This window comes from Hemiscyllium ocellatum, chromosome 6, assembly GCF_020745735.1.
Source record: "Hemiscyllium ocellatum isolate sHemOce1 chromosome 6, sHemOce1.pat.X.cur, whole genome shotgun sequence".
In the NCBI taxonomy this organism is placed as follows: Eukaryota; Metazoa; Chordata; class Chondrichthyes; order Orectolobiformes; family Hemiscylliidae; genus Hemiscyllium; species Hemiscyllium ocellatum.
Genome location: NC_083406.1, coordinates 11,826,995 through 11,899,083, shown reverse-complemented (window position 1 = coordinate 11,899,083; position 72,089 = coordinate 11,826,995). Strand labels below are relative to the sequence as shown.

Genomic DNA, 72,089 nt, shown 5'->3' with positions numbered 1-72,089 from the left:
TTGAACTATAAATATCATGGAGAGAAACTAGCTCAGGGGTCGAGGATTCTGCAGTATGTAACTGGGCTCCTGACTACGCAAAGTCTATCCAGTATCTACAATTTACGAATCAGGAGTGTGCGTTAAATATCACTCCACTTGCCCAGAGTTCAACAACACTCTAAAGGCTCAACACCATTTAGCCCAACCAAAATAGCCCATTTGATCATTACTTCACTCAACTACCGAGACACAATTACAACATTTAAAAGACATTTGAACAAGAACATGATAGAAAGGTTTTGGAGGGACATGGACCAACCACAGACAATGGGACTAGTTTAGTTTAGTAAGCCCAGTCTGCATGGACGAGTTGGGCTGTAAGGCCTGTTTCCATGCTGTACCCTTCTCTATAACTATAAGAAAGTGGAAGCTCATCATTACCTTCTCAACAGTAATTAGGCATGGGCAGTAAACGTTTGTCTTGTCAGTGATGCTCAGATCCCATAAATGAATAATAGTTCCAACTGCTAGAACTTTGCATATTCACCTAATCTATCTGTTGCAATTTCTCAACATTATCCAATAACACTACTCTCTGTTTCCACCTCTCAGTAAACTGCGGACTGATGATAGAAAGTGAGGGCAATTAGATGATGACTGACAAGTTTTATACATCAAACTGAATTCTTATTATCAGACAGAGCAAAAAACCTTTTCATGCTAGGTTCTGCTACTACAATGTTTGACATCAATGAATGAGAGGAGAGAAGAGGGTCAATACACCATATTTCTTGAGAATAAGTAAATCTTATTTGGCAACTTCTCTTTCAAGTTACCATTATGCTTATATTTTCATCTTGGGGACATATTTATTGAGAAGTTATCTTTTACTGAAAAGGGCAAGTCAATGGAGATTATTAAATGGGTAACCTTAACTTGATTAACAAACCTTTCTACAAGTCTTTGTATGGGTTGGAATTGACAGTAACAGATACTGTTTAGATTTTAAGAAGATGGTCGGTATTGGAGAAAAGAAACTGGCAGTGATTTTTACATTACTGGAACATCCTTGCCTAATTAATTTTATCTAACAACAATTTATGGTTTGGGTCATTGGGTTGTCACAGATGTGTAGGTAACCAGAAAGGAGGAAAGAACTTTTCTAAGTATTTCTGGCATCCTGTCATATTTCTCAGCAATGTCCCAGACTGCTTCATATCTAAGGTATAGTTACTGTGATTACATAAGGAAAAATAGCAGTAATTATTCACCGACCAAAGTCAATGTAGTCAAATGGTACTGTGGTCCGGGATGCCCAAGAAACCCTTGTGCTTCTTGGAATTGGTCCCAACCATTGGAACAAGGCCTCAGTTTCATGTCAAACCTCAAGTTTGGCATTTCTAAAACCATAGAACACTTAATACTGCACGGTGTTATTTTCCTAATGATGTCTGAATCATAAAGTGGAATTAAAAACCCGGCAGCTTCTCAATCAGAAGTGAGATTAGTAAAATTTGAGATAATCTTTCAAACTTCTAGATACATTTGAAGTCAGATTTGTAGACACTGCAAGCATTCACTGGATTTGCAGTTTCTTGGAAAGTATCTATGATATGCTATTGTTTTAAGGAAACTGCAGGCTAGGACCAGTCAATGCGTGTTTTAATGTACATTTGATTGGGGGGAATAAATCTGTTGATGGTAATTCTTTGCCTTTGAATGGATTCAAATAGTTTTGATGATGTAGGTGCTTAGCAACATGAAAATACACATCTTGTGGTCTGTGGCACTCAGCCAGTTCCTCGGCTTTTAGCTGAAATGATATGACATGCTGAAATCCAGAGAAATGTTTTTGTCAACTGTTTTCACACCAAACAATCTGGAATGTCCCTATTTGTCCAATGAAGCCAACAAAAAGAACAACAGAATTCCCCTCCTTTATGGATGTTGTGGCATGTTCAATCTCTTAATATTTGCATCAGCAGAATTTCATTGTTGAAGAGAATATATATGGTGTCTTGAGGTCCCTTTGTGATCCGAGTAAGAACTATCTGACTAGCAAAAATCTAAGCTGAACCCATAGTTATCTTTGAAAGGAAAATGAAGAAATATCTGTTAAAAAATATTATGGGATATAGGAAAAGGGCAGAGAAAGAGGTATTAAGCAAACGGCTCTTTCAAAACCTCCCATGTCAAAGATATGCTAAATGATCTCCAAATGAATTGTAGTGGTTCTTGACAATGAAATTCTTCAGTTAGACCATAAATAATTTTCTTTGCTTTCTAAGCTGGGAGACTGTAGTTTCTGAGAAATAGAATTTAATTTCCTGAGGTGAGCTGAAATACCAGTGCAAAATCACAAGACTTCGGACCACAAGGAGGAAATAGTGAGCCATACAACTAACATAACAGGTCAGGGTCGTGGGATTGTGGACAGTGCAAAGGCCACTAATTCTAATTCATTAGTGCTCTTTGCAAATAAACCAAGTAAAAAGAGGAACCTTTACTCCACAGAACACAAAGTTGCAATAATACCAGAGGGTGTATATTTGGCACATGACCTTTCCAATAATTCAAGAACTTCTTTGCTTTTTAAAACGTGGACAAATGAAATGTGAAAATTGAAACTTATGTATTTAATAGTTTAACTTTTCCTGAGTAACTACTGTACTTAATTTTTTCTGGAATCCTACAAAGTCTACAAGTTAAAAGGAGACTTTTGGAGGGTTTAAGGCACATGGGAATTGCCCAGCAGAAAATGTGGTTTCCTGGGAAAAGTCTTTGGCATGTGCTAAGATGGGAATTCCACAGGGTCCTTGTCACCTTTGGCATAACAATTGTCTAGCCTTTGGAAATTCCCTGCATCCCAGGTCCGAGCCATTCGCTGCACACTTTCATCCTATTGCTACTGGTTCATTTGACATTCATCTTACGTCTGTTTTTGATCCTTCAAGCAATGCGAACTATTTTTCTTTACCTCCACTGCCCGTCGGCTCTTTATGATTTTGCCCAAAAATTCTTCTCTCCATTCTTTTCTCCAAAAGACTACCCAGTTTCTCCAATTCATCTAGTAACATGATTCAGACACATGGAGCTTCATTTTCAAAGCTTTTCTGAATCCTATCTAAAATCTTGACATCATTTCTAAGGTCTGGTGCCAAGAATTAAACACATACACTGGACAAAATTTCAGTTGAGGTTTAACCAGACTGTACAGAAGTCATTCATAACATATTTGCGTTTGCATTCCACACCCCTGTTCAGCAAACCTAAGCTCCTATCTGCTTTTTAATAACTTTCCCGACCTGCCATACAGAAGTACAGACTTTTTTCTCTTTCCTGTTTCCCCTTTCAACCAAGACCTTTTTTTTGTTGCTTTTCATTGCTGTTTCTACCAAAACTGATCACTTTACAATACTTTAACTTGTCTCTCAGCCAACATCAGATCCATGCTGATATTATGTGACACTTCATGAACTGTCTTTTGGAGTCCATACCTTAATCAGCCATCTTTATTGCCTCATCGAAACAAAAAAAAACCCAATCATTTGACATGTTTGTGCTGGCTTTTCTTAATGAATCCATATTTATCCAAGTGATGTCAATACTGTTCTGGATTATTTTTTCCCAAATATTCTTCCACCGGCAAAGTTAAGCTGATTGATTTGGAATGAAGCTTATCTTTACACCCTTTTTGAACAAAGGTTTATCAATTGCAATATTCTTGATTCTCTACCACCATTCACATCTCCAAGTTTGCTCCCTAGCAATCTGAGGGAGTTCATTAACTCGGATTTCTCTTCAGTGATGCTGCTTTACCTTCTGAGCTTTTCCAGCAATTTGTTTTTGTTGCTCCCTCACTTCCCTTGGCATCCATCGATGCGTAGCAACTTTTAAATGCAGCCAATCTTTCTAATTAATTTTTGGACCACCCCCGTAATCTCAATGACCTCCTCTCTCATTATGTCTTTGAAAGTATCTTTGTTCTTTGTAAACAGACACAAAACGCTCATTTCGTATGACATTCATCTTCTGCAATGTTTTGGAATGAAAGTGAACTCTATACTCTTGGTATTTACTGTTTTGTCTAATTAAAATTTAATAAAACTACTAACAGTCTCAGTTGTATGGATTGAAATCTAGTGACTAAAAGTATGTATAAGGATTTTTGTGTCAGTTCACTGAAACAGTTATAGTAATAGATTCTTCTAGAGCCCAGGCAATGTCACATTTAAAAGAATTGTACATGTAAAGTTAGAGTGTTGGTAGCAAAGGCCTAATCAAATATGACTGCTATTGATTTCTCTTCATACTAACAGCACATTTAACAAATCAAAACATCCCAAATCACGAAACAAAGCATGGTTTCACATGAAACCATGTGAAGTTTTAAACCAGATGGCCAAATTCTTGTTGAAAAGAATTTGTTTCGGTGAGGAAAGACCGGTAAAGAGCCCGAGGTATTCAGGGTTGGATTCCTAGAACTAAGTACGACAGATAAAGATATGGCCGGCTAATTATGGAAGAAGCCTGAATTAGAACTGAAGATATTTCAGAGGGGTCTTTCTATATTTATATTCATAGAATGTAGGCATCACGAAATGGGTTGGAATTTACTGCCCACCTCTAAGAACAGTTTGAATGTTTAAGTACTGTGTTCTTTACATTGTTTAATTTGAATATTTCGTTATTTCAATTTCAATCTTAAAATATCCGGAATAGGCTGGATAATGAAAATGTTAAGAAACTGAAACAGACAAGACCAGAAATTCTACAAGGTCGTCCAAATTTTGCATGAGAGAACAAATTTCAGTTATTTTTCTCATTCAAGGGAAGCTAATTTTGGAAAGATAAGGTTTGGCATAACACTACATATAGATTTTTTTAAAAACCCAGAAACAAACAGAATCTGATAGCTTGACAAAGACGATTAAAAAGCACTCAACAGCAGAACTTACTACAACTTTTTTTTGTTTTGTTTTTGTCGAAAAAGCAAAACTACAGAGAGCCAAAGTAGACCAAAGGTCTGATTCACCAGGGAATTAGGTGGGGACATGACCATGCTTGGGCTTTGAGTTTAACCAATACTGGCCTTGCGTTCACTTCTGGTGATGCATCCTTGGAGCTAGCCTCAACATAATGCATATAAAAGTGATTGTTGGAACATGTAAACCTAGGAATTGGGAATAGGAATGTCTGAGGAGCAAGCCTGATCCACCGTTTGTGTCAGATGATGGCTGATCTGATTATTCCACTTGACGACCTATTCTGATAACCTTTCAACACCATTACTCATCCTGAATCTATTTACTTCTGCCTTATAGTATTCAAAGACTGATTCCACCACATTATGAGCAAGTGTTCCAAAGATCACTTACAATAAAGATTTTCTTTACTCATCACTGTTAGAAATGGACAACCTTAATGTTGAACCAGTGAACCTGAGTTCCAGATTATCCTACAAAAGGAAACATCCTTTCCACATCTTTCCCATCTCGAACCCTCAGGATCTTGTGTTTCGATCAAGTCATCTCTTCCTCTTCTGAACTTTGATGGATACAAGCCCAATCTGTCCAACCCTTCCTCATACAACAACCCACCCATACCAGGGTACTCCTCAACTGCTTCCACTGTATTTGCTTTCTGCCTTAAATAGTGAGACCAGTGCTGTGCACAATGGCCCAGATGCGCACCCATGCCCTGACATACTGAAACTTAACCCCTCTACTTTTGTTTTCAATTCTCCTTGCAATAAATCGAAACATTCTATTAACTTTCCTAATGACTTGCTGTTCTTGAACACTAACTTCATGCAATTCATGCATTACGACAGAATCCTCAGCATCTCATTTATTTGGGTTTGTTTTTATTCTTTCTGCCAAAACTGAGAATTACACAATTTTTTAAACATTACACGATTTTTTCCTGACCTTTGCCTATTTAACCAACCTACTTATGTCACTTTGCAGCCTTTTCATGTCTTCTTCACAATTATACATTTCTGCCTTTACTTGTGTCATCAACATATTTAGCAACATACCTTGCACCCTTTCAGCTGAGCCACTTATACAAATTATAAAACTTTCAAGGTCTCAGCAGTGATCTCTGTGGCACATCACTCACTGCAACATGCCAATCAGAATAAGACCCATTTACATTGTTACACTTACTGTGGCAGCGCACTGGAAATCAAGCCCTACTATTCTTGGAGTGGTGTCAAAACTTAAAGGCTTTATAAGAAGTATGTAAAATTATCCAATTTACCTGTCACAGAGGCCCAGGTTGACATGGAGCATGGACTGGGTTTTTGCACTTTATAAGAATGACTTTATTACAAATAAAAATTCCAGCTGCAGATGAATTATTACGAACTATTTATGTATATCTGTGCGACTTAAAACTCTAACTCCCTTCTAATCGATACATAGACAGGAGAAAGATGGATGTGGCGGGTAAGGGAAAAGACTGGAAAGACAGTTCAATAGCCCCTGCTCACAGGGTACACTGAGATAGTTCTTCTGATTTGTTAGGTTGTGCTGCTCCTTGATTCTCCTTCACCAGATACTTTCACTTGCTTGTTGAAGGTGCAGGGTGGCTGGTTCATACTTGTAAAGTCTCTGACTTACTGGTTAAGAGCCACAGCGTACAGCAAGTGATGAGGGTAAAGTAAACTGGCTTCCTTCATTTTTTTTTAAACTACAGAGGAAAGGGACAGTTCTTGCCATAACTGAGATCCAATGGTTTTTGCCCCAAACATTCAAAACGTGTTCAGCTATCAGGGAGCGAACCACTTAATTATTAAATGGGCAGATGGCCTTTGGCATTAATAACTGATCTCTTGTCCACAGCCCAATCAGTTACTTGTTGCCAACCAAAGCTCCATAAAAACGTTAGGCTCTAGCTCATATACAAACCTCCCCACACTGGTTGAACATGCAGCCATGTAAACTGCAAGTGCGTGAAGTGTTGGGGTCACATGCTTTTAAAAGGTGCAGCAATCCTACAACAATCATTGATTTTTTTTTAAAACCACAGTCCTTTTGCTCTGTGGTCCACATTCAAAATAATGCAAAATAAAAAGATATGGTTTTGACAATGTCTATTCTATTAGTTGAAAAAATTATTAACAACTATTTGTATGCTTCCTCCTATTCCATATTTTCCTTAATAACCTTTGATGTGGCATTTTAAGTCTTTGGGCAATTTAAGTAGAGTACATTCACGAGCTCCCCTTTATCCAGAGCATGTTCAAAGAACTCCAAAAAATTGTTTAAACATGATTTCTCTTTCACCATGTTGACTCTCCCTGATTACCTTGATTTTTCAAAGTGCTACTATGTCTGTAATAATAGCTTCTAAGATTTTCATTGTAGTAACAAATGTTCACCAACTGGCTTGTAGTTTATTGTTTTCTGTTTCCCTCACTTTCTATTTTCAATTTACTGCAATTAAGAAATTTTGGGAAATCAAAACCAATGCATTTATTTATGTTAAGATCCTACAGTTAAGGCCGTTAGGACTGAGGGAATTGTCAGTCCACACCTCCAATTGTAACTTTCTTGAATTCCTTCCTCCCTATCTGTCGTCCTGTTTACCCCCTCAGCTGAAGCAAAACACTCAGATATGTAGTATAGTTTTACCTCCTCCATCTTTATTCGAGGCCCTGGAGGGAGAAAGAACGATTGCCCATGTGCACAGAGACACGAGTTTACAGTCTTTTCTGGAACAGCAGTTTGTAATGAACTATACAGACATTTTACAGAGAGGAGCATCCAGATAAGGCAACATACATATTGATTGAGTGACCATTACAATCAACAAGTATCAATAGTAAAGATTAAGCCATCTGCTATTACACAATGAATAATTGGCTTCACATAATGAATACTTTTCACCTTGTTACATACTGAATGCTACCTCATCTTGTTAAATGGCTTTACATAATGAATGCATTTCCACCTTGTTAACACATAGCACTTGCCTACACCACCCCATTGTTAACTAAGTTCTTGTCTGACCTGAGTCATGCTCAGCTGAACCTCTTGTTTCACCAAACTCGGAACTCTTTTCCTGCCTGCTTATACCCTATATACATTCCAATTCTCTCCATATATCATTTCATGATAACCACCGAAATGGTACTACCAGCTTTCATAAGACTCTGACAGCCAGTATTTAAGCATGTTATTGACACACAGTCTACAACGATTGTAAAAAAAATTATTAGTCAATTACAGTAAACTGAATTTGAAGAATCCCCTCATGTGGGAAACAAAATCCACCAGAAACGTTCTAAAATCCACAATCCTCAGTGACCACTCCATCCCCTATTAGTCCAGTGGAAACAAGCCTGTTCTCCAAAATCTCCTTCAGTAAAGCCCAACCTGAAAACAAAATTTAGTCTGTTCTTGCTTCACTCCTCTGAGAAACATGATTCTTGGATAAGGGCAGTTAAATGCTTAACAAAACTGATGAGAATCCCGTCCTTGCAGAGATGCTTCAGATGGAGGGTACCAGCACAGCTGAGTGTGCAGTGCAGCAGCTGCAGGCTAGGTGAATGCCGCATTCTTTGCTGCTTCTGCTCATGCTCTTCTATTAAATGTAACAAAGTCAACTGGCTGTTGTGATGTTAGCTTGATCAGTGATCCTTCATATCACTTAAATGATCAAAAGACAGGATAAACCTCACATGGTTTAATGTCACAGGAAGGCTACTGACAAAAAGCAAACCGACCTCCTCTTTACTGTTGCTAGTTTCTTCACTTTTCATGCTCATGACTGAGGAGATGATTGAATCCATTAGATCAGGTTGTGGAGGGGCGGGCGGTGGTCCGAAGGCGTGTTTTACCAGGAAATGAAGAAACTCTAGAGACGATGTGAGATGTTGAAAGTATCTTTGCATTTTCTCTCTCATTCCTTCCTTGCCAAGGTGGTTACCAATATGAAGACAGACAAACATTTAACTACACTAAACTGTGTCTGCCTATTTCAATCCTCATTGAACTCTTGAAGTCTTGTTCACTATTTATGGCATTATCAAAGTTTTATATAATCCATAAACTTCTATATTACACTGCCGAAGCAATTCAGTCAATTATAAACAACAATCAATGATCCTAAAATCAAACCCTCGGATACCTCATTTGTGTTATCCAAAAATTATTTTCTTTTAACAAATTGATACTTGGCTACTATGAAAGCTGTCAGGGAAAGTATTTCAAAAGTCTGGAACAGCAAGAAAACTACAAAATGTTTCCTGTGCTTTAGCAATTGAAGAGAGTTTCAGTTCAGATTAAAATCTTAAACATTTGTGGGAAACAAATGCTAAATATTCTAAAACATGTTCTCCAAATTAAATTTCCCAAATAAAACAGTTGGAATTACTGTGGCAACTTTGGTAGAGATCAGCATTCTTTGAATTTGCAATATGAAGGGGGCCAATGAAGTCTTCATGATAATTAAAAAGGAGAAAATGCTGGAAAATCTCAGCAAGTCTAGTAGCATCTGTAAGGAGAGAAAAGAGCTGACGTTGAGTCTAACTGACCCATTGTCAAAGCTGAAAAAAGGAAAAGTAGGGAGGGATTTATACTAAGCTGTGAGAAGGTGAGACATGGCTCCAGAAGCAAATGTAGCAACAAAGAGGTGATAATGACAGTGTATAGAGAGGTTATAGGGAGGTTAGGAGCTGTGAATGACTAAGGCTGAAGCCAGTGCTATGTGACAAAATATGTGGGGGATGGGAGGGGATGGCTGAAACAGAGGCAAAATGGAAAACAGAGGACAAGGGTAGCAAAGGGGGAAGAGGAGAGGAAAAAGGTGATGAGAGATTGAGGAACGAGAGAAAGAGAGACAATCAAGAAATAAGAGATTCAGAACAGTGGTTTCAGATTCCAGCTTCTGCAGTAATTTGCTTTTATCTTAATGATAATTAATAGAATTCAAGCAGCTCAGCCTCAAGTTCTAATATTTTCTGGAAAATCTCAACAAAACATCAAACTCAAAATGCACTCTTCGTTTGTGAACACTCTGCATTAAGAACACAGCAAAGATATTTTAATACAATACTCTCATCTGGCTAAAGCATTACACTGACCCAACTTTGTGGGCGGCACGGTGGCAACTGTCTGTGTGGAGTTTGCACATTCTCTCCCCATCTGCGTGGATTTCCTCCGGGTGCTCCGGTTTCCTCCCACAGTCCAAAGATGTGCAGGTTAGGCGAATTGGCCATGCTAAATTGCCTGTAGTGTTAGGTGAAGGGGTAAATGTAGAGGAATGGATCTGGGTGGGTTGCTTGTCGGTGTGGACTTGTTGGGCCGAAGGGCCTGTTTCCACACTAAGTAATCTAATCTAATCTAATCTAATCTAAAAAAAGTAATCTAAACTGTTGTTTTTAAACAGGCATTTTAGAATCTCAAACAAATCAGGGGCTCAAGGCACTCAAATCAATTTCTTTTAAGGCTACAAGTTTGATAATTTTAAAAAGGACATAATGTTGCACAATTTCAATGTAAAAACAAAATCTGCCCTATTACATAGCACATAAACACAAAACTGAGATCCTGATTCAAACAAGGCAAAATAGTTACTTTAAAGGATTTTCTGAACCAGTATTTTAACAAACCAAAATTTTTAAACATCAAACACACACAGCATGGCGCAATTTACATTGAAACTTTCCTCTTTCAACCCAAGTATTAATACAACCTTAAGTTAAGTGTTTTCTTGTATTTTTTTTAATCCTCTCACTGAAATGATAAAAAGAGAAAGCCCTCGCAGCAGACCACATGGCACCACAGTGCAAGCCACACTCTTCCCCAGAACTAAGACTCACATAGCCTCAAATTTCATCAATAGGGGACTTCAACCTCGTTCTCAATTTACTCTTTATGGGGGCTCAAACCCCACTTAAACACAAAACTCAAACCACACAGAAAACTCAACCTCTAGTAAATGCAGAATACTCAAACCCCACTTAAATGCAGAAAGCTCGAACCTCAGCACAGTGCGGAGGACACAAACCTCAACCAACCCCCGCACCACCCCTCTCAACCTCAATCAAACCCACCCCAGAGGAATTGCACCCCAGTACCGTGCAGAGGACTCTAACCTCAATTACACCCCCTCCCCCACAATGCAGTGCAGAGAACTCAAACTTCAATCGCATTCTTCGCCCCATTCCCCCAAGGAGACTCTAATCCCAGTACCACATAGAGTACCTCAATCAAATCCATCCCAGGGGACTTGCACCCCAGTACTGCGCAGAGGACTGTAACCTCAATTACAACCCCCACCCCCAAACCCCTGTTGTGCAGTGCAGAGGACTCGAACTTATGAAACTGTGTTTCTCGACTGAACTAATTACCGTTCAAGGAATCCATAGAATAGAGAGCGATTGAATGAAGGGACCGTCTTTGGCATACAGGAATATCGAGAGGGACCAAAGTTTAAAATTTTATCTTGTGGGCTCATCCATCTCAAGACACCAATGTTCCGGGCGGCCGCTGACACCGTCCGATCATAACTATCCGTTTGGATCCTGCCGACTCTGCCAATACTGTGGTCCCATTGCACCCGTAAGTCAAAGCAAAACACTCAGAAACACAGCGTAGGTTTACCTCCTTCATCTTTATTCCGGGCCCTGGAGGGAGAGAAAGAACAATCGCCCATGTGCACAGAGACACGAGTTCACGGTCTTCTCTGGAACAGCAGTTTCTCAATGAACTATAGTCATTTTATAGGGAGGAGTATCCAGATAAGGCAACATACATATTGATTGAGTGACCATTTCAATCAACAACTATCAATAATAAAGATTAAGCCATCTTCTGTTACACAATGAATAACTGGCTTCATATAATGAATACTTTTCACCTTATTAACTGATGTTGCATACTGAATGCTACCTCATCTTGTTAAATGGCTCTACATAATGAATGTTTTTCCACCTTGTTAACTCATTACCCTTGCCTGCACCACCCAATTGTTAACTAAGTTCTTATCTGATCTGAGTCATGGTCTTACTTAACAACTGCTGCTTGCAACGCATTCCATGCTCTCACAACTATTTGCAGCTGTGATCTCCAGCATCTGCAGACCTCATTTTTTACTCTCTGTGTAAAGAACCCGCCTCTGACATCCCCTCTATACTTTCCTCCGACCAGCTTAAAACTATGACCCCTCGTGTTAGTCATTTCTGCCCTGGGAAATAGTCTCTGGCTATTGACTCGACCTATGCCTCTCATTATCTTGTATACCTCAATTAGGTCACCTCTCCTCCTCCTTTTCTCCAATGAAAAAAGTTTGAGCTCAAACAACCTCTCTTCATAAGATAAGCCTTCCAGTCCAGGCAGCATCCTGGTAAACCTCCTCTGAACCCTTTCCAGAGCATCCACATCTTTTCTATAATAGGGTGACCAGAACTGGACGCTGTATTCCAAGTGTGGTCTAACCAAAGTTTTATAGAGCTGCAACAAGATCTCACGACTCTTTCTCTTATACTCTCTTTCATTAATGTTTTAGACAGTCTTTACGTTCTGACCTGCAACCTTTGTGTAATTTTGTGCTTTTGCTTTATATCTGATGATATTTTTACCATTCCTTAGTTAATTATGAAGGATTGGTTCCTACAAGGCAATCAACTGGGTTGACTTTCAGCCTGGGTTTTCCTCCTCTTCGAGCTTACTTTGTGGATAGACATTTAAAGGAGGAAAAGAGGACAATCCCTCATCTACGACCTGTCAATCATTCCCTCCCTTTCTCTTTTTCCTTTCCTCACCTTTCTAACCCACTCCCTCACCCATGTTCCCTCTATCATTCAGCGCTCCCTTCCCTTGTCATCCCTATTCTTTCTCTCACCCCCATCCACTTTCTGCTCCCCTCACTCCATTTCTTCCTCCCTCCTACCCCTCCCGCCATCATTCCTTCCCTACTTCATCCCTTATCCTTGCCCCAGCATCACTAGCCTCCTCAGTCCTTCTCTCTCTCACCACTCACATTCATTCCTTAACTCCCCATCCCCAATCTTTACTCATTCCTTCACTTCTCTCCCCTCACCCATCTTTCCCTTCCCTACCCCCTCCAATTCTGTCCCCTCTCCCTTTAAAATTCTATCTCCACACTCTTTTCCCCTTCCACCGTGTCACCCACTCCCTTTACCCTCCCCCTCTCTACCTCCTCACCCAATCTCTTCTACCTTCTCACCCACATGCCCCCTCCCTACCTGCCCACTCACTTTCTATGCCTTCTTTTTCCTTATCCCTTTACCCACTTGCCTCATCACACTCATTCCTCCACTCTTAACATCCTCCCTTCCTCATCTACCAATCCTTCAGAACCTCACTTTTAACCCCCCTTACTCATCCTCAAACTTCTTTTCACTTCTCCCCATTCACACGCCTTCCAATGCTCCTGTGGTCATCTTCCTTCTCCCTCAGCCCCTTCCTCCTTTCTTTCTTCCCTCATCCCATCACCACCTCCCTCCCTCTCCCTATCCACACAATCCCGCCCACGTCTCTAGCTCACCTCCTCCTCTTCATCATCCATTCCCTCTCTCCTGAGGATAACACTTTCCTCACTCCTTTCCTCTCTCTTGTCATGGAAAACAATCACACCAAGAATAACGCCAATAAATATTTTCAAAGTGACTCTCTTCTGACTAATTGAGTTTGGTAACAATAGTCAGAGGGCTTTGTTTTCAATTCTTTGATTACCTCTATATTTCCTTTCCCTAATGTAGAAAATTTTTAAAAAGGGTTTAAACATTTTCTTTGACTTGCTGTACCGCAGTAAGTGGAATTCTAAGACTCACAAGTTAAGTATTTCAAACAAAAGTACCTGACTCAACAAGGGGAAGTTTTAAGATTTTGTTGAGTCAGAGTGAAAAATGACTGAAATCCCACAACAGGGGATTAAACATCACTGACTTGTTTAAAATGTTGAAAATGTTAAAAAATCTCCTTGAATAGAAGCTTTCATGTTGTTACTATTGTCATCAAAAGTTGTTCATTTGTGAAACAAGTGAGAAATATATCCACTGCGCAGTTCTAAAAAGGTAAATAAAGAACAATTTTAGACTTATAATTTGTTTGATTATGCTGCACAGACTATTTCACATATTTTAAAATTATGTCTACATTTCCAGATCAATGTTTTTTCCTCCACTGTAAGCAGATGCCAAACTGACATCAGTGGCAGAAGTATCCAAATAGAACATAGAACATTACAGCGCTATACAGGCCCTTCGGTCCTTGATGTTGCGTTGACCTGTGGAACCAATTTGAAGCCCATCTATCCTATACTATTCCATTTTCATTCCATGTCCATTTAAATGCCCTTACAACTGGTAAGTCTACTACTGTTGCAGGCAGTGTGTTCCAGGCCTCTACTACTGAGTAAAGAAACTACCTCTGACATCTGTCCTATATCTATCACCCCTCAATTTGAAGCTATGTCCTGTCGTGCTAGCAATCACCATCTGACCAAAAGGTTCTCACTGCCCACCCTATCAAACCTTCTGATTAACTTGTATGTCTCAACTAAGTCACCTCTCACCCTTCTTCTCTCTAAATAAAACAGCCTCAAGTCCCTCAGCCTTTCCTCGTAAGACCTTCCCTCCATACCAGGCAACATCCGAGCAAATCTCCTCTGAACCCTTTCCCAAGCTTCCATATCCTTCCAAGAAAGCAGTGACCAGAACTATATGGCCACACCAGAGTTTTGTCTAGCTGCAGCGTGACCTCATGACTCTGAACCTCAATCTCTGAACCAATAAAAGCTAACACACTATGTGCCTTCTTAACAACCCCATCAACCTGGGTGGCAACTTTCATGGATCTATGTACATGGACATGGACACAGATCTCTCTGCTCATCTACACTACCAAGAATCATACCATTCGCTCAGTATACTTCATTCCTGTTGCACCTTCCAAAGTGAATCCCTCACACTTTTCCACATTAACCTCCATTTGCCACCTCTCAGCCCAACTCTGCAGCTTATCTATGTCCCTCTGTAATCTGCAACGTCCTTCAACACTATCCAGAACTCCACCACTTAGTGTCACCCACAAATTTACTAACCCAGCTTTCTATACCCTCATCTACATCATTTATAAAAATGACAAACAGCAGTGGACCCAAAACAGAACCTTGCGGTACACCACTAGTAACTGAACTCCAGGGTGAATATTTCCTATCAACCACCACCCTTTGTCTTCTTTCAGCTAACCAATTTCTGATCCAAATTGCTAAATCACCTTCAATCCCATGCCTCTGTATTTTATGTAATAGTCTAATGTGGGGAACTTTATCAAATGCTTTACTGAAATCCATTTACACCACATCAACCAACTTGCCCTCAACCACCTGTTTGGTCACCATCTCAATGAACTCAACAAGGTCTGTAATGACCTACCCTTCACAAAACGGGTATTGACTACCCCTAATCAACTTATTCCTCTCTAGATGATTATAAACCCCATCTCTTACAGTCATTTCCAACACTTTACCCACAACCGAAGAAATTCTCACTTGTCTGTAATTACCAGGGTTGTTTCTACTCCCCTTCTTGAACAAGGAGACAACATTTGCTATCCTCCAGCCTTCTGGCACTATTCCTGTAGACAATGACGACATAAAGATCAAAGCCAAAGGCTCTCTCTGCCTTCCCAGAGAACCTTTGGATAAATCCATCAGGCCCAGAAGATGTATCTATTTTAAACACTTTTCAGAATTGCTAACACCTCTTCCTTGCTAAAGTCAATCCCATCTAATCTAGTAGCCAGTATCTCAGTATTCTTGACAATATTGTCTTTTTCCAGTGTGAATACTGACCAAAAAAATTCATTTTGCACTTCCTTTATCTCCTCAGACTCCAGGCACAGCTTCCCACTAGATGAACAACACTTACTTGTATTGTCTAAGTCCATGCTTTGCTCCATAAATACAATTCAACTTTTTTTGACAACACTAACAAGAGCATTTCACACATTCTCAAAAATAACTAACCTCAATTGACTTTCAAAAATTCTCAGCACAATCTTTAGAACTTTTTAAAATGACAGCGTACACGCTACTCTATTTGGTGTCAAATGTAAGAGTAAGAAATTCCCTCAGGTGGTCTCATATTGCTGGAGTCTGAGTTGGGACAAGTTCTAAATAATATTATAATGTGATGCTAAGATTCCAAATTAATATCGTGACTAGACATATGCAAACAAATAACACGTGGCAACATATCCATGCCCTTATTTTTAAAGGACTAACACAAATTATACTTGGGAAAACTATATGTAATTGAAAGAAATTAAAAGTTCTGTTTTACAAACAAACCTTGTTCAGGGAGTGACCTTCCTCTAAGTTGCGTTTTGTCTTCTTGCCATTTTTCCCTTTGATGCAGTCTTTTCCAAAGAAACTCATTAAGCTGATTATTAAAACAAGTTATTTAGATAAAAACAAGTTTAGTGCTCTGCAACTGCTGTAATCTAGTGTATTCAATTGCAAGAAGAGTACCTGATTTATTGAAGTGCTCCAGTTGGTCGACAGATCCTAGGTCACTTAACGCTTCCTAGTGATTTAGTTGAAACTTGTGTTGCCAATTTCTGTCTGATGGATGAGATTTCTTTTTTCAGCACAATAACATGGTGTAGACTAACTGCTGCAATGTAAGCTGACAGAACAGCTGCCAACATGAGGATGAAGGCAGAGTAAACAAAACATCTGATTTGTGCATCGAAATCCTCGCGTTGTAACATTCTCATCTTTACCCAAAATTTCACTTTTCAGCTAAAATTGTGCAATATCCCAAACGCAACAAAACATTAACTTATATTACTTTTCCTATTTGCATGAGCTGCAACTTCTGACTTTTTCCAACTATGGAGGCACACATGATGAGCAAATGGCACATCACACTCAAACTAAAAATGAATACCGTGCAAGCATAATTGGTCACTGTGGAGAAAAACAAAAATCAATTCTAATGAGTAGACTCCACCTCCTTTGAAATACTCCTCCCCGTCAAATATGACTAAGATATATATCACCAAAAGAAAATTCACTGATTGCCATAAGTCCTTGTCATACATGTTCTAAACCCTTTTTTTAAAAACTAACCTTTCTTGAGCAAGTGATAGCTCATTTTCTTTCATTATTTCAGCATGCTCTAGCAGAGAGCTTTTAACTTGCTTTTCGATAATCTTCAGCCTGAGGGGAAAATATTGGAGGTGGGTTATTGACAAATTGTTTATCAAGACATTGGTTAGGCCAATTTGAGAAAACTGCATTCAATTCTGGTCTCCTTGCTAGAGGAAAGATGGTATGAAACTTGAAAGGATTCAGAAAAGATTTATAAAGATGTTGCCAAGGTTGGAGGATTTGAGCTTTTGAGGGAGGCTCAATAGACTGGGGCTATTTTTGCTGGAGCGTCAGAGGCTGAGGGATGACCTTATAGAGGTATATAAAATTATCAGTGCATGTCAAAAGTGAATAGTCAAGGTATTTTCCTCAACTGGATGCAATAGGTTTAAAAGGTGAGAGAGAAAGATTTAAAAGGCCCTCAGGGGCAGGTTTTCACACAGAGGGTGTATGGAAGGAGGTACTGGAGGTGGTGATGGAGGCCGGTACAATAACAATAGTTAAAATGCATCTGAATGGGTACATTAATAAGAAGGGGCTTAAGGATATAGGCCCAATGCTTGCAAATAGGACTAAATTAATTTAGAATATCCGGTTGGCATGAATGAGTTGGATCAAAGGATCTTTTTCAGTGTTGTACATCTCTATGACTCTAAAAGGATACTTCATTCTCCTCTGTTTCACTTATACATAATGGGTTTAGTCTTATATTTATTATAACATATTCAATATCAAGACGAACAAAATGGACATCATTGCCTCATTTCTTTCATGGAGAATTCAGTCAAAGTAGTTATTGCCCCTCAAAAGTGACCAATAAGAGTATATGATGTTGATGTTCCCTGAATCTATCACCAAAACCAATGTGTTTCCCCACCAGAAGTGTTGCCATAATTTTTTTTTTAAAAACTGGACATTCTCAGCAGCTCTGACAGTCTCTATGGAGAGAGAGAATTAACGTTTCCAGTCTGTGGGTTTCAGAGAAAAGTATTAGTTCATGCAATTTCTAGAGGTGAAAATGACAAGTGTCAATGTGTTATTATATGGGCATGCCTTGTTCTTGCTTTTTGTTTGAGACATTGCAAGTGGCTGGCTTGAAATGGGGAAGAGGTTTTTACATTTATCCCGGGTGATGAAAAAACAGTTGTCAGTGCAAAGCTTTGTTTATGGAAGAACAGCTTTTACAATTGTGGACACCTACCATAACTTGCAGTTTTAGCAGACTGCTGTGCCTTAAAGTTAACTCTAATTGCATGGCTGCTTGAACAATCTGCACAGAGAAATGAAATTATGGGAGGTCATCAAGGTAATTGCTTGTTTCTAGCTGTGAAGCCCATACCAGTAAGGTGTTGGGGACAATACAATAGTTAGCAAGCACTAATTTGACCTAGAAAGATTAACATTCTTTCTATGGGTCAATTTTTGCTTGGTAAAACTTGATTTTGCTTTTGGAAAGCAGGGTTTAGAAGCAGATAAGTTATAGGCTCATTTTCACTCTATTAATTTGCCTTAGTAGATAGTTAGTTGATCCTAGTAAGTTTGTGGAGGTTATTCTGAATCATTTAATTTCAGAGACGTTTTGATTTTAGTTTGTACTTCGGGGTATTTGGAAAGTTTGCAGCTTCACCAGATACTGACAACTAACTAAATAGGTTAAAGATTGTGTGAAACTTAAAGAAAAGCATAACATTGCACAAAGACTAGTGGTAGGTCAGAAGACTGAACAGCATTTAATAAACAAAGAATGACTAAAAATTTAATGAAGGAAAAATTGAAGCCTGAGAAAACCAGCCATAAATATAAAAAACAGGGAATAAAAGTTTATTTATTTATAAAAAGAATTGAAGCATTGATCCAACAGAAAATCAATCTGGAGAATTGATAATGGAAATTAAAAAGAGATGGCCAGATCAAATGAACAGTTATTTTGGATAAGTATTCACTTTAAAAGGATATAAACAACATTCCAGAAGCAACTATAAATAGAAGTAACGAAGGAACTCAGGAAAAAATATACAATCACCAGAGTGGTATTGAGTGAATTTTGAGATGTGCACTGACACACATCCTGTTCCTGATGAACTGCAACTAGAGACTTAAAAGAAGTGACAACTGAGATGTATTGATTAAATTTTTCAAAAAACTCCCTTGATTCAGCAATGGTTCCATTACATTGGAAGATAGCAAATGTAACTTTTTCATTCAAAAAGGGAGATAGAAAGCAGGAAACTCACAGAATCCCTACAGAGTGGAAACAGGCCATTGAGTCCACACTGATCCTCTGAACAGCATCTCACCCAAGCCTACCCTATCCTTATAACACTGCATTTTCCATGGCTAATCCATCAAGCCTGCATATTCCTGGACATTATACACAATTTAGCATGGCCAATCCAACATACACATCTTTGGACTGTGGGTGGAAACTGAAGCACCTGGCAGAAACCCAGGCAGACGCAGGAAGAACATGCAAACTTCACAGAGTCACCCAAGGGTGGTATTAAACCTGAGTCCCTGATGCTGAGAGGCAACATGTCACCCCTACTGGTCAACTAGTTTCAAATGTCAGAAAAATATTAGAAGATATTATTAAATTAATTATAGCATTTATACAGGTTCAAGATAATCATACAGAAACAGCATGATTTAGTGAAAGGGAAATAATGTTGAACTAATCTGTTGAAGCTCTTTGAGCAAGTGATGTGTGCTTTGAATAAAGCAAAACCAGATGATGTATAGCATTTGGCTTTCCAGAATGGATTTATTAAGTGTCATATGAAAATTATTGTAAAAAACAAATATGGTGCAAGGGTTACCATATTTCCGTGAACAGAAAATTGCTTTTTTGTTAAGTCAGCCAGAGAGTAGGCAGAGACAGGCCTTTTACAAGTTGTCAACATGTCACAAGTAATGTGGCGCCGCAACTATTTTCAATTCATGTAAATGATGTGAATGAAGAAATTAAAGATGGGTGCCAAATTTACTGATGACACAAAGATGGGTAGGAAGAGAAGTTGTGAAGCATACATGAGACTACAAGGCAGATTAAGTGAATAGACAAAGCTTGGAAAATGCAGTACAGTGGGAAAATGTGAAACAGTCCATTTCAATGGGAAGAATAAAAACATAAGATTGAAATGGCGAGGTATTGCAGAGCTCTGAGATAGAGAGGAATTTCTGCACCCTCACGTAAGTAACTAGTAAAGGAAATGCAATGTTATCATTTATTGCAAGGGAATCAAAATACCATTACGATCACAACACGTAGGAGCATAAATAAGCCATTTGGCCCATTAACTCTGCTCTGTCATTCAACAAGTTCATGGCTGGTCTGATAATCCTCATCTTCACTTTCCTGCCTTTTTCTGAAAATCCTTGATTGACAAATTTTTAATCACTAATCTCAACCTTAAATCTATTTTAACAACCCAGTCTCCATGGGGCTCTATGGTAAAGAACTCCACAGCTTCACTGCTGGATGACAGAAGGTGAGGCAACAGCCTAGTGGTATTATCACTGGGGTTTTAATCCAGAGACCCACGTAATGTTCTGGGGATTTGGGCTTAAATCCCACCAAAGCTGATGACGTGATGACTTATTTTTACAAAAGGCTGGAATTAAGAGTCTAATGATGACCAGGAATCCATTATTAATTGTCAGGGGAAAGTAAAATTGTGTACCTGTGGAATCTGGTTTTCTCACACCCATCATTACAGCATCAGGGACTCAGGTTTAATACCACCCTTGGGTGACTGTGTGAAGTTTGCATTTTCTTCCTGTGCCTGCCTGGGTTTCTGCCAGGTTCTTCAGTTTCCACCCACAGTGCAGATTGGATAGATTGGCCATGCTAAATTGCGCAGAGTGTCCAGGAATATGCAGGCTTGGTGGATTAGCCATGGAAAATGCAGGGTTATAAGGATAGGGTAGGCTTGGGTGAGATGCTCTTCAGAGGATCAGTATGGGCTCAATCAGAGGAAGGAAACTGCCATCCTTATCTTGTCAGGCCTACACATGAATTCAGAATTATAACAATGCAGTTGACTCGTAATTGTTATGCAGGCAATTAGATGTATGCCTAGCTAGCAACGCACTCATCCAGTGAATAAATGAAAAAGAAATTCCTCATTCCTGTCCTAATTAGCGCCCCAAAACTGGGATTATGCCCTCTGGTCCTAGATCCACTCACATCGACACAAATATAAAAGATATATCCAAGCCATTGGCCTGGATTTTTATGTCGTCATTGTCAACGGGAATAGTACCAGAGGACTGGAGGATAGCGAATGTGGTCCCCTTGTTCAAGAAAGGGAGTAGGGATAGCCCTAGTAACTATAGGCCAGTGAGTCTGACTTCAGTGGTGGGCAAAGTCTTAGAGAGAATGGTAAGGGATAAGATTTATGAACATCTGGATAGGAATAACGTGATCAAGGATAGCCAGCATGGTTTTGTGAAGGGCAGGTCGTGCCTCACAAACCTAATTGAGTTCTTTGAGAAAGTGACTAAGGAAGTGGACGAGGGTAAAGCAGTAGATGTTGTGTATATGGATTTTAGTAAGGCGTTCGATAAGGTTCCCCATGGTAAGCTAATGCTAAAACTACGGAGGTATGGCATTGAGGATACATTAGAGGTTTGGATTAGGAATTGGCTGGCTGGAAGGAGACAGAGGGTAGTAGTTGATGGACTATGTTCATCTTGGAGTGCAGTTACTAGCGGTGTACCACAAGGATCTGTTTTGGGACCATTGCTTTTTGTTATCTTTATAAATGATCTAGAGGAAGGGCTTGAAAGCTGGGTAAGCAAGTTTGCGGATGACACAAAAGTCGGTGGAGTTGTGGATAGTGAGGAAGGAAGTGGTAGGTTACAGCGGGATATAGATAAGTTGCAGAGCTGGGCAGAAATGTGGCAAATGGAATTCAATGTAGCTAAGTGTGAAGTCATTCACTTTGGTAGGAGTAACAAGAAGATGGATTACTGGGCTAATGGTAGGCGACTTGGTAGTGTGGATGAGCAGAGGGATCTTGGTGTCCATGTACACAGATCTCTGAAAGTTGCCACCCAGGTAAATAGTGCTGTGAGGAAGGCATATGGTGTACTGGGCTTTATTGGTAGAGGAATTGAGTTCCGGAGTCCTGAGGTCATGTTGCAACTGTATAAGACTCTGGTGCGGCCTCATCTGGAGTATTGTGCGCAGTTTTGGTCGCCATACTATAGGAAGGATGTGGAGGCATTGGAACGAGTGCAGAGGAGGTTTACCAGGATGTTGCCTGGAATGGTAGGAAAATCTTATGAGGAAAGGCTGAGGCACTCGGGGCTGTTCTCATTGGAGAAGAGAAGGTTTAGGGGAGATTTGATAGAGGTGTATAAGATGATTAGGGGTTTAGATAGGGTCGACACTGAGAACCTTTTACCGCTAATGGAGTCAGGTGTTACAAGGGGACACAGCTTTAAATTAAGGGGTGGTAGGTATAGGACAGATGTTAGGGGTAGATTCTTTACACAGCGGGTTGAGAGTTCATGGAATGCTCTGCCAGTAGCAGTGGTGAACTCTCCTTCTTTATGGTCATTTAAGCGGGCATTGGAAGTTATTGGGCTAGTGTAGGTTAGGTAGGATTCGGTCGGCGCAACATCGAGGGCCGAAGGGCCTGTACTGCGCTGTATCTTTCTATGTTCTAAGTTACATTTCGTTTATATAACTGCTTTGTTTTAATACTTGTTTTAATGCCAAAAGGGGGTGAGACTTTATTGCAATGCCCTGTGAGAATCTTGTTTACCAGCTTTGGTTTTTTAAGGTAAGATCCTGCTCAGAAACGGCAGATTCTTCACGATGAATTTCATGGTCACGCGAACTTAATTCCAATTCCAAGGTCAAAGTCAGTAAGCTACAGCAATAACAAAAATACCACCTAATTTTGGAGCTTTTGCTTCCTTGATTGGATAACTATTTTTATTGATGCTTCCTTCAGCTGTGCACAAAATTTATCAAAATTATCAGACCATAGGAGAATTAGGCAATTTGGCCCATCGAGTCTGCTCAATTACGACTGATACGTTTCTCAACACCATTCTCCTGCCTTTTTTGCATAAGCCTTGACCCCTTTACCAATCAAGAAGCTATCTCTGTCTTAAAGACACTCAATGACTTGGCCTCCACAGGCTGCTGTGGCAATGAGTTCCACAGATTCACCACCTTCTGGCTGAAGACATTACTCCTCATCTCAATTCTAAAGGGTCAACCCTTCACTCAGACTGTGCCTTTGCATCCTAGTCTCTCGTACCAGTGGAAATATCTTCTCAGTGTCCACTCTGCGCCCACACCGTGGGCGGCACTGTGGCACAGTGGTTAGCACTGCTGCCTCACAGTGCCAGAGACCCGGGTTCAATTCCCAACTCAGGCGACTGACTGTGTGGAGTTTGCACATTCTCCCCGCGTCTGCGTGGGTTTCCTCCGGGTGCTCCGGTTTCCTCCCAGAGTGCAAAGATGTGCGGGTCAGGTGAATTGGCCATGCTAAACTGTCCGTAGTGTTAGGTAAGGGGTAAATGTAGGGGTTTGGGTGGGTTGCGCTTCGGCAGGTCGGTGAGGACTTGTTGGGCCGAAGGGCCTGTTTCCACACTAAGTAATCTAATCTATTCTAATCCATTCAGGTCTCTTAATATTCTGTAAGCTTCAATTAGATCCCCCCCACCTCAACCCATCCTTCTAAATTCCATTAAGTACAGTCCCAGAGTCCTCCATCCCTCCTTATATGACAAGCTCTTCCTGGGATCGTTCTTGTAACCCTCCTCTGGATCTCTTCCAAGGACAGCACATCCTTCCTTTGACAGTGGGCCCAAAACCACGCTATATTCCAAATGCGGTCTGACCAGGACCTTACACAGCTTCACCAATACGTCTCTGCTCTCGCTTTCTAGCCCTTGAGATGAATGCTAACCTTGCATTTGCCTTCCCAACTGCCAACAGAATCTTAAGAATCCTGAACAAAGACTCCCAACCATATTTGTACTTCAGATTTCTGAAAGGTTTGTAGCTCAGGTTGATGGACATCACCATTAACTCCAGGAACCCCATCCAGGATAAACATATAAATAGAAAGCAGGAGCCAACAGCTTCGCTTCACTTGGAGGTCACCACTGATGATATTACCTAGTCAGGTAATGAAACGTCTGGATGTCAAACCTACAGCGCAGCGAGCAAACCTACACCCTAAAGATTTCTGAAAATTGTCCCACTCTCTTAGCCTTCCCAAGTCCTTCTGCAGCCTCCCTACTTCCTCAACACTACCTGCCCCCTCACCTATCTTATATCATCTGCAAACTTAGCATCAATGCCATCAGTTCTTTTGTCCAGATTATTAAGGTAAAACGTGAGTCGTTGTGGTTCTAACATGGACTCTGAAGAACTACTAAACACTAGGTGCCATCCTGAAAAAGTCTGCTTTCTGCCAATCCTCTATCCATGCCAGTACCTTGCTCTACAACATGGGCGCTTATCTTATTTAGCAGCTTCCTATCCTGCACCTTTTCAGTCATTTTCTGGAAATCCAAATAAATTGCCTAACCTGCTGGTTGGCTTCTCAAAGAACTCTAACAGATATCAGGCATGACCCCTTGACTCAGCCCTATTTTATCACGCATTTCCAAGTACTCTGTAATTTCACTCTTAATAACAGACTGTAAAACCCTAATAACGACAGGCTAACCAAACTACAGTTTGCTGTCTTTTGCTTCCCCCTCCTTAAAAACAGGGGCTTTACATTAGGCATTTTCCAATTCTCTGGCATGCACCCTGTCTCCAGTGATTGCTGACACTCCATTCTCGTCAGCCATCTCTTCCAGAACTCAATTGCAATTCAAGTTCTTACAATTAATAGGAAAAATTGTTTTGAGGTTGTTTCACAGTGAAGTTAGTTAGTTATTAGGCTAGGTCAATGATTTCATAGACAAGATTTGGTCACTTTTTGATCCTGGTAACATACTATAAGAAGAAAGCTTTTTAAACAGCCACAACATACATATTCAGGAAAGGACTTTTAACGGCATTATGAAAAAGGATGATTGGAAATTGGTTGAGTAATAAAATCCTCTTTGTCAAAGTATACACCAGCACACTTCTCATACAAAAGTAAACCTTTCAGCCCTAATTAGCACACAATGGCAAAGCTCAGCATGAAGATAATGCTGTAGCTACAAAGTTGATCTCAGACGAGGAATTCTGGGGGAAGTATTGATGCCCTGTTTCCCCAGTATCTCTGCAACATCTGCAAGGGACAAGCAAAGCATATGGTGGAACATTCCCACTCAACAACACGGAGCGGCATGGTGGCTCAGTGGTTAGCACTACAGTGCCAGGGGCTTGGGTTTGATTCCAGTGTCGGGCAACTGCCTGTGCAGAGTTTGTACATTTTCCCCGTGCCTGCATGGGTTTTCTCTGGGTGCTCCAGTTTCCTCCCACAGTCCAAAGATGTGCAGGTTTGGTGAATTGGCCATGTTACACTGCCCATAGGTACAGCAGTCAGAGGAAAAGGAGTCTGGGTCGGTTACTCTTCGGAGAGATGGGCTGAAGGGCCTGTTTCCACACTGTAGGTAATCTAATTACTCAGGCAGCCCACTCAACTCCATTGCCTTTAACATGCACTGCCCTCACTACTGGTGCTGGCAACAGTCCATAGCCAGCCACAAGATGCAAAGTTGTATTCATCACTGCTCCTTTGACAGAATCTTCCAAACCAACAATCTTTACCACAGAGGCAGCTGATGGATGGGAGCTGCAGCACCAGCAAGTCACACCCCATTCTGACTTGGAATTATACTGATATTCTTTTGCTGACACGAGGTCAAAAATCCAGGAATTCCCTAGCTAAAAGCACTGTGAGTGCCCCTACAATCCAACGGCCACAATAAGTTCAAGAAGGCAGCACACCACTATCTTCGAGAGGAATTAAGGATGGGAAATAACAAAAACAGTTCTCATAAAACTGCTGTAAGCAACACAATAACACAAGACTAAAATGCAAAGACAAAAAGGTTTATTTAATGAATGTACTGGATCAGAAAATTTTGTAATACAGGCTGTGCCAAGAATTAGGCAGGTAAAAGCATGGGCTTCAAGCTTTGCTAAACTTCACAAATAATCCATTTCTTTTGGTTCTACACTACACTAAAGATGTTATTGCCATGATCAACAACTTTTTGTGTACTTTTATAGAGAAATGTGTCTTGGCAGAACTGAGATAAAGAAATATGAATGAAAAACCAGGCCAGCTGAAAGCTTGAGAACAGTTATGAGCATCAGTTGAGAAACATTTATTATTGGGACAAAAATACTTCTGCAGAACGAGAAGAACCATTCTGAAATTTTCAAAGTAAATTGGATTTTGTATCCTGCATTGCATGTACTAATGATAAATAATTTAAGTTTAGCAATCCAGTAGTAACTGACTGAAAATTCGTTGATGCCTTTTGAACTGTGTTTAATGAAAATAGCCATTACAAGTCAGAGAAATGGCTTCAAATCACTCTTCTTCACTGATCATAACACTTTTTAAACTGATCAGAAATTGAAGGACATTATTGCACGATGCAGGTTAAACTTCTGATCGACAGTGAAAATGTTGTATCTCATCAGGTTTTCTAATTCACATCATTCAGAGGTTGATGGCTATCAGTTACACAGATATAGATGTAAAAACAGACAATGTACATTTTAAACAGTTATCACAATAGAAATGAATGCAAAGGCATGCCTTGTTTCTCACTAGACAGCACCAAAAGCACATTCCAAAAGACTTTCATCAACAGGAAAGTTTTTCGCAACTTACACTTGCTTATTATGCATTTGACTTAGACATACTTTACCCAGAGTAGGACGCAAGTAAGGGTCAAAGTCTTTATTTGATAACAGCATCAAAAAGCTCACCCTTTAAAACAGAGAAACTTGACAATTAAATGTTCATGTGTTATCAAAGCTGTGACTGAAATTCTCACTTGCATTTTTTTTTAAAGACAAGAAACTCTGCACGTTACAAGATTTTTGCACAAGTGAACATCATTTCACTGGAATTGGTACACAAAATAGAAGAAAGATTTCATCCTGTTTTTGTAAAGTTCCAGATGCAATATATTTAAAAACACACAATTTGGCTGTATAATACTATTTTTTCACAGATGCTGTATGGAATAGCAGTTTTGAACAAGAATTCCTGGATTTAATCTCTTAGAAGGTTGAGTGTTTCAATGAAGTTTTAAATGTATAAAAATAGTACAGTACTTAGTACTTTGGTTCTGTGTAATGAAGCCCTTTGTGGCCATTGTAGGATCTTGGTGAAGGAAATGAGTAGCTGACAAAAAAAAAGCAAATGTGTAGAATCAGAAACAAGGGGAAAAATGACACTTTATATTGTGAATGTCAGAACTAATCCAAAGCTAAAACAAACACATGGCTTAAAAGCATATCAATTAAGTCTGCATCTAAGTCTAACACAGTGAATAAATCTTATAATAACAAATACACAGAAAATGGCTTTTTGCTATCAACTTATAATTTATGCATCATTGTGTATCTCACTAGTCATGTTTTTTTTAAACTGTATCAGTTGTCTGTCAATTTAGTTCCAGAAGAATCCATACCAATTTAGCCCACTCAAAAGTTAGAGAGAAATTAACTTTTTAAACTATTCACATTAGGTAGCGAAATTTAACAACAGTTCCAAATACCAGATTTTAAATGAGGTCTAAAGCATAGGAACTGGAACATAGGCCAATCATAAAGAAAAACAAAATCAGTAACACAGTTCATGAAAAATAACATTTCAAAACGCATAATCAATTCTATAATTTTTCAATACTTTATAATTTATTTTATCAAAATAATGCCCTGAAATGAAGTTATTCTATGAATGATCAGGATAAACTGACCTGAAGTTTACAGCTTACAGTCTACATGCAACTATTTTTGAAAACTGAAAACTACAACGTGTGCGCTATACTGACAATTCTGACGCATGTAATGGGACTTAATTGCAACATTCAGCTCGTACGTAGAAAATTTAAATAAAATGTGGATTCAGGAGGAGATATTGTTAAATTAATCAGATACACTGCACACACAAAAGAAATAAATTTTACTTTACAATATTGAACTCAGCTGATCAGATCACCAAAGCTCTTTATGAAATATAGTATACTTTTTTCCCATGCAATAAAACAGGTAAAAATGTTCAACAATTGGTGATGAGATAGCAAATAAGGACTTTGCAAGTTAATGCTCGTCTTTCACTTGTTTACAGATTTAAAAGTTACATAAGAATACAGAAGTTATATTATTGTTACATTAGATGTGGTTTTTATTTCCTCGTGTGAACTGCTTTTTAATAACTCTCTGATGAATTGTTCAAGAGCAGCAAAGTAGCCCTGGCACTGCCAAGTGTCATTGTGAGTTCCATCTGGAAATATTACTAATCTTTTAGTCCGTGATGTAGACAGTTCACAAAGTTGCTTCATCATAACTGGTGGAATTAACTGGTCTGACAATCCAGAAATCAAAAGAGAAGGCATTCTGCACTGTGCAATCTTGTTATAGGACAGAAATTTGTTCTTGTAGCACCAGAGTGGTAGATATCTCATGGGAAAGAAGGAGAACAAAGTGCTGGCCATATGTGGGATACTGAGAAATGTGTTCTCAACAACTATGGCAAAAATACGATGTGGGTTCTCTGAGGCTAGATGAATAGCCACTGCTCCACCCAACGAACGACCAAATAAGATTATTTTTGTTTTATCAAGATCTGGTCGCGTCATGACGTAGTCCAATACAGCCTCCGAATCCAAGTAAAGGCCGTTTTCACTCGGTTCCCCATCACTCCTGCCATATCCTCTATAATCTACAAGTAATACATTAACTTTCAGATTCACCATCATCAACAGAGCATTTTGGATCCTATGACCAATATTACCTGCATTTCCATGGAAATAAATTATGGTTGGTGAATATGATGCATTATCTCCAGTGTACCTCAACAGAATCAAATTGAGTCGAACTCCATCCTTGGTTTTAACAAAGAGGTTCTCATGTGGGATCCCAGTAGGTATGGGAATGTACAAACGTGAGGAGGGTGGTTGCTCTGGGAAGTAGAGGAGTACGTCTTGGAACTTGTACAAAATACCTGCCACTGATGCAAATATCAAGACAAGCAAAAGGATCCCTCCATACAGGTGAAAGGTTAAAATCAAAGCCAGCAGAGAAATCCGGCATAAACTCCAAGACCACGAGATCAAAGCAATCAGCCACCTCCTGACATATGTCCATGACTTCCACGTTTTTTCCATTGTGGTTTCTTTCAGAGGCACTCGCCTTCTATGTATATTGGTTCTACATATAAAAAAAACAGATGAGTCAGACAATTCACACAATTATCCTTCCAACGAATCAGAACGTGATACAATGAAATTATAGCTGGTAAAACTTGTTAATACTACTCAAAAAGCAGAGGATGTTGCAAAATGAACCCTAAGCATTTTTTTGTTCAATAATAACCAAAGCACCTAGCTCATTAACAAGCATACATCATTAATCTTTGAGTTTACTTCAAAAAGTGTTGCTGTTACATCAACTTGTATAGATTACCAGCTTGAAATGAAGAACAAACATTTTCAAATCTGAAAAAATAAAGGAAAACTCAAGAAAGTATGCATCAGATAAATGATATAACATCAGGGCCTGTTTCCACACTAAGTAATCTAGTAAATCTAGCTAGTAAATCAGGAAGTATCACCATCCAGGATGTTACACCTTCCGAGGGCTAAATTTAGCAAATAGACTTCAAAACAAAGGCAACTCCATATTACTACATCAGTGCTCCAATGTTTCAACAGCAAATGCACTATATTGACAATTTTATGTCATGAGAAAGTTTAAATTAGACCCAATGAAGAACCGAGTAGGAAGAAAGTGTGTGCAATATGTACCATATAGCAACTTCTTCCCATTTCTATTCGTGCTTAAACTCTTGTTTTTTTTAAAACATAGCACAGGTATTGCCTTTAATTCCAAAGTATTGGTTGGCTGGATTTAACAAAACACAATGATATCTTGCAGGATTTTTGCACAAATGAGGCAATGCCACTTAGTCCATATAACTATAAGAAACAGGAGCAGAAATTAGGCCATTCAGCCCATTGAGTCTGCTGTGCCATTCAATCACAGCTGGTATGTTTCTCAACCCCCTTCTCTCATTTTCTCCCTGTAACCCTTGACCCTCAGTCTTAAATATTTTCAATGGCCTGGTCTACACAGCTTTCTGTAGAATTCCAAAGATTCACCACTCTCTGACTGAAGAAGTTTCTCCTTATCTCCATTCTTAAAAGGTCTTCCCTTTGTATTGAAGCTGTGCCCTTGGGTCCTAGTCTCTCCTATCAATGGAAACATCTTCCCAACATCTATTCTGTCCAGGTCATTCAATATTCTGTATGTTTCAATTAGATGCCCCCTCATCCATTTCACCTACATCAAGTATAGACCTAGAGTCTTCAAATGCTTTTCATTCCTGGGGCTATTCACATAAACCTCCCCTGAACACGCTCCAAGGACAGTACATCCTTCCTGAGATATAGGGCCCCAAAACTGCAGACAATAGTCCAAATGTGGTCTGACTAGAGACTTATAGAACCTCAAATAAGTCCCTGCTTTTATATTCAAGTCCCCTCAAAATAAATGCCATCATTGTGTTATGAAGATGTGGGTGAACTATATCTTTTAAGAGGGTTAGAACTTAGCAGTGACAGCACCAAGTGTTCTCAATAAGACACAATATAACATGTGCTGGTTGCCTGGAAACGACAAAGAACAGATTCAAATTAGGTCAATCAGTTTAAATTATACCCCAAAAAATAGCAAATTCCAATCAAGCTTGAATTGAGTATATTGACATTCTTAAAAGCCAACGACACAATCCGATGCTCTGAGGTATGAGACCAGGGAAATATTGAACCTGCCAAGCCCCAGCATGTAAAAGACTGCCTGAAAAATAGCTCTCTTAAAAGTACCTTTCTCGATCAGTAGCCTTTGAAGGAGAATCTCTAAGAAGAAAAGACGACACAGGAAGATCCAAATAGAAGAACCAAAAGCTGCCTGGTTTTGAGGTAAGAAGTCTTGTCTTGTAAATCTTAATTGTGGAGTTTTATTGGACTAGTATTACAGAAAGGAAGGTAACAGATAGGTTAGAGTAAGGAATTGTAAATAGTTGTTAGCTATTTCTTAAAGTGTAGCAGAGCATAATTAAACTTGTTAATTTTTACTTTAAGTAAAAATTGGCCGCTCAAATTTTTAAAGATTACTGCATGGGATAAATCTTTTCTATGTTGCTGGTTTAAATTAAGCAGGAGGGTTTGCCCATTGTCATTGCAGTTTGGGGGTTCGGGTCCATGATTTGAACTGGTTCAGACAGATTTGGGGGTACAAAAAATTCCAGCAGATTTAAACACTTGAACATTAAAGCCCGAGATCTTGAAAGAAAATGTAGTTGAGACAAGGGTGAAAGGAAAGGCTGGTAGGTGTAAGGAATGCTGGATGAGTAATGAAATTGAGGGTTTGGTTAAGAAAAAGGAAGCACGTGAGGCATAGACAAGTTAATCGAATGAATCCTTAGAAGAGTATTAAGACGGAAATCAGGAGGGCAAAAAGGGGATATAAGATAGCTTTGGCAAATAGAGTCAAAGAGAATTCAAAGGATTTTTCCAAATACGATAGGGACAAAAAGGTAACTCGGGAGAGAATAAGGCCCCTCAAAGTAACAGTAAGGCGACCTTTGTGTGGAACCACAGGAGATGGGGGAAGATACTAAACAAGTGTTTTGCATCAGTGTTTACTGTGAAAAAGGACGTGGGAGATATAGAATGTAGGGAAATAGATGGTGACATCTTGAAAAATGTCCATATTACAGAGGAGAAAGTGCTGGATGCCTTAAAATACAAAAGTAGATAAATTCCCAGGACCTGAACAGGTGTACCCTAGAACTCTGTGGGAAGCTAGGGAAGTGATTGCTCGGCCCCTTGTTGAGATATTTGTATCATCGATAGTCACAGGTGAGGTGCCGGAAGACTAGAGATTGACTAATGTGGTGCCACTGTTTAAGAAGATTGGCGAGGACAAGCCAGGGAACTACAGACCAGTGAGTCTGACCTCTTTGCTCTCCACCCCCCCAACCACAACCTGCCCAAATGATCCTTCTGCAGCCTCCCCACTACCTCAATGCTACCTGTCCCTCTATCTATCTTTATATCATCGGCAAAACTAGCTAGAATGCCCTCAGTTCCTTCATCTAAATCAATGTATGAAGCGAAAAGTGATCCCAACACTGAACCTTACAAACATCGGCTGCCATTTTGAGAAGGACCCTTTTATCCCCATTCTCTGCTTTCTTCCAGACAGCCAAGCTTCTCTCCATACTAGCAGCTTGGTTATGACACCATGGGCCCTTATCCTACTCAGCAGTGTCCTGTGTGGCACCTTGTCAAAGGTGTTCTAGAAGTCCAGATTGGTAACATCCATTGGCTCTCCTTGGCCTAACTTACTCGTTACCTCCTCGAAGAATTCTAGATTTGTCAGGCATGACCTCCCCTTGATGAAATCATGCTGACTTTGTCCTATTTTACCATATGCTTCCAAGAATTTAGAAATCTTACCCACAACCAAGGTTAGGCTAATTGGTCTGTAATTTTCCATTTTTTGCCTTACTCCCTTTGTGAACAGGGGTGCCACGCTCTCGATTTTCCAGTCCTCTGGAACCCTCCCTGACTCTCGTGATTCCTGAAAGATCACCACTAATGCCTCCACTATCTCTCAAGCTATCTCCCTTAGAACTCTGGGGTGTAGTCCATCTGGTCCAGGTGATTTATCCACCTTCGGCCATCCAGTTTTTCTAGCACCTTCTCTGTGGTGACAGCCACCATACCCAACTCTGCCCCCTCATTCTTGAATTTTTGGGATATTACTTGCATTGTCCACCATGAAGACAGGTGCGAGATAATCATACAGTTCCTCAGCCATTTCTTTGCTCTTCACTACCACGGTGTCATTTTCCAGCAGCCCAATGTTTACTTTTGCCTCTCTTTTATTTACCTCCTTTATGTATCTAAAGAAACTCTTACAGTTTTCCTTTACATCATTGGCTAGCATACTGTTATATTTAATCTTCTCCCACTTTTTTTTGTTGCTCTCTGTTGGTAAGTTTCCTAATCCTCTGGTTTCCCATTGCCCTTCCCCACATTATATGCTTTCTTTTTTGCTATCCCTGACTTCCCTAGTCAGCCATGGTGCCTCATCTTGCCTCTGAAATGCTTGTTTTTCCTTGGGATGAATCTCTGCTCTGTCTCCTGAATTATTCCTAGAAACTCCTGCCATTGTTCCACTGTTTTTCCTGTTAGTTCCTTTGCCAATCAATTGTATCCATCTCCTCGCTCGTGCCTGTGTCGTTGCCTTTATTCAGTTGTAATTCTGTTACCTCTGATACTATCTTCTCCCTCTCAAATTACAGAGTAAATTCAATCATATTATGATCATTGCCTCCTAAGGGTTCCTTCAGCTTAAGCTCCCTTACCAAGTCTGCTTCATTGCACAACACTAAATCCAGTACTGCCTGTTCCCAAGTGGGCTCCACCGCAAGCTGCTCCAAAAAGCCATCTCATAGACATTCCACAAATTCCTTTTCTTGCAATCCTGATTTTCCCAGTCCACCTGCAAACTGAAATCCCCATGATCACTGTAATCTTTGCTATATCCTTGTGTACATTGTGTTCTAGCTCCTGACTACGGTTTGGAGCTAACTCCAACTATAGTTTCTTTTATCTTTGCGGTTCCTCAATTCTACCCACATGGATTCTACACGATCTGACCCCACTTCATTTCCTATTATTGATTTAATTTAATTTCTTACCAATAAGACAATCCCATGCCCTCTGCTCACTCTGCCAAGTCCTTTCCAAAACTCCAACATTAAAACATTCAAACGGGCAAAAGCAGCAAAGGGTTCAAGAAAGTCAATTGTGCATGGTCTATAAACCATAATATGGAAATTCCAGCAATGAAGGCTGAAAACATTTGCTTACTTGTAGTTTTTCCCCCAGAAATGTGCCAGTTATGGTAGTATCTGCAATAAGAGTGTGAGCATTCTTCAAACACAGTAGTAGTATAACTCTAGATTTTTTAAAAATGTGTTCTTCAAATCAAAAAATGAACTTGTCAGACAGGCAATTTTCCTTCATGTTGGGTAGAAAATTGAAGTAGCATCCCAAAATGAGAAACCATCTTTCAAAAATTAGTAAAAATCTTGTAATTTTCATTCTCATATGAATTACATAAATATGAAATTGATTTTATATTGAACTGCAACCTTTGAACACCATAGCATTTATACCATGCTTGGCAGGAACTAAAGCTGTGAACTTACCACTGAGGAATAGGAAAAAGGAGACAGCAATACCAACACCCACAACGATTCAATCATTGGATTTTGAGAGACAGAGTACAAGATAGATGGTTAAATCACTGAGCAAGGTAGCAGTGAAACCAGTGCTTGAACTGATCCTTGTTGGAAATTTGGAGGATTATTTAGTCAAAACCAAATGGAAAGATCCTCATTAATTCAAACTTCAGCGTCTACAGGAAAAAAAACACATACAGACCAAATATTGAACTACAGAAGCAGTCACCCCAACACCCACAAATAAAGCTGCATCAGAACATTATTTCAATGAGCCAATACACACTGCAGCACAAAGGAACTATGCAGGGCAGAGGAAAATCACCTATACAGTGTGTTCAAAAAGAATGGGTACCCAATGAACACAGTCTGCCGATTTCTCAGCAACAAACCCAAACAAGCAGACAAAACACGTCCAGAAACCCTAACCACTCTCCCTTACATCAAAGACATCTTGGAAATGAGTGTCAGACTACTCAGACCCCTTGGCATCATGGTATCCCAACACACTAAAACAGCAGCTAATGAACTTGAAAAACCCTATACAATGAGCAAAACTAACGTCATTTACAAAATACCGTGCAAGAACATTAACAAACAATACATTGGACAAACAGGCAGAAAACTAGCCACCAGGATACGTGAACACCAACGATCCACAAAAACACATGACCCTCTCTCACTAGTATCCTCACATATGGATGAGGAAGGACACCATTTTTGACTGGGACAATACATCCATCCTAGGACAAGCCAAACAAAGGCACGCACGAGAATTCCTAGAAGCATGGCATTCCAATCAGAATTCTAGCAACAAACACATCGAGTTAGACCCCCAACTACCACCCCCTGAGAAAAGGAACAGGAAGTGACTTCACCACAGGAAATGACATCAACAACCCAAAGAAACCCAAACATATAAATAGAAAGCAGGAAGTTTCTGCATTGCTTCGCATGAGGTCCACTGAAGATATTACCTGGTAAGGTAATGAAATGTCTGGAAATGAACCTTTCAGCTCAGCTAGCAAACGTACATCCAGGTCTATATCTCAGAATACCTAGAATCTGAAAATTCTAACATGCCTTTTTGTTCATCCCAGTGAAAGTGAATGACCCCTCAACATTTCATCACTCTTGGGGAGGTGGGTAGTAGGAATTAAAAAAAAGTTGGTAAATTAGTAGCACTTGAGCTAGAGATGCAAGTTAGTTTTTATTTAAAATTGTAATGTTTTGCAATACAATTTGCTTATATTAACCCAAGGTTAATATATTTGAAAAATTAAAAGTCTCTGCCGTGGATTACATAATATAACTTCTGACCATTTCTCATGAGGACTTCAAATTCAGTTTCAAGCTACCTTAAAGATGTATCCTGTCAGCCAGATTCAAGTGATAAGTAAAGCTCCAATTTCATTAGAAAGTTAAGCAGCATGATAGCCAAAATTGATACCAACTCTAAAGGTCTTACACATGATCTGGCACTATGCACTCCAAAACAAATTACTGATATAAGGATACCCCCTAAAGATGCTGTCACTGTTATTTGCGACTCCTTAAACAGCATTGTCTCCATGGCAGGAATACACTGAACTGGGAAGAACATGAGATGTTAAGGGGTTAACTTGTTCTGCTGGCCTGTAAGAAATTGGATGCCCCAGGGTCAGGTGGTATGTCTTTGTCTTGCAGGTACAATGTAAAACATTTACATCTCTGACTATTCAAAAGAAAATTTGCATTGTCATCTCCCCCATTCAGAATCAATAAGAACATTGCAGTTGGAATTCTGACTGCACCCCATATTTAAAAAAAATGACTACAACAGATCTGGCCATTAAGGGATGACTTACATTACATTGTTTCTGGAGATGAAAGGTCACCGCAGTGTGTCTTGAGTGGCATGTGAGGGCGTGGCTGGGGGGCGTTGCCTAGTGGGTATTACTATGATGTAAAGATTTTGTATAAAGGAAGGACTGTTCCCTTGTTCAGACATTGTGAAGTGTGTTAAGTGATCCTCCAAAGCTTGCACTTGCTTACTAAAATTTTGGTTGATGATAGAAGTTGGCATATTGCAGTTGCATCAAGTGTTTAAGAATGTCAAGAGAAAGAACACTGCACCCTCAAATGAGTTGGTATCCTCCATCTGAAGCATCTCCACACAGATGGAAGTCTCATCAGTTTTGTTAAGTATTTAACTGCCCTTATCCAAGAATTCAGAGTTCTCTATGAAGTAGTGTGCAAGGACAGACTGGATTTTGTTTTCAGGTTGGAGTTTACTGATGATGATTTTGGATAACTGGCTTGTTTCCACTGAACTTGAAAGGGGACGGAGTTGACACTAAGTCCTGAATTTAAGGACTCGACTGGTGGAAATTTGTTTTATTTTCCCACGTGAGGGGTTCCTGGGGATTCTCTCTACTGCATGGACTAGTAATTTCTGTTGTTATAATAATTGTACATTGTGTGTCAATAACTTGCTTAAATATTGGCTGTCAAATTCTGATGAATAAGTTGGTAATGCCTGTTAGATGGTTATCATGGAATGATAAAAGGAGGGAATGAGATGTTAAGGCGTTAATTTGCTCTGCTGACCTGTAAGAAATTGGATGCCCCAAGGTAGGATGGGATGTCTTTGTCTTTCAGGTACAATGTAAAAGATTTACATTGCCATCTCTGACCATTCTGAAGTAAATTAAAGACAGAGTTAGGAAAAGCAGTCTTTAGCAGGTAGAATAAAGGAGAACCTTAAAGCTTTCTATAGGTTATGTGAGGAATAAAAGGATGAATTGGTAGGAATAGGGCCAGTCAAAGACAGAAGTGGGAAGTTGTGTGTGGACCCTGTGGAGATCAGAGACATGCTAAACGAATATTTCTTGTCTGTTTTCGCTTAGGAAAAGCAGAATATTGTAGAGGAGAATAATGAGATACAGGATATATTCGACTAGAAAGGATTGAGGTTAGTAAGGAGGAGGTGTCATCAATTCTAGGAGTGAAAGGAGACAAGACTCCTGGGCCAGATGAGATTTATCCGAGGATTCTCTGGGAAGGGAGGAGATGTTGGAGCTTTTGGTCTTGATCTTTGAGTCGTCATTATCTACAGGTTTAGTACCAGAGGACTGGAGGAATGCAAATGTTGGGCTCTTGTTCAAGAAGGGCAGTAGAGATGACCCAGGTAATTATAGACCAATAAGCCTTACATCTGTTGTAGGAAAAGTTTTGGAAAGGATTGGAAGAGATAGGATTTAAAACCATCTAGCAAGCAACAATTTGATTTCAGATAGTCAACATGGTTTCGTAAAGGGCAGGTCATATCTCTCAAGCCTGAGTTTTTTTGAGAAGGTGACCAAGCATGTGGATGGGGGTAGGGCAGTTGACTTGGTATACATGGACTTCAGTAAAGCCTTTGATCAGGTTCCACATGGTAGGCTGTTAGAGAAAATGCAGAGGCATGGGACTGAGGATGATTTAGCAGTTTGGATTAGAAACTGGTTTTCTGTAAGAAGGCAGCGAGTGGTAGTTGATGGAAAATATTCAGCCTGGAGTCCGATTACTAGTGTTGTGCATGAGGATCTATTCTAGGACCACTGCTGTTTGTCATTTTTATAAATGACTTGGATGCAGGCATAGGTGGATGGATTAGTAAGTTTGCAGAGGACAGTCAGTGGAAAAGTTGACAGTGTGGAAGAATATTGCAGGTTGCAGGGGGTCTTGGATAAACTGCAGAATTCGACTGAGATGGCAAATGGAGTTCAATGCAAATAAATGTGAGGTGATTCACTTTGGGAAGAATAACATGAAGGCAGAATACTGGGTCAATAGAAAGATTCTTGGTCGCGTGGGTGTCCAGAGGGATCTTGGAGTCCATGTACATAGATCCCTGAAAGTTGCCACCCAGGTTGATAGCGCTGTTAAGAAAGCATATGGTGTGTTCGGTTTTATTGGTAGAGGGATTGAGTTGCAGAGCCATAATGTCATGCTTCAACTACACAAAACGCTACTGCGGCCACACTTGGAATATTGTGTACAGTTCTGGTTGTCTCATTACAGGAAAGATGTAAAAGCATTGGAAAAAGTGCAGAAGAGATTTACCAGGATGTTGCTTGTTCTGAGCAGATGGTCTTATGAGGAAAGGCTGAGAGACTTGGGTCTGTTCTCCTTGGAGAGGAGGTGGCTAAGCGGGTATTTAGGAGAAAGTGAGGACTGCAGATGCTGGAGATCAGAGCTGAAAATGTGTTGCTGGAAAAGCGCAGAAGGTCAGGCAGCATCCAAGGAGCAGGAGAATCGACGTTTCGGGCATGAGCCCTTCTTCAGGAAGAAGGGCTCTTTCCTGAAGAAGGGCTCATGCCCGAAACGTCGATTCTCCTGCTCCTTGGATGCTGCCTGACCTGCTGCGCTTTTCCAGCAACACATTTTCAGCTCTAAGCGGGTATTTAATAGAGACATACAAGATGGGTAGACAGTTAAAGTCTTTTTCCGAGGATGATGACATCAGCTTGTACGAGGGGTCATAGCTACAAATTGAGGGGTGATAGATTTAAGACAGATGTCAGAGGCAGGTTCTATACTCAGAATGCTAAGGGCATGGAATGCCCTGCCTGTCAATGTCGTTAATTCAGCAACATTAGTGAGATTTACACAATCCTTGGATAAGCACATGGATGAAGAAGGGATAGTGTAGGGGGATGGACTTAGATTAGTTCACAAATTGGCGCAACATCAAGAGCCGAAGGGCTTGTTCTGTGCTGTATTGTTCTATAAATTTACATTGTCATCTTCTCCATTCCGAATCAATAAGAACATTGCAGTTGGAATTCTGACCGCACCCCATAGTTTAAAAAAAAATTTACAACAGATCTAGCAAATAAGGAATGATTTGCATTACATGGTTTCTGGAGAAGATCAGGTCACTGTGTTGTGTCTTAAGTGGCATGTGACTGTGAGGACGTGGTTGGGGATTGTTTTTTGGGCATTACTGACTGTGATGTAAAGATTTTGTGGGCGGCACGGTGATTCAGTGGTTAGCAATGCTGCCTCACAGCGTCAGAGACTCGGGTTCAATTCCCACCTCAGGCAACTGTCTGCGTGGAGTTTATACATTCTCTCCGTGTCTGCTTGGGTTTCCTCCTGGTGCTCCGGTTTCATCCCACAGTCCAAAAATGTGCAGGTTAGGTGAATTGGCCATGCTAAGTTGCCCATAATGTTAGGTGAAGGGGTAAATGTAAAGGAATGGGTCTGGGTACGTTACTCTTTGGAGGGTTGGTGTGAACTTGTTGGGCTGAAGGGCCTGTTTCCACACTAAGTAATTTGTAAGTAATTTTGTATAAAGGAAGGACCATCCCTTTATTCAGAGAGCTTCTCTTGACACACTGCACAGGCATTATGAAGAATGTTAAGTGATCCTCCAAAGCTTGCACTTGCTTACTAAAATTTTGGTTGTTCACAGAAGACGGCATATTAGAGTTGCATCAAGTGTGTAAAAATCTCAAGAAAACACAACAGATAATTACAGGCTACCTTACTTTTGTCAACATTCAAGAAATAATATACATTGTTCAACAGTTCACCAGTACCTTCTCAAGGGCAACCAGGGACACACAATAAAAGTGTTGCTCACGTCCCATGAGTGAATAAATTTTAAAAAAGCTCTCTGGCAGTTTCTTCTGCTGTATTATCTTATGCAGTCTACTAATCACATCATTGTAACAAAGCGTAGTGCCCCACAATTCATTATCTTTGCTTGTCAAAACAAGTATCACTGGACCAGTAATCCAGTAACCCAGATTTATGCTCTGGGGACATGAGCATGAATTCAACTAACTCATTTGAAATGAGAAAAAAGACTATCTAATGGTGATCATGGATCAGACTGTTGATTACTGTAAAGATGGATGTCCCAGAGGGAAGAAAATCTGCCAGCCCCACCAATTTTGAACTATATACGACTTCAGACTCTCAGAAATGAAGACAACTCTTAAAATGCTTTCTGAAATGGCCTAAAAAACTGCTCAATCACATCAGACCCCTACAAAATCCAAGCAAAGGAACACATCAGGATGATCCTTCACTATTGACTGAGGCAATGGAAATGACATAGTAAATCTAGCTGGGTTGACACTCAAAGTCCTCCCTATTAACACTTGGGCCTTGTGATAAAAGTGAGAACTGTCCTACAGACTACAGTCAGGCTGTTGCTTAACTATCTGCAAGATATGCTTCTGAGAGCGAGACTGTCCCAGACACCACCATCAAGTCCCAGACTTTCCACAAGGATGGAAGTCTTGTCGGTTTTGTTACATATTTAACTGTCCTCATCCAAGAATTCAGATTTCTCCATGGAGTGGTTTGCAAGAACAGACTGGATTTTGTTTTCAGAAAGATGATTTTGGATAACTGGCTCGTCTCCATTCAACTTGGAGGGGGTGGAATTGGCATGGCACAGGCTAAATATGGCCAAGAAATCTTTTGCTAATAACCATTTTCTGCTCTCCATTTAAACAATGAATCAGAACTCCTCCATCACGGTTACTGGCGATAAAGGAGAAACATGTGCAGAGGGCACACAACGTGCTCGGGGTACTTCAAAATTCAAGAATGACTTGGTAGCATCACTATTGACCAAGCCAACCAAGACTTAAATGCTAGACCAGTCTGTGACAGGTGGAGAAGGAACCTACTTCATCTTATTATTAACAATTCTATTTGTTGTAGAAGTAGCTGTGCATGGCAATATTAGTAGCACTAACAATTTCACAGTTTTTGTGGAACCAAGTCTTATTAACTTACTGAAAACACTAAGAGTTCTGTGAAACTACCACTTTGCTAAATGGAATACACTTCAACATCTGGCCAATCAAAACTTGATATCCATGAGGCTTTGTGGTGCATTGGAGAAACAGAATTGCATTTAACTACACCCTACAAATCATGGCCTAGCATAGTCCCCAATTCCCATTACCATCAATCAGGGGCCAACTCCAATTCAATGGAATGCACAGGACAGCATGCCAGAAGCAGCACTGGGCACACCCAGAAATACGGTATCAAGCTGGTGAAAATACAAACTGCATACTGTTTCTATTTACCATGTGAGTTGACAGGCTAAAGCAAAACCACAGGGGACTGACCCAAGCACTGCAGGTCTGTCACACCCAGTTGTAGTTTAGAGGTAGACAGTTAAACAACAGGAAGAGATGGGTCCACAAACTTCCCCAACCTGAATGGTTCCAGCACATCAGTATAAAAGATAAGGCTGAGGCATTTGCAGCCAGAAGTACTGAGAGAATAATCAATCTTGACTTCCTTCTGTGATCCATAGCATTAATCAACTTGATTTACTCCTCCCGATGAGGATAAATGGCTGAAGGCATTGCATATTGTAAAGACAGAGGTGAGTAATGGGATGATTGCCCTTGACATCAAGGCAGCATTTGACAGCATAAGATATTACGAGTATTGGTAAAGCTGAAGTCAGTGGGAGCTGGGAGAGGTTATTTTGATGGTTAGAAGTAAATCTAGCACAAATAACGATAGCTGTGGTTGCTGGAGGTCAATTATGCCAGGATATCATGGCAAGAATTCATCACATTGATTTCCCTGACCCAATCATTTTCATTCCCCCCTCAAAGCAAAAAGCACAGACACAGAATAGTTTTACCTCTATCTTTATTCTGGGCCCTGGAGGGAGAGAGAACGATTGTCCATGTGCACAGGGACATGAGTTTTTTGGTCTTCTCTGGAACATCAGTTTCTTAATGAATTATATAGTCATTTTGCAGGGACGAGCATGCAGATAAGGCAACATGCATATTGATCGGGTGACCTTTACAATCAGTGAGTGTCAATATTTAAGATTAAGCCATCTGCTGTTGCACAATGAATCATCTTAACCTTAACTGGCTTCACATGGTGAAGACTTTTCACCTTGTTAAACTGACCTTACATACTGAATGCTTCCGATATTGTTAAATGTCTCTACGTCATGAATGTTTTTGCACTTTGTTAACCCATTACCTTCGCCTCCAGAACCCCATTGTTAACTGCAAGTTCTTATCGGATCTGAGTCATGCTCAGCTCTTGTTTCATAAACTCAAAACTTAACTCTTTCCCTGCTTATACCCTATACACATGGTCACCATCCAATGCTCAACAGAACAGAATCCTTACAGTGTGGAAACAGGCCATTAGCCCAACAAGTCCACATCGACTCTCCTAGGAGGATCCCACCCAGACCCATTCCCCAACCCTATTTTTTACATTTCCCCTGAATAATGCACCTAACCGACACATTCCCGAACACCATGGACAACTTAATATGGTCAACTCATCAAACCTGCACATCTTTAAACGATGGGAGGAAACCGGTACACCCGGAGGAAACCGACGCAGACATGGGGAGAATATGCAAACTCCACACAGATAGTTGGCCAAGGCTGGAATCAAACCTGGGTCCCTGGCACTGTGAGTCAGCAGTGCTAACCATTGAGCCACTGTGCTGATGCTTATTTCCAATTACACAATTTTCTGCAACATTTACAACTTGTCAGATTTAGGGGCGGGGGCGTTTTGGGGGTTGGGGTCTTGCGCACAGTGTGCTGCTGCCTAGACTCTTGCACTGGGAGCAGACTTCACAGAAAACTCCGAGCCCAGAGGAAATCAATTAACCGAATAATCAAATATCCGAACAAAATAGTGCCTGCCATCTTGTTCAGATAATCGAGGTTCCTCTGTACAAGGCACAAGTCAGAAATGTGATAGAATAGGTTCCAATTGAATGGGTGAAGATCCAACATTCAAGCAGCTAGATATCGCCTATTACCTTCAACATTTGATTCCTTTACTACTGAGGCAATGGCAACAAAGTGAATCATCCACAAGATGCAATTCACCAAGCCTCCTTCAACAGCACCTTCTAAACCTGTGACCTCTGCCACTGCGAAGGATATGGACAGTAGATGCATGGGTATACCACCACCCAAAAGTTCTTCTCCAAGCCACACACCATCCTGTCATTGGTATTGTGGCAAAATCTATTTCCTGTCTTTCATGTATCTGTCTAAATACCTTTTAAATGTTTCTATTATCCACTGTTATCTCCTCCCCTGGCAGCATATTAGAGGCTGAAAATGTGTTGCTGGTTAAAGCATAGCAGGTTAGGCAGCATCCAAGGAACAGGAAATTCGACGTTTCGGGCCAGAGCCCTTCATCAAGAATGGTCCGAAACGTCGAATTTCCTGTTCCTTGGATGCTGCCTAACCTGCTGTGCTTTAACCAGCAACACATTTTCAGCTCTGATCTAGATTAGATTTTTAGATTAGGTTAGATTAGATTACTTACAGTGTGGAAACAGGCCCTTCGGCCCAACAAGTCCACACCGACCCGCCGAAGCGCAACCCACCACTACCCCTACATTTACCCCTTGCCTAACACTATGGGCAATTTAGCATGGCCAATTCACCTGACCCGCACATCTTTGGACTGTGGGAGGAAACCGGAGCACCCGGAGGAAACCCACGCAGACATGGGGAGAATGTGCAAACTCCACACAGTCAGTCGCCTGAGTCAGGAATTGAACCCGGGTCTCAAGCGCTGTGAGGCAGTAGTGCTAACCACTGTGCCGCCCACTATCTCCAGCATCTGCAGACCTCACTTTTTACTCGAGCATATTAGAGGCAACTACTACCCCTTTGTACAAACGAAATACCTGCCTTGCGTATCTCCTTTAAACTTTCTACCTCTCACTACAAACCGATGTCCCCAGTATTTGACATTTCCACCCTGGGAAAGAAACCATTATTAATTGTCATAAAAACCTAACTGAGACACTTCTCTTTCATGGAAAGTACAACTATTGCCCTTACGTGACCTGGCCTACATGTGACTCCTGACCCATAGTAATGTGGTTGACCGTCCTCTGAAATAGGAGAAAGTGAGGACTGCAGATGCTGGAGATCAGAACTGAAAAATGTGTTGCTGGAAAAGCACAGCAGGTAGGCAGCATCCAAGGAGCAGGAGAATCGACATTTCAGGCATAAGCCCTTCTCCTCTGAAATAGCCTAGTAAGCCATTGTTATGGATGATTCCAAGCCCATCATCCCCTAAATATAGTAAAGAGATAGCTTAGACCCTAACTTTTATATTTATTTAAAGGCAAGTGTTAAGGTGTTGTGCTCCAAATGTGATTTGATTGGTCCACCACTAGGCTTTAATCAAAACAAACTTTACTCGTACAACAGTTAAAATACAAATAAAAACTGGCATAACGTCCAACTCTGTTGAAAATACTTAACAAGATAATGCATTATTTAACCATCAACTGCTCCAATGTAGGCAGCATCCCTAAAGCACACCCTTCGGCAAAATGCAATTCAGCAGAACAGCTATGATTTTTTTTCATGTTGTCTCCATTCAGTCCAGAAGAATGAAATACCAAAAGAAACAGTTTCCCTCTTATTTCCAAGAGGAAGCCTCTTGTCTAAGACTCGATTGGGCGGCACGGTGCCATAGTGGTTAGCACTGCTGCCTCACAGCGCCAGGGACCTGGGTTCAATTCCCGCCTCTGGCGACTGACTGTGTGGAGTTTGCACATTCTCCCCGTGTCTGCGTGGGTTTCCTCCGGGTACTCCGGTTTCCTCCCACAGTCCAAAGATGTGCGGGTCAGGTGAATTGGCCATGCTAAATTGCCCGTAGTGTTAGGTAAGGGGTATATGTAGGGGTATGGGTGGGTTGCGCTTCGGCGGGTTGGTGTGGACTTGTTGGGCCGAAGGGCTTGTTTCCACACTGTAAGTAATCTAATCTAATCTAAACTCAAACTTTTTTTTTAACTTCAGCAGCCAGATGCAATCTTCAACTTACTCAAGATTAAATAGAAAGCAAAATACAATGTTCCTTGGTTCTGTGTGAATTCTGACCCTGCCCACTCATGCTTCTTTTGTCAAATTAAAACAACCACCTATGGATAACTTCCAGCTGTTTACAAACAGCCTGTCTGAAGGAGACATTCTGACACCGAAGACATCTTTCTTAAAGGCACTGTACTGTCACACTGTTCGGTTGTAACAATTGCTAGAACGTATCTTCAAGACGGCAGCTCCCACCATATAACTATGATATATTTTTATTTTTGTGTTTAAAAGTTGTGCTCTGCAAAGAACAGATTTACAAAGAAGGTTGCATAATTTCACAGCAAGGATTAAACACCTATTGTGAACTTTTCTGTGACCACGTATTCCTGCAATGGTACAACTGGTTATACTATGCAAGTGGAGCTAATTGAGCAAGTTGGAACTAGAAAGTTAGAGACACAAACACAGGAAAAGAGACATAAGTGTGTAGTTATTTTCAGCAGAAATTGTTTACTTGCAGAAGTTGCTATGACGTTTGAAATGATAAATCAAAAGCATCATGGCTTGGAATAGCAACTGCTCTTCCCAGGGCTATAAGAAACTATGGAAAGTCGTCAACACAGCCTAGGCCATCACACAAGCCAACTGATTCCATCTACACTTCCTGAAAAGGCAGCCATGTTAATGACCTGTCCCACCCTCATCCATGCCGACCAGATATCCTCACCTAATCTAGTTCCATTTGATTAGATTAGATTTCCTACAGTGTGGAAACAGGTCCTTCGATCCAACTAGTCCACACCGACCCGCCGAACAGTAACCCACCCAGACCCATTTCCCTCTGACTAATGCACCCAGCACTATGGGCAATTTAACATGACCAATTCACGTAACCTGCACATATTTAGCTAGGACTTGGCGCATATCCCTCCAAACTCTTCCTATTCATGTACCCATTCAGATGCCTTTTAAATTTCTAATTGTACCAGCCTCCACCACTTCCTCTGGCTGCTCATTCCATACATGCACCACCCTCTGCGTGAAAAGTTGCCTCTTTGGTCCATTTAAAATTTTTCCCCGTCTTCTATATAAAAAAAATCAAAACTTCCTTCTGGACTGGTCTGTAAAATATTTCAAACCTAACATGTGCATGCCTTTGACCAAGGAGGCAGTGGGGGTGGGGAGCCGGTGCATTTCTTCTTTGAGATTACTATACTTGTTTAATGGAAATTTTGCAATGCACCAGTATATGATACTGGAATAAACGTTAGTGTTACAACTGTAATACTAAATGTTTCACCCAGCATTTTACATATTGCTGAGTACTTCATATATTTTGCACTGACTGGCAATTGAGATGGAAGTTCTCAAATCCTGAAATATGGCTCAACCTTCCAAGAAAGAGCTTAGAGTGCTAACACTGAAGGGAACCAAATTTCCTGTGGGTAGCAGGAATCATATACACATTTCTCCAACATACCAATTGTGATCAAGACCCAGGTAGATTTACCACGTACAATCCTGAACTATTCCAGAGGAATCTCGATGATCTGGCTGTTGACTATCCGAATTTCCGATTATCCGGACTAGATCGCAAGGTCTCGATGCCTGGCTAAACTGTTATCCAACATTCGATTATCCGAATAAAATACTCCCCGCCCATGTCATTCAGATTATCGAGGTTCCTCTGCATATCAAATAACTAGGCCTTTACTCCCACGTATTCTCTATTTTTGCTGGGCAGCATCTCAGCCTGTTAAATGGAGTGAAGTAATTAATTGCCTATAAAGTGCTTTGGGAGATCCTGAGGCCCATATTTTTCACTTTGTCATCCAGATGTAAAGTGAATCCAAGCTTAAAAGAAAGAGTGAGATCATCAGTCACCTTGTAAGGAACGTGTAAATATGAAATATTGTAATAATCAAGTTCTCAATGCCCAAGTGTAACATTACATTGTTAGTTTAGCTTGTGAACATGATTGCCATACACCAGTTAAACCAAAGGGTCTACTGCATTTCCATGCAGTGAGACTATTTTTGGTTTTAATCAAACAGCATGGGTGTTCAGCACCCTCAACTGGTTAAATGAAGGGCTGCAACTCTGCAGATATTGTTACTGAGCATAGTGCTTTGTTTCTTTCTAAGCGCATTTACATTAAGCATGTGGGTGCACATAATAGTTTACTGGTCTCCAATTACACCACTGTAATCTTTTTCAAATGGCATAATTTTAATTGTCCTGAGATTTTCTTTAAAAATTCATTTAGATGGGAAATTGCCTTAGATTCAGCATCAGAGACTCCCATAAACTGATCCCTATGAACTATTAAGTCTGTATTTTTCTTTTACATTCCCAACAGCTCAGGACAAGAAATTAAACCCCTGGTACTGTACTCTGGCTTGCTAGAGTATATCATGTGTGACAGTATGATCGCTCATCTTTGGTAAACAGATTTGAAACAGACTAAGAATAATCTGTTATCACCAAGCCAGGGCATCAAGTATAATTCAATCCTAAAAAAATGAGCAATGTCAATCTGGTGAAGCTAAGACATGGAATTAATTACAAGCCAAATAGTGACACAGCATGCAGTAGATAGGGCTACATGATCCCACAATGAACAGAACAGACCCAAACAGCCAGCTCTGAATGGTTAACAATGAACAGGAAGCGGCTCCACAAATATCTACATCCTCAATGACTGTTGTCAGTCTTCAGTCAAGTGGATTAATTCTGTGATATCAAGGGTTTGCACGCTGCAATGAACATGGGCCAGGAAATAGTACTGAAGACTCCCATTTCAAAAACTAGCTACACCAGGAGTCAAGGCTCTTCCAGTACCAACATAACACTGGTATCTACATGGCAACACCGAAAATTGCCTGTGTGTGTTCTGTCCACAAAAGAAACTAATAAAAAAATCCAACCTGGCCACCAATTGTCACCCTTTCATTGATTCTGGATCATCAAGTAAATGATGGAATGGGTCAATGTTGGCACACCAGCATATGTTCATTGACATCTTGCTCATTTGACAGTCAGTTTGGAGTCTGCCAGGGTCACAACTCCTCATTGCATTACAGCCTTAGTTCAAATAGGATCAAGAGAGGTGGAACAGCAAGGAAACCAATATGACATCAAGGAATTTGAGTAAAACTGGATCAAAAGGAATCAGACATTAGTTCCTTACCCTAAACCATACTGCGACAATTCCTCAGGATAGTGTCCTAGGCCTAACCACCTTCAGTTGTTTTACCAATGACATCCTTCTATCATGAGGTCAGCAATTTGGATGTTTACTAATAACTTCAATAATTTCAGCCTCATCAGATACCGAATCAACATGGCCATATTCAGTAAAACATAGAAAATATCCATGGTTGAGCCTGGAAGTGGCAAGTAAATTAAAACCACACACGTGCCAGACAATGATCATCTCAAACATGAGACAATCAACATCCCGGGGGTTACCACTGACCAGAAACTGAACCAGGCCATCCATTTATAGTTACTGTGGCTACAAGAGTAGGTCAGGGTATTGAATTCTGCAAAGTGTAACTCATCTTTTTCTTAAAGCCAAATCTATACAATTTCCAAGCCAGGGTTGAGAGGAATACAATACTCTGCACTAACCTGAAGTGGTGCAACTTCAACAACACAAGATGTTCCAACTTCCAGAACAAAGCAACCTCTTCAACTGGCACTATCAACCAACTTCAACATTTACTAAAGGCACCATCACACAGCACATTAGCAATGTACACCACCTATAAGATACAGTGCATTAACTAACCAAGACTCCAATGACATCACCTTCCAAACCCAAGATCTCTACCACCTAGAAGGACAAGGGTAGTAGATTCATGGGAACATCAACTTCTTCAAGTATGTCCAAACTACATCTCATGCTGATTTGGAATGACTTCATCATTTCCTTCACTGTGGCTGGGTCATAATCCTGGAACTCCTTCACTACTGCACTGAAAATATGCTAAGATCCACCCGACCCCCAAAAGAACTGCAATGGTTTAAGAAGACAACTCATCCCTAACTTCTCAAACACAATAAGGGAGGGTCTAGCCAGGGACTCCCACATGAAAGAATAAAACAATTAAAAAAGAATCAAAAGTTGATTATTTCAACTAACAAGCAATGAATATGCCCAGGCAGCTCAATATCTCAAATGGGATAGAAACCATCTTAAGTAGTGATCTGTATGAGAAACCCGAGAACGCAACTTTTTTAAAAAAAAGGTTTTGTGATTTACACATGAAAGAAGTGAAACTATCATGGTATTCTAACAGATGAAAGGCTTAACAGACAATCAAAGTATAATTTCGGTTACATCACACTGTACATTTTTGCTATAAATTCTGTGTGTTAGGATTGAGCCCTCTACTACCACCTGATGAAGGAGCGTCGCTCCGAAAGCTAGTGTGCTTCCAATTAAACCTGTTGGACTATAACCTGGTGTTGTGTGATTTTTAACTTCAAATTAGTAAGCAAGGTCGACACATTTAGAAACAGAATCGTACAACAATTTCTGAATACATTTCCACTTTGTCCCCCTAAATGTTTTCTTACTTTTGAAAGGAATTGCAAAATTGCAGTTAAACTGATGGCAGCATCAAATAAAAGCTATTTGATAAAATGTTAAATGGAAAATGATACAAACTATAAGTAGAAACGTATTTACTTAAAAGTAATGTTTTTAAAGAAAAGACAAACTTGCATTTATTTTCTATTTTTCATGTCTTCAGGATGCCCTAACATGCACAATGATTACATCTGAAATAGTGCCACAGGTGTAAGGCAGTGTTTGTATTGCAGAAAACAGACTGATTGAACAACACTTATTTAAGGGATGACTGCAATAATTTCAACAGTAGAAACAAGTCAGGGCACGACTAAGATCAGAATGTGAGAAGGAATGAAGTAGAAGTGCACAAGGAAATACTTAAGTCAAGTCGTCACATATGTTGTCAGGTGAGCAAGTAACCACCTAAGAGAACTAAAAAAAACACAAATGTATGTTGCATTTACACTTTCAAAAGACATCTGAAGAAATACTGTGCAATCCAAAATGCTGGTTTAATACCCTCTAAGAATTCAGTGTAAACTTTAGGAATCGTTAAGAAATTGGGTGTATGGTATGATGCATGTACTTGTCAAAGACATATAGGAAGAAAGACAATTCCAGATTTTTCCTAGGAATCACCAGAGCATATAACTTACAGCAATAGCATGAATCCAAAATTGCAAATTGAAGATGCCAAACCAGGAGGGGCAGCATTGTAAAAGGAGATAAGTTAGAAACTAAGTATAGAATTTTGGCAGGTGGTGGCCTCATGGTGTTATTGCTGGACTATGAATCCAAAGACCAAGGTAATGCTCTGAGGACCATAGTTTGAATTCCACCATGGCTGATGAAGTTTGAATTCAATAAAAATCTAGAATTAAGAGCCTAATGATGATCATGTTGATTGTTGGAAAAACCCATCTGCTTTACTAATGTCCTTTAGACAACAAAACTGCCATCCTTCTCTGCTCTGGCCTACACGTGACTCCTGGCCCATAGCAATGTGGTTCACACTTAACTACCCGAAGGCACAAAATTCTGGCCTAGCCAGTAACAGCCACTTCCCATGAATTAAAAAAAGGGTGAAACAATTGCAGATGTAATTCGATGTGGTCAGATCAAAAAAGTTTGTCAAACCAGCAGAACAAAGCCAACACAACATCTTATTACAACATTGATGAGTTACGATCGAACTATATTGGGCCTTTGTCAGATAGTTTAAATACCACGTCAATAGACAATGGTGCAGGAGTAGGCTATTCTGCCCTTCGAGCCTGCACCACCATTCAATATGATCATGGCTGATCATCCTTAATCAGTATCTTGTTCCTGCCTTATCTCCATAACCCTTGATTCCACTATCCTTGAGAGCTCTATCCAACTCTTTTTTAAATGAATCCAGAGACTGGGTCTCCACTGCCCTCTGGGGAAGAGCATTCCACACAGCCACCACTCTCTGGGTGAAGAAGTTTCTCCTCATCTCTGTCCTAAATGGTCCACCCTGTATTTTTAAGCTGTGCCCTCTGGTTCGGCGCTCACCCATCAGCGGAAACATGTTTCCTGCCTCCAGAGTGTCCAAACCTTTCATAATCTTATACGTCTCAATCAGAGCCCCTCTCAGATTTCTAAACTCAAGGATATACAAGCTCAGTCGCTCCAGTCTTTCAGTGTAAGGTAATCCCGCCATTCCAGGAATTGACCTCGTGAACCTACGCTGCACTCCCTCAATAGCCACAATGTCTTTCCTCAAATTTGGAGACCAGAACTGTACACAGTACTCCAGGTGTGGTCTCACCAGGGCCCTGTACAGCTGCAGAAGAACCTCTTTGCTTCTGTACTCAATCCCTCTTGTTATGAAGGCCAGCATGCTATTAGCCTTTTTCACCACTTGCTGTACCTGCATGCTTACCTTCATTGACTGGTGTACAAGAACACCCAGATCTCTCTGTACTGCCCCTTTACCCAAATTGATTCTATTTAGGTAGTAATCTGCCTTCCTGTTCTTGCCAACAAAGTGAATAACCATACATTTATCCACATTAAACTGCATCTGATCACTCTCCTAACTTGTCCAGGTCACCCTGTAATCTCCTAACATCCTCATCACATTTCACCCTGCCACCCAGCTTAGTATCATCAGCAAATTTGCTAATGTTATTGCTAATGTCATGTTCTGAATATTAAGTAAAGCAGGAAACACATGACCACCTAATAAGCTAACAATACCCACCTTGTACTTTACTTACCTTGCACCTTACTCTCAACCAGGTTAGCACCCTACACACCTAATACCCTAGACATCTGTGACTTGGTATCTACTTATCTGACACCCTACCTCCTCCAGCACCCTAACATCACTTTGTTTCATACTGCTTGCTAATAGCTATCAAAGTGGGGATCTAAAATTCTACACCTTTAAATTTCAGAATACGGCAACTGGTTGCCTTGAAAGATCGCCATGGTTTGCCTTCCCCGAACAGTGTTGCTCTACAACACACCACCACATTTGTACAGAAAGGCTGAGCTCCTTACTTCTGTAAAAAAAAATGGATAGAGTGGTGCTCTCCGCGAGATTGCCATTCCTTGGAAAATCCAACCTAAAGTATGCTTTGTCTTTTGAATAAATTCATCACCTCACAAGATATGTATAAACTACAGAACACCAGAAAATCCTTGAATTATTCCCAATGAAAGATTAGCAAGTTGAACGAAGAAGAAACATACACCAGATGTTCACAGTCTCTGACAGTTCTACCTTCATCAGTTTGTAACCGTTTGCAATGTCATGAGCCTTTTCTGAATATATTTTGAAAATAATAAACTGGTCTAGGCCGTATCTGATCCAAATAAAGCAGAAAGGAATCAATATAAATATGGGTGATATTTACACAATAACAATCGCACATAGCCCAAATCTTCCACTTGCCAGATTGTCAGAGTGGATAAGTTTAAATACCACATCCAAATAGGAACAGAGATATGCCTTAAAACTATGGAGGAACTATTCCCCTGTACCCTCGGACCTTCCATGAAAACACTTGACTCTGTGCTAGTTTATTTTCTGATTATATGAATGTCAGTAAACTGGAAATGGAGGTTGTGCAACAAGACCCAGGTATCCTTGCGCAGTTGCTAAATGTGGTCGTTCAGGTGCCGCAGGCAATGAAGAAAGCAAACAATATGTTGGCTTTCAGAGTGAGAGGATTAGAGCATAGGAGCAGGGATAGGATGCTACAGGTGGACAGGGCCTTGGTGAGACCACACCTGCAATATTGTGTGCAGCTTTGATCTCCTGATCTGAGGAAGGATACTTCTGGCAATGGAGGGAGTGCAACGAACTGCCATCAGAATGATTCCTGGGATGGCAGAACTGACAATGCATCACTTAGTACTACATTCAATATAGTTTAGAAGGATAAGCTGCTGGGGGTGGGCGGAGGCGCAGGCTCTCAGAAACCTGTAAAAATCAAAGAGAACTTGACAGAATAAATGCAGGAAGGATGTTCCTGATGACCAGTGAGTACAGAATCAGGGGTCACAGTTTCAGGAGATGGGGTAGACCATTTAGGACTGAGGGCAAGAGAAATTGCTTCATTGACTAAATGGTGAGCCTGTGAAATTCTCTGACACAGGAAGCAGTTGTGGCCAACATATTTAGGCGAAAGGGGTCAAAAGGTAAGGGGCAAAAGAGGGAACAGGGTACTGAGTTGGATGATCAACCATGATCACAATGGTTGAGCATTTTGAAGGGCCAAAGTGCCCACTCTTGCTTCTCTTTTCTAAAAGCAAAAGAAAATGAAGGCAGAAGTTCTGACTTGAAAATGCTGGAGCTCACTATTCAGTGCAGAAGGTTTTAAAGAACCTAATCAAAAGGTGATATGTTGTGCTTCAAGGTTACTCTGTGAAGCCACGCATAGACAGGCTACAAGAGTTGTAAGGGAAAATAAAGTGATAGATGACCAGAAGACCTGGGTGACGTTTGCAGGCCAATTAGAAATGCCCTGCAGAGCAATTACCCGGTTTGCCGCTGGTCTCCTTATTATATAACAAAAATAGGCTGCCATCAGTGTCATCACATTATAATAAATTTATACTAGCATAAGGAAATTACTAATTTTTGTGGAATGAGGTTCTAAAACTTTGGAAAGATGCAAATAACAGTACGGGTGTTGCATCTCTTATTGATGCACAAGATATTGCTACAGGAATGGGAATATAATGTCTGAAGAATGGGACAGGGTGTTGCAGAAAGAATGGTCCCTTTGGTATGAATATCTGATCATGGCATCACACTGGGTCTGGCAGAAGTAGCAAAAAAAACTGCATAAAATATCCTACAACACTGACAAATTATGATTGTACTATATTGTGCCTTGGTCAGAATGAAGTTTAAATGCCACCTCCTGTTCTGGCTATTAAGACAAGCAGGAAACACATTACCCCCTAATAAGTTTAAGTTCTGTCCAGTCAACCACAAAGTGGAAATGTGTGCAATGCAGGCTATCTAGGAATCAGAGGACATCAGTCTGTCCTCAGAAATTAAAAAGTGAAGGAGTACGCAAACCAGATTCAAAAGTAAGTAGAGTTTCCAGTTGGGGAAGAGGACAGGAATTGCTGCTGTTAGACATCAATGTAATAGCAAATGGGGAAGGAATGGACCTGTGTACAATCAGAACAAAGAGCAACTACGTATTCAATTAAATCGATTGATTGATTGATTTTATTTATCACGTGTATCAAAGCACAGTGAAAAGTTTTGTTTGCGAACTGTACAGGCAGATCATAGTAAGCAAGGGCTATACATAATTAGGACCAATGTGAAGTCATAGAACGTAGAACAGTACAGCACAATGCAGGTTCTTCGGCCCGTGACGTTGTGCCAATCTCGAAGATCAAATTAACCTATATCCCCTTCATTGTAGTATCATCCATGTGGCTATCCAAGATTCGTTTAAATGTCCTTAATGTATTTGACTCTACTACTACCTCCGGCAGTGCATGCAATGCGCCCACCACTCTGTCTGTAAAGAACCAAACTCTGACATCTCCCGTAAACCTTCTTCTAATCACCATATTATGCCCCCTTGTGACAGCCATTTCTGCCCGGGGATAAAAGTCTCTGACAGTTCACTCTATTTATGCCTCTCATCATCTTGTACACCTCTATCAAGTCACCTCTCATCCTTCTTCATTCCAATGAGAAAAGCCCTGACTCCACCAACCTTTCTTCATAAGACATGCCCTCCAGTCCAGACAGCATCCTGGTAAATCTCTTCTGCATCCTCTGTAAAGATTCTACATCCTTCCTGTAATGAGGTGACCAAAACGGAACACAGGGCTCTGCAGAACTGCAGCCTAACCTTGCAGCTCTGAAACTTAATGCCCCTGCTAATGAAAGCCAATACACCATATACCTTCTTAACAACCCTATTGACTTGGGTGGCAACTTTGAGGGATCTATGGACATGGACACCAAGATCCTTTTGTTCCTCCACACTGCCAAGAATCCTGCCTTTAACCCTGTATTCTGTATTTAAATTTCACCTTCCAAAATGGATCACTTCACACTTTTCCAGTTTGAACTCCATCTGCCATTTATCACCCCAGTTCTGCATCCTGTTAATGGCCTGTTGCAAATTACAACAGGCCTCCACACTATCTACCACTCCACCAACCTTCGTGTCATCGGCAAACTTACTAACCCACTCATCCGTTTCCTCATCCAAGTCACTTATAAAGTCACAAAGTGAAGAGGTCCCAGAACAGATCCCTGCAGAACACCATTGGTCATCAAGCTCAAGGCGAAATACTTTCCATGTACCACCACCCTCTATCTTGCATAGGCCAGCCAATTCTGTATCCAAACAGCCAAATCTCTCTGTATCCCATGCCTGCTTACTTTCTCAATGAGCCTACCATGGGGTACCTTATCAAACGCCTTGTTAAAATCCACGTACACCACATTCACTGCTCTAACTTCAATGAGTTTTGTCACATCCGCAAAGAATTCAAAAAGGCTCGAGAGGCATGGTCTGCCCCTCAAAGCCATGCTGACCATCTCTAATCAAACTATGGTTTTCCAAGTAATCATAAATCCTGTCTCTCAGAATCCTCTCCAATAATTTGCCCATGACCGATGTAAAACTGACTGGACTGTAATTCCCAGGATTATCCTTATTCCCTTTCTTGAATAAAGGAATAACATTTGCCACCCTCCAATTATCTAGCACTACTTTAGTGGACAGTGAGGACGCAAAGATCATCGCCAAAGGTGAAACAATCTCTTCCCTTGCTTCCCACCTGCCCCGGGAACTTAGCTATCCCTACGTTTTTCAAAATTTTCAGTAGATTCTCCTTCTTAACATCAACCTGTTTGAACATATCAGCCTGTTTCACGGTGTCCTCACAAATGTCACGGTCCCCCTCAGTAGTGAATACTGAAGCAAAGTACTCATTAAGGACCTCCTCTGCCTCCAGGCAGAAGTTCCCTCCACTATCCCTGATCGGTCCAACCTTCACTCTGGCCATCCTCTTGTTCCTCACATTAGTATAGAATGTCTTACTATTTTCTTTAATCCTATCCGCTAAAGCCTTTTCATGCCTCTTGTTCTCCTAAGTCCATGTTTCAATTGCTTCCTGGTTACATTGTAACCTTCTAGAGCGTTATCTGATCCCTTGCCTCCTCAACCTTAAGTGAGCTTCCTTCTTCCTCTTGACTAGATGTTCCACATCCCTTGGCATCCAAGGCTCCTTTATCCTACCATTCCTTCCTTGCTGGACAAACCTATCCAGTGTTATCAGCAACTGCTCCCTAAAAACTTGCACATTTCTGTCAAACATTTCCCTGAGAACATCTGTTCCCAATTTAGACACCCCAGTGTAAGTCCCTGTATAAGTGAGTTGGAGTCAAAGGAGAAGTTGGTCAATGTGATTCAGCCTTGTGAGCAGGATGGTGGGCGACGTTCCCTCTAATTTCTGGATTAGTGGTGCTGGATGAGCACAGCAGTTCAGGCAGCATCCAAAGTGCAGCAAAATCGACGTTTCGGGCAAAAGCCCTTCATCAGGAATAAAGGCAATGAGCCTGAAGCGTGGAGAGATAATTGTGGCTACAGGGAAAGTCTGCTCATGCTGTTTGGCATACCATGCACGGCTTCCACTTCAAAAGCTGCTGCTATGCACAGATCTCAGGAGGTCTGCGCAGCAGCAAGTAAAGTTAAAGAGACCGTTGGCAGTGAAGCATAATGATTGGTTAGACTTCTGGTCAAGGAAGAAATGGAGAGCTCTCAGGATGCTGGAAAATGTAGGTGTACAGTGATTAGACACTTGCAAGTTCTTTTTGTAGGTTGCTCAAAGTTAAAAATCACACAGCACCAGGTTATAGTCCAACAGGTTTATTTGGAAGCACACTAGCTTTCGGAGCACTGTTCCTTCATCAGCTGGTTGTGGAGAATAAGATCATAAGACACAGAATTTATAGCAAAAGTTTACAGTGTGATGTAACTGAAATTATATATTGAAAAAGACCTGGATTGTTTGTTAAGTCTCTCATCTTTTAGAATGAGCATGTTGGTTTCAGTTCTTTCATATGTAAATTGCAAAACTTTTTTAAAAGTTACATTCCCAGGTGTACTTAAAAAATTGGTGTCATTGTTGGCCCAGACAATGCACTGAAGGTGTGAGCTGCCCTGAGTGAGCCACAATGGTCAGACTGATTCTAATCTAAAAAATGGATTTCCAGAATCTTACATGAATTCATGCAGGTTTTCAGCAAAGTAAAATGTAATTCTGCAAGTACAAATTCACTCCACAAATCTATGTGTGTATATGTGCGGGTGTGTGCGCGCGCGCGTGCGGGTGGGCGTATGTATGTTTGGGGATGGTTATGATTGTCTGTGAGACAGTACATGTATATGCATGAGTGTTTTGTAGGTGTAACACTGAGCTCTTGGTCATACATCATCCAAATTTTTCATCCCCCTCTCATTCTAACATCACAAACCTCATTCACCAACGGATCCAATAATGCTGAATATAAACTCAAAGAATGGTACCGCATCATTCCAGTTTACACTTTATTAACCTCCTGGGACTGAACTGGGTTCAACAATTAGAGACCATAAACTTTGCCTCTGATTCTTTGGCAGTAATTACTGACCATGATTCTGCTTTTCCCAATTATATCTTTGATAGATTTAGCTTCCTTCTTGTCTCATTGACATCTTTTACTTTGCAGTATCATTCTGTTTGTTAGTTAGTGTCTGCTCCTCTCCATTCTATGATAAATCTTTGCTTTTGTTCACCACAAGTATCTTTATCCTGAATCAAAACTGTAAAAATTACTGCATCTGCAGGATTTTGTCTTTGACATTTTTTCTGACCAACAGACACTAATACAGAATTTCCAACAGTTTTAGCTTGTGCAAATACACAAATCTAATAGCAATGATTAATAATCCAATATTGTCTTTCATTTGATTTTATTGCAGGTATAGTAAGTGGAGTTTAAAGAAGGCAATCAATTTAAAAACCCTCACAACTCTGAAGCCATTCAACTGAAGGAGAACGCAACAGACTTTAGGACTATACATACAGAACTAAAATTTAAGAGAGAGACATTACTCTAACCAGACTCCTTGCTTTCAAGTCTCCAGTTTGGGTAGATCCAGGTAATCACATCCAGGACAGTAGGTTGCAACTGTCTGCTGCATAATCACAAATGGAAAATCTTGCATGTGCAAGGCAACAGTGCAATTGGGCATAATTTTTTCCTTACCATTATAAAGAAATCCTTGATGTGATCAACAATAACAATTGACAGTTTAATTATTGCAGTGAAAAATGTCTATAATTGAATAAAAGCATTTTTAAGAAGGATAACCGATCCATCAACTATGAATTGCTTACTTTCAAATGACTAAGAATTATAAAATAATAATGACTATGTAGTAGCTTCATGCGTATGGATTTGTTATTTAGAACTTAACATGGGAAACATTTAAAATCTGCCCACTTGCACTCTTGTTTTAAGAATATGAGCTTAATTCGAAGAGTGTTCCAACCAAACACAATGGACAAAATTTCGTCATTATTGCTATGAATTTAATTCAAGTGAACTAGCAAAGATCAGGTAAATACTCTAAGTTATTTTGCATGTAACCTGCATTTAAAATTTCACGATCGGGTCAAATTCATCAATATAACTAGTTCAAACAACTTGTTATATATCCCCCAAAAAACAATGAGCTGTTATTTAATAGAGACCACAATTATACATTTATACATAAAGAGTTACACATATTTTAAAGGTATGATGACAGCTATCTCCATTGACACCATGCATGAAACATTAAAACAGGAGATGAAATAGCTTATACTTAAGGGACAGCAACACAGATTTGTACAAGTAGGAAAGATTCTTCCGGGATCATATAAAAGAATATGCCTCAATGGCAATTCCGATACTATAATGTAAAAGATAATATATTAATTCTAACACTCTCACTTTTAGATTATCTTAAAAATATTTCACCTGACACTGCAATCAGCCTGGGGTGGGATGGGGAATCTCTCTCCCTGGGTGTGGGGTGAAGGTGCGGTTGAAGGTGAGTGGTGAGAGTGGGGGTGAGGGCGAGGGGGGCGAGGGCGAGGGGGGCGAGGGCGAGGGGGGCGAGGGCGAGGGGGGCGAGGGCGAGGGGGGCGAGGGCGAGGGGGGCGAGGGCGAGGGGGGCGAGGGCGAGGGGGGCGAGGGCGAGGGGGGCGAGGGAGGGGGGCGAGGGCGAGGGGGGCGAGGGCGAGGGGGGCGAGGGCGAGGGGGGCGAGGGCGAGGGCGAGGGCGAGGGGGGCGAGGGCGAGGGGGGCGAGGGCGAGGGGGGCGAGGGCGAGGGGGGCGAGGGCGAGGGGGCGAGGGCGAGGGGGGCGAGGGCGGGGGGGGCGAGGGCGGGGGGGGCGAGGGCGGGGAAGGTGAGGGTGTGGGGGGTGTGGGTGGAGGGGGTGAGGGTGTGGGGGGTGTGTGGGTGGAGGAGGTGAGGGTGTGGGGGTGAGGGTGTGGGGGGTGAGGGTGTGGGGGGTGAGGGTGTGGGGGGTGAGGGTGTGGGGGGTGAGGGTGTGGGGGGTGAGGGTGTGGGTGTGTGGGTGGAGGAGGTGAGGGTGAGGGTGTGGGTGGGGGAGGTGAGGGTGGGGGGGGTGAGGGTGGGGGAGGTGAGGGTGGGGGGGGTGAGGGTGGGGGGGGTGAGGGTGGGGGGGGTGAGGGTGGGGGGGGTGAGGGTGAGGGTGTGGGTGGAGAAGGTGAGGGTGGGGAGGGTGAGGGTGGGGAGGGTGTGGGTGGAGAAGGTGAGGGTGGGGAGGGTGAGGGTGGGGAGGGTGAGGGTGGAGGGGGTGAGGGTGGAGGGGGTGAGGGGGTGAGGGTGGAGGGGGTGAGGGTGGAGGGGGTGAGGGTGGGGGGTGGGGGGGTGAGGGTGTGGGGGGTGAGGGTGAGGGTGGGGGGGTGGGGGGGTGAGGGTGGGGGGGTGAGGGTGTGGGGGGGTGAGGGTGGGAGGGGTGAGGGTGGGAGGGGTGAGGGTGGGGGTGGGGGGGGTGAGGGTGGGGGGGGTGAGGGTGGGAGGGGTGAGGGTGGGGGGTGTGGGGGTGAGGGTGGGAGGGGTGAGGGTGGGAGGGGTGAGGGTGGGAGGGGTGAGGGTGGGAGGGGTGAGGGTGGGAGGGGTGAGGGTGGGAGGGGTGAGGGTGGGGGGGGTGAGGGGGGGGGGGGTGGGGGTGGGGGGGGTGGGGGTGAGGGTGGGAGGGGTGAGGGTGGGAGGGGTGAGGGTGGGGGGTGTGGGGGTGAGGGTGGGGGGGGTGAGGGTGGGGGGTGTGGGGGGTGAGGGTGGGGGGGGTGAGGGTGGGAGGGGTGAGGGTGGGGGGTGTGGGGGTGAGGGTGGGGGGGGTGAGGGTGGGGGGGGGTGAGGGTGGGGGGGGTGGGGGTGAGGGTGGGGGGGTGAGGGTGGGAGGGGTGAGGGTGGGGGGTGGGGGGGTGAGGGTGGGGGGGTGAGGGTGGGGGGTGTGGGGGTGAGGGTGGGGGGGGTGAGGGTGGGAGGGGTGAGGGTGGGGGGGGTGAGGGTGGGGGGTGTGGGGGTGAGGGTGGGAGGGGTGAGGGTGGGGGGTGTGGGGGTGAGGGTGGGGGGGGGTGAGGGTGGGAGGGGTGAGGGTGTGGGGGGGTGAGGGTGGGGGGTGTGGGGGTGAGGGTGGGGGGGGGTGAGGGTGGGAGGGGTGAGGGTGGGAGGGGTGAGGGTGGGGGGGGGGGGGGTGAGGGTGGGAGGGGTGAGGGTGGGAGGGGTGAGGGTGGGAGGGGTGGGGGGTGGGGTGGGGGGTGTGGGGGTGAGGGTGGGGGGGGGGGGTGAGGGTGGGAGGGGTGAGGGTGTGGGGGGGTGAGGGTGGGGGGTGTGGGGGTGAGGGTGGGGGGGGGGTGAGGGTGGGAGGGGTGAGGGTGGGGGGTGTGGGGGTGAGGGTGGGAGGGGTGAGGGTGGGGGGTGTGGGGTGAGGGTGGGGGGGGTGAGGGTGGGAGGGGTGAGGGTGGGAGGGGTGAGGGTGGGGGGGGTGAGGGTGGGGGGGTGTGGGGGTGAGGGTGGGGGGGTGAGGGTGGGAGGGGTGAGGGTGGGGGGTGTGGGGGTGAGGGTGGGAGGGGTGAGGGTGGGAGGGGGTGAGGGTGGGAGGGGTGAGGGTGGGGGGGTGAGGGTGAGGGTGGGGGGGGGGGGGGGTGAGGGTGGGAGGGGTGAGGGTGTGGGGGGGTGAGTAGGGGATGGGGTAAGTCCCTCAGGTAAAGGAACACGAGGCTCGAACCGCGCCTCGCTTTAAAATGTGGAACATAAACACAAACCTTCATGACTGTTCGGGAACAATCCGCATTCAACTGCTTCACTCACACACAGACAGACTCCATCTTTACACCGAGGTGGGGGTGGGGGTGGGGGAGAGCAACCGGCCGGAAATGACGATAGGCATCTCCATCAGCTTCCGCTCTCACAATATGGCGCCAAGGGCCTCGCAGCTCCTGTAGCCCGGAGTACGCCTGTGCAGCCCCGGCAGCTCGTGTGGCCCAGAGTGCGCCTGTGCAGCCCCGGCAGCTCGTGTGGCCCAGAGTGCGCCTGTGCAGCCCCGGCAGCTCGTGTGGCCCAGAGTGCGCCTGTGCAGCCCCGGCAGCTCGTGTGGCCCAGAGTGCGCCTGTGCAGCCCCGGCAGCTCCTGTGGCCCAGAGTGCGCCTGTGCAGCCCCGGCAGCTCCTGTGGCCCGGAGTGCGCCTGTGCAGCGCAGACCGCTCCTTTCGGTGCTTATACAATTCTGATGAAGAGTCACCTAGACTCGAAACGTTAGCTTGCTCTCTTTCCACAGATTCTACCTAACCCGCTATGATTTCCAACATTTTTATTGTTTTCACTGCGCCTATGCAGGACCAGCCAGCTCCTGTGGGTCAGTCCGCGCTTGTGCAGTTCCGACGGTTCTTGTGTGTGAGAATGCGCCTGTGCAGTACCGGCAGCTTGTGTGTCAATGCGCCTGTGCAGTACCGGCAGCTTGTGTGAGAATGCGCCTGTGCAGTATTGTCAGCTTGTGTGTCAATGCGCCTGTGCAGTACCGGCAGCTTGTGTGAGAATGCGCCTGTGCAGTATTGTCAGCTTGTGTGTCAATGCGCCTGTGCAGTACCGGCAGCTTGTGTGAGAATGCGCCTGTGCAGTATTGTCAGTTTGTGTGAGAATGCGCCTGTGCAGTACCGGCAGCTTGCGTGTCAATGCGCCTGTGCAGTACCGTCAGCTTGTGTCAATGCGCCTGTGCAGTCCTGGCAACTGGTGAATGCGCCTGCGCGGAGCGCGGCTGACCCCGGGGTCGAGGAGGGGTGGTGATTTTTTACCTGAAACAGTGAGTTGAGCTTCAATCCGAGCGAACCGTTCCTCAATACTTTATCATCATTAATGGTGGCGGTTGTTGGTAGTGGCTGCTGTATAATACTGATGATAGATAGTGAGGATTCACCGGATTGGCGGTTGCCACATGAAGACTGTGGCCATTCAGCCCCAGCAGCTGCACCTTCTGTGTTTTCAAACTGAACCAGGCTGGACTATTCTGCCTGCTGTGTCTCTTCCTCTCTTCCAACCCCCTTCCCGTTCCTGTGACAAGCCACTATTGACAGTTCTTGGCTTGGTGTCACCTCATCCTGTTTCATGTTTGTCTGAGACAGGGCTGTTGGGAGTTAGCCCAGCCCTTTTCCCATTCCTGAGCCATCAGATCTTCAGTGCTTTGGAGGAGGTGAGGACTGCAGATGCTGGGCAGTCAGAGTTAAAGAGTGTGGTGCTGGAAAAGCACAGCCCGTCAGGCAGCATCCGAGAGTCGAGGTTTCGGGCATAAGTCCTTCATCAAGAATGTGACGGGGAAGTGGGGCTGAGAGATTAATTAGATGCAGGGGGACAGGGGCCTGGGATGGTGATAGGTAGATGGAGGTGGGAGTGTGATAGTGGTAGGTTAGTGGGGAGGGTGGAGTGGATAGGTGGGAAGGTAAACAGACAGAGAGAACAATCCAAGAGGGTGGTGCTGAGTTGACACTTCCTCTGGCAGTTCATTCCATACATGCAACATCCTCTGTATGAAAAAGCTGCCGCTTTGGACCCTTTTTAGGAGCCCTTTCTCATCACACCTTAAATCTAGTTTTGGACTCCCTCCTACCCTGGGGAAAAAAGACCTTAGCTTTTCACACTATCCAACCCTGCCCCCCGCCCAATTTTATAAATCTCTATAATGTCATTGCTCAATCTCTGCTCCAGGGAAAATTATTGCAGCATATTCAGCCTCTCCCTATAGCTCAAGCCCTCCCGTCCAAGCAACATCCTTGTAAATCTTTTATACATCCTTTCAAGTTTATCAGCATCTTCCCTATAGCAGGATGACCAGAATTGAATGCACTATTCCAAAAGTGGTCTAACCAATGTCCTGTACAGCTGCAAAATGACCTCCCAACTCCAATACTCAATGCCCTGCCAATAAAGGCAAACATACCTTCATTACCCTGACTACATATAACTCCACTTTCAAGGAATTATGAACCTGCACTGCAAGAAATCTGCCATTTCTTGGTGATTGTCACCATCTGTCCAGTGCTTTCTGTTTTTGTTGTTGAACTTGCTGCACACTGCTTGATCTTCCAAAAGCAACAGAAGCAAATCCAAGTTTGACATCTCCTTCATTGTTCCATTTACTGGTAAAAACAGATTGAGATTTGACACCCATTCAAATGATGCTTCCTGGACAGAGTCATAAAGTTTCACAGTGTTGAAAGAAGCACTTCAGCCCATTGTGTGCAGGCCAGTCATCAAATGCTTATCTACTCTAGTTTTATTTTGCAGCACTTTGCCTGCGGTCTTGCATCCAATGATGCTTCAAATGATCATCTAAATGCTTCTTAAGCGTTACGAGATTCCTGCTTCTGCTATCCTTTCAGTCATTGAGTTCCAGGTACCCATCACCCTCGGGGTGAAAACATTTTTCCTTAAATCCTCTAAACCTTCTACCCTTTACTTCAGCTACAATTGGTGATTCTTTTCTCATTTATGCCTCTTGCTTTTCTTTTGTGTCTTTTCTTTGTCCCATTATCATCCCATTATGCCTTTTACAATGATCCCTTTTATCATTTAAACTCTACTATTTTCCACCCTGTCTCTCTCCCCATCACCCCGTCCTGACGAAGGGTTTTAGCCCGAAATGTTGACTTTCCTCCTTCTCAGATGCTGTTTGGCCTGTTTTGCTTTCGCAGCTTCACATTTGTTTGCTCTGGACAGGTGTTCGGTTATCTCAGATTGCTGGTTGACTGGAGTGTGGTGCAGAGTCAAGATTAGAGTGGTGTTGCAAAAGCACAGCAGGTCAGGCAGCATCCAAGGAGCAGGAAAATCAACGTTTCAGGCAAAGCCATGATTTGGAGATGCTGCTGTTGGACTGTGGTGTACAAAGTTAAAAATCACACAACACCAGGTTATACTCCAACAGGTTTATTTGGAAGCGCTAGCTTTCGGATTGCTGCTCCATCAGGGTGTTGTCAGCATTCCTGATGAAGGGCTTTTGCCAGAAATGTTGATTTTTCTGCTCCTCGGATGCTCCCTGACCTGCTGTGCTTTTCCAGCAGCAATCTAATCTTGACTCTGATCTTCAAAATTTACAGTATTCACCTTTACCTGGAGTGTGGTGCAGATGATACCAACCACACATGGCAGTGGTTCTTCATGGTGGCTTGCCTTACACCATTACTGATGTGAAGTAGTATCTCTAAAGCCTCAACAACATATTTGAACTTGCCTCTGAAGTAAGATTCTTGTTATTTGTGCAAATCCTTAAAGCCTTTATAGCATTATTTCTCATTTCAGCTTTACACTTCCAGAACTGACTTAATGTCACAGTTCATACTGCAGTTGAGGAACTGCATGTCTGCACACTTGATTTCCATTTTCCATTTAGAGTTGCAATATTAGTCTTTTTTTTTGTCTGTTCATCAGGTGACAGCTAAGTCTACTTTTATGGACTTTCTTCAATCAGATTGTTACTTATACGAAAGAAAAATATCCATTCCACTTTTGATTTTCTTCCTGAATCTCGAGCTTTCCTATAGCTTCATCCTGGAAAGACCAGTTAACTCCCACTTGGGCACTGAAGTCGCTTAATTTCAGCATTAAATGTGGTGCATACTATAAAACAATGGCATTTCTATGTAGTGTCCACAATATTGAGTATGCACCATGTGCTCTGTCAGCTATTTTCTTGAATTGTTTTAGTTTAATTCATCCTCATCCTATGAATGTTTTTTTCAAAATGACGATTGCTTCCCTTCTCTTTAACCAAGCTTTTGATGATCTGTCCTAATGTTTCCTCCCTGTCTCTTGAATTGGTAGGTTACATCTGTGCACTATTACCCCGAGTACAACATGTCTGCAGCATCTGCATCAAATAATTCGCTAATAAAGACTGTGGCCAGTAAAGTGCCTTTTTCTGACTTGTGTTCAACACTGGAAAAAATCCAGAAGAGTAGGTCCAGACCTGATAAAAATAAGTATTTCAAGGACTTCCTGGATTCATGGAGAAATTTCCATAACACACTCCATAAGAATGACTTAAACACTACTGATTCCTTCTACCCAGCACTGCGTCTAATTCTTCCTCAGCTCGAAAGGGAGAGGATGGCATATGGAATAAAAGAGACAATGCTTGCCAAACTTTACATTGATGTTCTTGGTCTTCCAAAAGATGGAAAAGATGCACTTAAGCTTCTGAACTATCGAGCTCCAACCAGTTCACATGGAGAGGCTGGTGATTTTGCTGTGATTGCATATTTTGTTTTGAAGCAGAGGTGTCCCAATAAAGGCACGCTGTTTGTGCAGGATGTAAATGAACATTTGGATTCTATTGCACTCAATAATGCAGCCAAGAAAAAAGATTTGATCAAAAAGAGTCTGCTGCAGTTAATCTGTCAGAGTTCAGCCTTGGAACAAAAGTGGCTTATTCGTATGATCTTGAAAGATATGAAACTGGGTATCAGTCAGCAAACTATATTCCAGTTATTCCATCCAGATGCTGCAGAGCTTCACAGTGTAACGACAGATCTGGAGAAAGTTTGTAAACAGCTTCATGATCCAACAGTGTCCCTCAGTGATGTCTCTATCATGATGTTCTCTCCTTTTCGGCCAATGCTTGCCGCCATTGCGAACATAAAACACATTGAAAAGTTAATGCACAATCAGAGCTTCTATTTGGAAACTAAGCTGGATGGAGAGCGTATCCAGCTTCACAAGGACGGAGATGTTTACAAATATTTCTCGCGTAATGGATATGATTACACCCAGCAGTTCGGTGCTTCTCCATTGCAAGGGTCCCTCACACCATTTATTCATAATACCTTCAAGAGCAATTTGCAGAACTGCATACTTGATGGAGAAATGATGGCCTACAACCCCATCACCCAAACCTTTACGCAGAAGGGCAACAAGTTTGACATCAAAAGAATGGTGGAAGACTCAGAATTGCAAACTTGTTTCTGTGTCTTTGATGTGTTAATGGTAAATAACCAGAAGATGGCAAATGAAACCCTCAGGAAAAGGCATGAAATTCTTCAAACTCTCTTCACATCAATGCCAGGGCGCATTCAGGTTGTGGAGAAAACTGAGATAAAATCAAGAAAGGATGTAGCTGATGCCCTAAATGAAGCAATAGATAAAAGAGAAGAAGGAATCATGGTGAAAGATCCTTTGTCTGTGTATAAACCAGACAAGCGTGGTGAAGGCTGGTCAAAAATTAAGCCGGAATATGTTGATGGCTTGATGGATGAGCTTGATATCTTAATTGTCGGTGGTTACTTTGGTAAAGGACATCGCGGTGGAATGGTATCTCACTTCCTATGTGCTGTCGCAGAGCCTGCTTCACCTGGTGAGAAACCATCAGTCTTCCACTCGCTTTGCCGTGTTGGATCTGGGTACACCATGAAGGAATTGTACGATCTTGGGCAGAAACTGGCTGTACACTGGAAACCTTACCGCAAAAGGGATCCTCCACCAAATATTCTCTGTGGCACAGAAAAACCAGAGGTCTACATTGAGCCATGCAATTCCGTTATTCTACAAGTTAAAGCAGCTGAGATTGTGAGCAGTGATATGTATAAAACTGGTTGCACCTTGCGTTTTCCGCGAATTGAAAAGATCAGAGATGATAAGGATTGGCATGATTGTATGACGTTACATGATTTGGATCAATTGCATGATAAGGCATCCGGGAAACTTGCATCAAGACACGTTGACCTAGAAGATGAGGAACTGGACAAGAAAAAGCGTAAAATTCCTTCAAAGTCCAAAAAGCTGATTGGCATTGCGGAACAGTTTAAAGCCCAAGATCTGTCCAGTGTTGACAAAGTTTCTAATATTTTTGAAGATGTTGAATTTTGTGTCTTGAACGGTCTTGATGACCATCCTAAAGCAGAACTAGAAAAGGGAATAGCTGAATGTGGAGGGTTGGTCGTGCAGAACCCTGGGCCAGACACTTATTGCGTTATTGTTGGCACAGTTAATATCCGCGTCAAAAACCTTATTGCTGCTAATGAGCTTGATGTGGTCAAAGCCGACTGGTTGGTGGACTGTTTGAAAAAGAAGTGTTTTATACCATGGCAACCCCAGTTTATGATTCATATGTCACCTTGCACAGAAAAACATTTTGCCCAGGAATATGATTGCTATGGAGACAGTTATTACGCTGATGTTGATAAAAGCCATCTGCGGGAGATATTCAAAAGAATGAGTAAACCAGAACACCATTTACCCTTTAAAGCTATTGCTGACTTGGAACAGCGTTACCTTTGGGATGCGTCACCTCTATGTATGTTCAGACACTGCATCGTTTATGTAGATCTTTACACTATAATTGGTGATACTAGTGCACAGGTACATGGCACAAGCTTAGATTTGAGAGTTTTGGAGTTGCGATTTCACGGTGCACAATGCATTACTAATTTGACCGAAGGTGTCTCACATGTCGTTGTTGGTTGCGATGTACGACGTCTTTCCGAACTAAAATTGCTCAGGATGACATTTGAAAGGAAGTTCAAAATTGTACTGGAATCATGGGTAACCGATTCAGTAAAAGCAGGAAGGGTGCAAGATGAAAAGAATTACCTACTGTAGAAGAAATAATCACTAAAATATGAGCAAGATGTGGGTAGAATTTGTCTGCAAAATTGCTTGAAGATCAGTGTATCTGAAGCTGTACAACTCTACTCAAAATTTACAGTTTTCTTCTTTTGTGGCACTTATTTTTCTCATGAACACGTAGCAATAGATGGCCCAGATGGAACTTTTTAATTTTTGCTTTTCAGTTTGTCCTCCAAAAAGGATGAGTTTCTTAATACAAGCAAAAATACATCAATAATATTAGTATTTGATTATCATAAATTTCAGTTGGGTATCTAAAATGCTTGGCATCACTCCAGAAGTGGAAAAACAATCATCAACATTTAAATTTCAATGTTGGTACTAAGGCTTCAGAAATAATGTTAAACTAGCAAAAAAGTCAGTACTAGAGGTGAAAGTAACATCAAACTGTTGAACCTAATCATCATGAAGCTAATATTCTCATATTAAAATTTACATCCTTTGCAGATAACATCTAACATCAGTCAAAAATCAGACTCAGAAATCTTACCAGCTATTAACTTTCATTGTTAACAGTGAATAGTGTGGTCAGTCATTATTATTTACCTTGTCTGCCATAAAAGTAATATAGAAGAACCGTGATTATCCAGTATTTGATGATCTGAATTTCGGATTGTCCGTACAAGATTGTAAGGTCCTGATGCTTGGCTAAACTGTGTTATCCAGCATTTTATTATCTGAATATTCGATTATCCAAACAAAATACTGCCCACCAGTGTTGTTCAGAAAATCAAGGTTCCTCTGTATTTACCATTCTCTCTAATATGACTGTTAGTTTCAAGTTGCATTTTGTGTCACCTTACAAACTGGAACTGTTTAGAGTATTGAAAGTGACACTTAATGAAGCTAGAATATTGGTTTAAGTCAGTGATGTATACCTCAAATTCCTAATCATTTGTTGCACTGTTCCAAGCAAACCAAAGAACAAGCTTTAAACAACATTATGGATAAGAGTACAAACTGAGTGTTGTAAACTTTCCTTACTGAAAGGAAAAAGAAACAAACTGAAACTTAAGGCATTCCACGACTAATCAGGGTGAAGGTGGTGACATAAATTGTGACAAATTGTGAGACAGTGGAGGAGGATATGTGGTTTTACATAAAACTCCCTGATTCTGCTGCAAAGTCTTTGTGGTAGAATCCATGAAGCAAATGTTTTAGAGGGTGTTCTCAAGCATGTTCATTCATCTCTTTAAGGGAGTTTCTGAGATTTTAATAATGATTATATATGTACTTTCAGCACATACAGAATTCTCTGAATACGTTAATCTCCATAGACCATAAAGTTATTTGTTTACCCAGTTAAATACCATTGGAATCTTTGAATTATTGAAACTGCAGGGGACTGGTACATTGTCTGAGAGCTGCTTAGTTTTGCTTCATTATCTGTAAAATGCATACATGTCAGGTCATCAGCTTTTTGCACCAGATGCTTCATTTATGTCTATATATTGATTTCCATTTTTGAAGTACATTTTGTTCCTTATTGTGTTGTAAGATGCATAAGTTGAGAATAATCCATGGTAGACCACATGATATTGCAAGTATTGGAGTCGGTTAATAATGGGTTGAAGTAAGGAACTGTCTCTGAATAAAACTGTCTGAATTGCACATGCTGTTTCTATGTTATAAATGAACTTTTTGGATTTTAAAGTAACTTTATCTTTTAAATGTGAAAGATTAATTTCTAACAATGAGTTGCTGATTTTCATCAGTGATGATACAAACAAGTCAATGAAAAAATAGACTTTTTTTAAAGAAAGGAGCATTCCCATCCCTGTTTTTGCTCCAAAACTAAATTGTAATTCAACATTAAAATGTATATTTTGAGTATCTTTAGCAATGATAAAATGACATTATTCTAAAATAATTTTACATTTTTACTCAGTCTGGTGTCTATATGTGCTGATATTTTTCTCCATCTTAATATCATTAAGTTGTGCTTTGGAAAATTATTTAATAAAAATAAACTCTTTAAATGTGGAACATTTTGGCTATTTGTGCATTACATTGATATCCACAATTACATAATAATAGACATTACCCGCTCTTTAAAAGAGAAGACAACCAGATCATGAACAAGTGGCGGTTTCCTCTCCTCGAGGCAGGTGACGGATGTTCTAGAGCTGGGCACTAGATGAAGCTTGCAACCAGTGTGAAAGTCACAGTTAATTCCACAGCAATGCAAACTCCCATAACCGTATTTTCAAATCATCCACGCCTAGAAATATGAGACTCTACATGTCGCTCTTCTTTAACTTTGTAGGTTTATATGGTATGCGGTATTACGATCATCTAACTCTGAAAATCTTTCTGGTATTTGCAACTGCATTACAGTTTCCATATGCAGAATAAGTTCATTTTGAACTGAAGCCTGTGGCTATATTCACTGCTTCCTAGTGATTCTGATGTAGTCTGGAATTTGTTATCCATTGCCTGGTGTCTCCATATCTTCACAAAAAGGACAGGTGTATTTTGGAAAACTATTTCGAAAGGCAACTGCTTGGGTAATTTCAATGATTTTTATCTAAAATTGACACTTTTCATTATCTGTCAGAAATTTGATTTTACCATTTGCTACAAGCTTAACTTGTTACAAATAATGGCTTAGGAGAAAGCGAAGACTGCAGATGCTGGAGATCAGAGTGTAAAAGTGCGGCGCTGGGAAAGCACAGCCGGTCAGTCAGCATCCGAGGAGTAGGAGAGCCGGCGTTTTGAGGAGAAGTTCTTCAACCTGGTGAAGAGCTCGAAATGTCAACTCTCCTGCTGTTTGGGTGCTGCCTGATCAGCTGTGCTTTTCCAGCAACACACTTCTTGACACACATAATGGGTTAGCCAAAGGCAGACAGGAGGTGAATCTTGTGCAAATTATAATGTGTCCTTAACTACAAATATGACCTCAAAACTCTTTGAGCTGCTACTCTTCCAGAAGTACAGAATGTTGCTATTTTGACCTCAAGCCTGTCCCAGAGAAGGCTTAATTTCTCTCGCATGAAGCTGTCTCTACCCTGTTTGGGCATTTGCTCTGGCTTTCAACCTGGGTGTTGAAATGGTGTTTCACAACATAACTGGACTTTGCAAAAATATGCACAAAATGCAGAAAACATCTGAAGCTCACTGTGCTGCCTATCCAACAATAAATGAGTGCCTTTAATTGCATTTAGGAAAGCAGTACTTGGCTGCATTAATTAATTCCAAGTCTGTCAAATACATAAGTCTTCTTCCATAATATCTACAATGCTTGTGGAATTGAAAGCAGTAGGATTTGTGACGAGGGGGCTGTTTGGTAGTTTGTATTGAGGCTTAAAGTGGAGCCAGATTTTGGGAGAAACTTCAAGTCATTGAGATGTACGGCACAGAAAAGGCCTTTGATGCATCGTGTCCATCGTGTTTTA

The 72,089-nt window shown here is 41.6% G+C and overlaps 2 protein-coding genes and 1 pseudogene across 2 annotated transcripts; 1 reads left to right on the top strand and 2 right to left on the bottom strand.

The window, feature by feature from the left end:
• Positions 1–26,121: 26,121 nt before the first annotated feature.
• On the bottom strand, positions 26,122–62,120 carry abhd13 (abhydrolase domain containing 13). Its single transcript, XM_060826458.1, has 2 exons — positions 61,852–62,120; positions 26,122–29,479 (listed from the first exon to the last, which is right to left on the bottom strand). The coding sequence occupies exon 2, from the start codon at positions 29,434–29,436 to the stop codon at positions 28,426–28,428; it is 1,011 nt and encodes a 336-aa protein (XP_060682441.1). The 5' UTR covers positions 29,437–29,479; positions 61,852–62,120; the 3' UTR covers positions 26,122–28,425.
• LOC132816634 (basic proline-rich protein-like) lies at positions 59,731–61,578 on the bottom strand (annotated as a pseudogene).
• Positions 62,121–62,800: 680 nt separating the features above from the next.
• Positions 62,801–70,582, top strand: lig4 (ligase IV, DNA, ATP-dependent). The gene is made up of 2 exons (XM_060825817.1): positions 62,801–62,884; positions 65,896–70,582. Exons 1-2 carry the CDS (start codon positions 62,819–62,821, stop codon positions 68,665–68,667), a joined length of 2,838 nt encoding a protein of 945 aa, XP_060681800.1. The 5' UTR covers positions 62,801–62,818; the 3' UTR covers positions 68,668–70,582.
• The last annotated feature ends 1,507 nt before the right edge of the window (positions 70,583–72,089 follow it).

Coding starts and splice junctions, on each gene's coding strand:
- abhd13 (XM_060826458.1), bottom strand. CDS start 29,436: ATGGAAAAAACGTGGAAGTCATGGACATATGTCAGGAGGTGGCTGATT.
- lig4 (XM_060825817.1), top strand. CDS start 62,819: ATGCGCCTGCGCGGAGCGCGGCTGACCCCGGGGTCGAGGAGGGGTGGT. Junction 62,885..65,895: donor GTGATTTTTTACCTGAAACA/GTGAGTTGAGCT, acceptor TTGAATTGGTAG/GTTACATCTGTGCACTATTA.